The sequence below is a fragment of the Molossus molossus genome, unplaced genomic scaffold (assembly GCF_014108415.1).
Source record: "Molossus molossus isolate mMolMol1 unplaced genomic scaffold, mMolMol1.p scaffold_m16_p_20, whole genome shotgun sequence".
NCBI classification, from domain to species: domain Eukaryota; kingdom Metazoa; phylum Chordata; class Mammalia; order Chiroptera; family Molossidae; genus Molossus; species Molossus molossus.
In genome coordinates, this window is record NW_023425356.1 from 28,666,380 (window position 1) to 28,736,472 (window position 70,093).

Here is a 70,093-nt window from a genome sequence, read left to right on the forward strand (position 1 = left end):
GGAATAGTTTGTTCTGTATCAGCACAAGCATTTTGGATATATTACCTCATTTAGTCCTTAGACACAATTCTATGAGAATTATATTATCATCCCCATTTCAGTTAGAAAATTTATCTAGATAAAAGAATCTTGTCCAAAATCACACACTGGGATTTGAGCCTAAGCTATCTGAATCTGAGCTCGTACGGCCATGCTCTCAATTTCGTGAATGCGCACTGCAGGAGAAATGTAACAATGAGCACTTACCTTTTGGAAATTATGGCCACATTATTTCCATAAGTTGATTTACAAATAGTTGGGCTAACATGAGGGTCAGCAAATCAACTTCTTAGACCAGACTATGGAGGGAAAGGGCACTATGAAGTCAGCAGTAACAAAGAAATTATACAATTTGGTGAGGTTTGGATGTGGGAGGAAGTTATTAAAGAATCTGGAATTATTGAAAAGTTTAAGAATGACAGAAATTTTTGTACAACTGCAAGAGAGCTGCCCCTCAAGCAAATACCTAAAAGATTAGGAAGGACAAATTTATTAGAGTTAGTGTTGAATTCCATTTATTTTGCAGCAGTCTTCACCTGTTGGGTCTGGGCACTTTGGAAAAACCCAAAACATAATATAATGGAGAATACGACATTTAGTCAGGGAAAACTCACTTCTATTTCTAGCCCTGTGACTTACTAGTAAATCATTTAATCTTTGATCCTCTTTGTTCATCTATAAAATGGGGAGTGTGAATACCAACTCTAAGGTGTTGCTGTGAAAATTACAAGAAACAGCCCTGGCCAGTTTGGCTCAGCGATTAGAGTGTCGGCCTGCGGTCCGGAGAGACCCGGGTTCGGTTCCCGCTAAGGGCACGTACTTCGGTTGCAGTTTGTCCCCGGCCCTGGTTGGTCGTGCGGGTGGCAGCCACTCGATGTGTCCCTTCACGTCGATGTTTCTCTCTCTCTCTCTCTCCTTTCCTCTCTCTCCCTCCCACTCTATCTGTACAAAAATGGAAAAAATATCCTCGGGTGAGGATAAAAAAAAAAAAAAATTACAAGAAACAACATATGGCAGAATAGGTATCCCAAATCAGTTAATCATGAAAAGCCAACACACTCACCATCAAGGGTATGTGTGTGTGTGGGGGGGGGGGGGGGACAGGGTAGATACTAGGAGTCCAAAACATATCATCTTTTTTTTTTATCCTTACTGAGGATGTTTATTGATTTTAGAGAGGAAGGGAGAGAGAGAGAATCTGAGCAACCCAGCCAGGATAATTTCTTGGAATGATTACTACCCTGTTTTCTTAAGAGGGAGATAGAAAGACTTGTACAAAAGAATTACTTGTTCAACTTTGATGGAAAGTAAATCCCTTCCATTCTATTGTAAAGACCAGGGAAAGATCCAAGCTTCTTAGTTATGTATTACCCACCATGATTTCTCTTGGGAAATCTTTGAGGTCCAAGAATATCTGTTCTTTAAAATTAAACACAATTGAAGAAATTTGAAAATGGTTGCTAAATTGCATTAGATAAAAATATTATAGAGCCCTGGCTGGTTTGGCTCAGCGGTTAGAGCGTCAGCCTGGGGACCAATGAGTCCCAGTCCGATTCCAGTCAAGGGCACGTACCTCGGTTGCAATTCATCCCTAGCCCTGGTTGGGCAACCAGTCGATGTTTCTCTCTCACATCAATGTCTCTCTCTCTCCCTCCCACTCTATCTGATGATAAATATCCTCAGGTGAGAATAAAAAAAAATAGGAAAGATATGTAAGAAAATATTTCTAGATGAATGCTGAAATATTTAGTGGTGAAGTTCAATATTTGCTACTTCACATGGTTCAGGAAAAAAATTATATAAATACTATAAATACAGCAAATATGGCAAAATGTTAATTGTTGAAGTTAGATAATAGGTATATGAGTAATGTTTAAAATTGTTCATAATAAAGTATTAAGAGGGAAAAGTGGTTGCATTTAGGGACTGTCCCATGTGAAATGTTCCATCTTTTCCTTTTTTCACTCATCACAAAGATGGTGGAAGTGGGGTGGTAGTGCAAAAACAGCTAATGGGGAAATAACAATATATCCCATATTAAGCCAAAGTCAATTAACTAAAAGACAAGTCCCACAAACTTTTGAAATAATGTTATGCCATTTATAGAGCCATTCAACTAGATGGTGAGAAGTCAGTAACTAAAATCTATGATTTTAAGATTCCTTTGTGTGGGGACAGGAAACATATTAGCCTTTCCAATGAACCTAATCCAAGGAATGTATCTAGGTATATTTAGGGACCACATTTAGAAGACATTAAGGCAACCACAAAATAAGTTATGTAGTGCCCTCTGTTTAGAATATAGACTATCTTAACAACAAGTCCTCATATGCTAATAATTAATGTTTATCTGTAAATGGGTATATTGATCTTAAGGAGTGGTATAAAAACAAAAAGAATTATGCAAGAAAAAAGCCAAAGTGTTCTACAATGTTAAGGTGTGATTAAAGACCAATAAAAAAACACAACAAAAGTGCAAATAAAAAGAAGACAAAGATTTTAAAAAACTAGAAAAAAATAAATGAAAAAATATTTTAAACAAGGAACCAAATAAAGTAATTTCTTGAGTTAACTGACTACATTTTTTGCAGTATATAAGCTGCAGAATACTCTCCACCTTTAAGAAATGCCTGTAGTTCTTTGGTAGAGAATTTCTTGCAGGGCAGGATCTGGAATTGAAGTTCCCTCCAAATACCCCAATAGAACTCCACTGACTTCTAAGAATGTAAGGGAGTGATCTAAAACATCAAAAATGTTTAAAGTCTTATTTAGAATATTAAAAATGAAAAGCAATCTTAAAAGTCTAACAATAAAAGAATGATGCATTTACAAGGTTAACTTCCTTGTAATATCAATGTAGATATGAGGAATAAGCCACAATAAGAATGTTGAAGTAAAAAAAAAAAAAAATTAATAAGTAAATATACTGCTATTTTAAAAAATACTCAGGAATACCAAAAACACAATTAGAATTCTGTTACCCACCCCTTTCCCTGCCAGTTCTACAAAAAATTTTTTAATTATTACTATAAAAGAATTGGGGGGGGGGGTTAATGCCATGGCTGGAAGGCCACTACAGTCATATACCAAGAGCCCACAAGATAATATCTAATATGGGATTGAAGACCAGATATTATAAGAAAGGTCACTGTCTTCAGTTTTCTCTACTATTTTCACAAAAACAGCAACCCATACAAAGCCACACATTCTTCCCCTTTTTCTAATAGCAGGTCCCAAAAGAGATCCACCAAAATGCTGCCAACAGCCCTGGCCGGTTTGGCTCAGCAATTAAGAGCGTCAGCCCGCGGACCAGTCACAGGTTCAATTTTGGTTAAGGGCACGTACCTCACTTGTGGTTCAATCCCCGGCCCTGGTCCAGGTTGTGCAGGAGGTGTTTCCCTCTCTCTCTCTACCCCTCCCTCCCACTCTATCTGAAAATAAATAAAATTTGTCCTCAGGTGAGGATTAAAAAAAAAAAATGCTGCCAATAATTATGACCACCTATAGATATCTTGTTCTCAAAGGCTTTAAAATTTTTTTTTTCTTTATTGAGAGAGGTTTAGAGAGAGAGGAAGAGAGGGAGAGAGAGATGGAAACATAGATGAAAGAGAACATAAATTGGCCACCTCCTGCATGCCCCACACTGGGGATTTGGCCCACAACCTGGGCATGTGCCCTGACCCGGAACTGAACTGGCAACCTCTTTGGTGCATGGGTCAATGCTCAACCACTGAGCCACACCGGTCAGGTTCTCAAAGGCTTTTTAAGGCCTGGCCTGACATAAAATATACTACTACTCTGAAGGGTTTTGTTTGTTTGTTTTTCTCTGTAAAAAAAATCAATGTTGTTAAATTACTCATCTTTTAAAATCATAATCACAAAATCAAACTTATATATTACTACTGCATATTAGTGTTAGGGAATCCCCAAGCTAATGGGCTATGTAAAAAATAATTTTTTCTAAAGGATGCTTGGCTAAAACCCAGAAAGCATTTCCCCAGAAATATTATAATAATAGGGAAATAAATCTGCAAAGCCTCATTTCCACAATTTCTCCCTCAATTTCTTGGTCTAAAAGACTAATGGATACTTAAGATGCTTCTTATACTTTCCAGGAGCCTCTCATGTAGTCTCCATTTCTATCATGGAATTTTCATAAGTGAAATAGATACTTTTAAGCTGGGAAATGTCTTATTAACAATTTATCACCTAAAATCTACTGTGGGGTTAGGGGGTTGGAAGATGGACGTTTTGTAACCTTGTGTTAAGCACTCTCACCTGACCTGGGGTGGGGTTGGGGGGAACCTGGCCCACCCAGGTGTATTGGGTGCCTCATTTGCGTGTGAATAAGGGTTTGTTATCTTTTGGCTTCAAGGAAATAATTTTAACCTGGGGGTACCAATCTGCAAATAAAAGGGACTGCATCAAGAGATCTGGAGCATTTGCTCCCTTGCAAAGCTCCCCCTCATTCCAAGCAGCGTGTGCTTGTAGTTTCATTGCGTTGCACCAATCCTGGCAGGCCGAGAGACGGCAATCTACTAATATTCATTTTTACGAGATAACACTTTAACTTAAATTGTAGATGAAAAATACTTTTGAACAATCAGAAAATTACAAACAAAGGGGTACAAGAGAACACTGAAATGTCCTTATCTCCTAGTAGTTTGCAGACCTCAAACATCAAAAGCAAGGTGCTATTTTAAGATATGTAATAATTCAAGTTTAAACTGGATAAATTGAAATTTAATCCCTTTGGTATAAAACCAAATGGTACTCTAACACCACTGGGACTAAGTGCTGAAAAACTAAGTTACAAAACAAATACATGAAACAGGATTACAATTTAAATTTTTTGGATTCTTTATCTTCTACGCCTCCACTTTTAATACAGAATTAACTTTGCCAACCTGAACACAGTAGTATTATTTAACACTTCATATCTAAAAGCTGTACTTGAGGCACATTCTGTGAATTTTCACAACTATCAGGAAAGCTTTAGAAAGAAAAAGTGGGAGTTAAAAAATAAGACTGCTTCAGACAGTCTTATAACTGGAACAAATACTGTCTTAGACCTTACATCTCTGACCATATTCCTGTATTTTTCTACAAAAACCTTTTAACATCCAACAGTTTCATTAGCCCTTCGATTTTCAAACAGCCCTTCCATTTCCTAAAGGGTGGATCCCAATTACTGAGTCCCCTTTATGCATAAGGCAAACATTCATTTAAAGTTGATGGAACAAGGTGTTATGCTCCAAAACTGAACTTTCACTAGAGTGCTTAGGATGTTCAAAATTTTTCCAAAGCTCTCTTCTGGTCCATTCAGAACAATCAGAATGTAATAGAAGTGGCAGAAGAACTGGAGCATATACTAGTCATATTTGAGTCTCTCTGTCTGGGGTTCCTCCTTGTAATGGGAAATAATTTGAATTAGGATGGAACAGTTGATAAGAAGGAAGAACAAACCAGCTAACCAGATAAACAAAAAGGTGTTCTTTCCTTGAAATTCAAGAACATAGGCAGGTGCCAGCCATAAGGCCTGCCCTATAAACCACAGCATTAAGAGAACGGCGGCTCTTTTCCAAGGCATTCTCACTAGGGGCATCACGAGGGGCAGTAGGCAGAGGTACCACAGAAAATACTGGGAGGTGCAGACTTTGTTAAAAGTCACAAAAATGGCCGTATGAAGAAAACAACAAAAGGGAAGGTCCCTGTAGTAGGCGAGCGAGACTGCTGAAAGCAAGATGAGCTGTGGTAGGAACGCCGCGACCCCCAGGGAGGAGCTCCAGCTGCTCTCTGCGGTCAAATACAGCATGTAGAAGTAGGGCGAGAAGTTGTGGCGGATATCCCGCCGGGTCAGGTGGTACAGGTAGGTGTGCTCCAAAAACTCCCAGCCGTACTTATAGTAAAAACCGAGGCTCAGGGCCAAAAACGTGAGCCCAGCAACGGCGACAAAGAGCAGCACAGCCCGATGGCACAGCCGCTGCAGGAATTCGTAACAGCGAGCCCGGAGGGAACACCGGGGTGGGCAGAGGCCGCCGTCCTCGCCGCGTCCCGGCAGCAGGTGGAGGGCGATGGGGAGGACATAGGTCACCGGGTACATCTTCATATGCACCGCCAGCCCGTAGAACACAGCGCCGCACGCGACGCGTCTTTTCTCTATCAGGTACAGGGCCATGAGCACCAGCGAGGCGACGATCGAGTCCGCGTTGCCTCGGCTGGACACCGCCATGGGGAGGGGGTTGAGAAGCCAAAAGACACAGTAACCGCAAGCCTGGCGGCGACCCAGCCCCTTGAGCAGCAGCAGGCGGTAGGAGAGGAAAGCCGTGAGGAGGTCGCAGCTGATGAAGAGCAACTTGCCGAAGAGTTCACAGAGGTAGATGTTGGGCGTGAGGAGCCACCCCAGCAGGGGGGTGTAACGGTAGGTCGCCCTCAGATAAGGGGAGCGCCCCTCCGTGACGAAACGCGCGGCGTCCGTGAAGACTTGGTAGTCGATGTCTGTGTACCTCACGAGCAGGGTCCGGTCGTGGAAGACCCCGTAGAAAACCAGGGCGACTCGGGCAAGGAAGGCCACACCGAACACCCCGGCGGGGGATACCCGCGGGCTCAGGAACCATTCTGCCCAGCGCTGGCTCGGGGCCATGATCCTGACTGCCGCGGCGCCCCAGCGCCTAACTGCCTTCGGTTCGCTAACCTTCGACCCGACCCCTCGCCTCCCGGCGCCCGAGCATCTCCAACCAGCTAATCCGCCCCCCGAAACAACTGCAGGTGAGCACTTCCGGCATGAGGCCCGCCCCCGTGCTGCTTCCGCTCGCGAGCCCCCGGCCGGGTTCTCAGTCGCGCTAGCGTGAGAATTTCCTTCCTCTGGATTGGCTGTCTCGCTTCCGGTCCTCCTCCGGCGGGGCCGTAATTTCCGGTCCTTGGGGCGGAGACTTCCGCTTGCCGGGCTGTCGTTTTACCTAGTGGAGCTGAGGGTTGTTTGTGTGTGTGTGAACCCCTCTTTACCCCTCCCTAGCTTCGGTCGGCGTGGCCGGACCACCGAAATGGAGCGAGCTGCGCGCTGTGTTCCTCAGGCCTGGGCAGGAAACCGAAGCGTGGAAAATGGAGTGAGGGAAAATCAAGCCCGTGCTAGTTTCTCAGGCTTTACTCGGCCGGCTCGCGGGTTATCCCAGGGGGGTGGGGGCCCCAGGACGGGCTAGGGTGAGTTGAAGGGAGCCCGGAGCGTGTACCTCCCATGCCGTGTTTGGACATACTTATACGTAGTTTGAAATTATCAGTTATTTATCTAAATTTGGATTTAGGCAACCGTAGGTGGAGGGATGTGTAGGACGGGGAATCCTTGCCCCTAAATTCTGTCGGGCCCTTATCGGGCACTATATTTGCTATTCTTTCTGTCAAGATTGCCTTCCCCGCCCCAGTCACTGCTTAACCCTTTGGGCCTCGGCCCAAGTGTTAACTCCTAAATGCATACCCTGCCTCTCAGCTCATTTTTTCACCAGGCAATATAATTTGGATGCCAGTTCCCTCCACTAACAGGGGTAGATGGGCAAGGGCAGAGAGACTGTAAGCTCTAGAAAATCATTTACACAGAAGATCCTGCCCTACTCCATAAAGTCCTGCCCAGTGCCTGCTGTCACAGTGCTCCAGAACTCCCTTTTGGAATGTCCATCCTTTATTGTAGTCCATCCTTTATTGCTTTGTGATAACCGATTTATTTATTTATTTATTTATTTATTTATTTCTCTTTCCTAGTTTTCCATCAGGACACTTTTGAGTTCTTTTTTTTTCTTTATTGATGAGAGAGAGAGAGAGAGAGAGGAAGACAGAGGGAGAGAGAGATAGAAACATCGATGAGAGAAAATATCAGTTGGCCACCTCCTACATGCCCCCCAGTGGGGATTTGGCCCACAACCTGGGCATGTGCCTTGACTGGGAATTGAACTGGCGAACTCTTGGTGCATGGGCCCACGCTCAACCACTGAGCCGCACTGACCGGGCCCCTTTTGATTCTTTGAGAAGGGAAATTATTTTGTTCTTTTTTGTACCTCAGCATCTAACTCATTACCAAACCTTCAGTAACAGTTGGATTGATTTTAGATGTTCCTATTACTAAAATACCTCTAGAGTGATATCCTTGGAGTGTTCCCAACTCCCAGTCCTTTTCTCTTTCAAATATCCTTTACCTATCTCAAGTTCTACCTCCTTACACTTCAGCCCTACTTTCATGAATTTCTCACCAAGGACTTCAGTCCATTAGCTGTTTCCCTTCTCTGGGTACTTATTCCACTTATAGCCTGTATTGTAGAATTTCATAATTTACTTTAGATTGTATGCATAAAACCCTATGAGGTTAGAGATTATATTTTATCCTTAATTTTTTAAATTACTCATGTTTATTGTGGTCTTGGACACATGGCAAATGTTCAGTAAATAATGATTTACTTGATTTTACAGACTGGTTCTATTCCCTAGGGAAGTTTTCTAAACTAGAATAAGGAGAGTAGAAGATTCTGTCCACTCTGAGCATGCAGCCATCATATAGTTTATCCTTTGGAAGAACCATGTTACTCTTTTACATTCCATATTCATATTCTGATATCTCTGCCCTTTTATGTGCCTTGGTGTAATTATATGCCTTATATTGATAATTACTTCTAACAATTTTTGCATTATAGTAGCCATATATACAAGGACAGCACATCACCGTTTAAAAAATAATAATGCTGATGGTGATTTATTTATTTATTTATTTATTTATTTATCGTCGTCTGAAAATATTTTTCCATTGATTTTTAGATATAGTGGAAGGAAGGGAGAGAGAAGAAAAACATCAATGTGAGAGAGACACATCAATTGGTTGCCTCCCACATAACCCCCATCAGGGCTGGGGATCAAACCTGCAACCAAGGTACATGCCCTTGACCGGGAATCGAACCCTCAACTCTGGTCCACAGGCCGACACTCTAACCACTGAGCAAACCAGCTCAGACTGATGGTGATTTCTAATAGCCAGCTTTATGAGGAATTACTTGCAATATGCCAAGCATTGTGCTAAATACTTATCATGTATGGTAGATATTTTGACCTTTACAAATGTAGAATTCAAGGCTTATGGATACTAAGTAATGTTCCTAAGTCACATGGTGAACTAGTGACAGAGCTGGAACTCAAAAGCAGGTCTTTCTGACCCAGACTATTCTTAACCACTATGTATGTAGCTAAACTGCAAATAAAATGATGATGAATTCTGATTTTTCTTTTCTGCCTCCTCCCATTGATCTCTTATCTGAGTCTTTTTGATAGTCTTTCTGTGACTCTATCTTTGATTTATTTTTTTCCTCTGCCAAAAAAGTGAGACTTAGTCCCAGAAAGTAGACGTCTGAGGGTTAACTATGTAAGGGTTCCACTGGCTGGGTTGGTTTTGGTGAGGCCTCAGTCTTTTTCTATAGAACTGATTTAATAAAGAGTTGGGAGGCACCTAATTTGGGCAGATAAGGAAACAAGTAATCAAAAGAAACTAAGTTTGGATCACTGAACTCGAAGGTGTGAGTTGTAGATGTGGGAATGAAATAGAGACTGGAGTCCAGTATAATAAATTGGATAGGGCAATTTGATTTTCATCACTACTTCTAGGTGAGAGAAGTTCACAGAATCTAAGGACCCCATATTGAGCTTTTTGCATTGGACTTAGGGATTCTATTTTCTCACCTGTCTCTGAAAGAGCTACATTTTTTCATATGCTCAGCTGGTCATTACCTCTTCATACTTCCCCCTTTCACTGTCTGCCTCTAGGCTTCCATCCGTTTAGAGCCAATGGCTAGGGAAAGCACAGACATGCATAGCTCATCCCTAGCATCCTTAGCTAGGCCCTTGACCTTGATCACTGTGCTGTATATGCTCTCATTACCTTTACAGATCTACTCTCCATCTTTTTGTGGTCTGTGCTCTCCATGGTTAATCTCTATGGGCAGCATCACGTAGGCTCCCTTGCACTCTGGCTTCCCATTAGGACAGGTCAATGGGAAGCACTAACAGATCTTTGTTAGTGGCTGAGTTCCCCTACTTAAGGCCATGACTTCAGCTTAAGCTATAGCCCTCTCCCTTGGCTACAGCTCTCACCACCTTCCAATAACTGTCCCTTTAGGTTTAAAACTGATGAAGGCTTCCTACTGTTGCGAGTCCCTGGTCACACCTTTGTAAATAATCCCTTCATTAAACCATGTCCAGTTAGCCCTTTGAGTGTGCCATCTGTTTCCTGCTAGAACCTTGACTAATTTAATCACTTTCATTTTTGGCTAGATTTTGCTTATATTTCCTACTTTGTAATTTCTTTTTAATCTATTTCTGATTTTTATGCTCATCATCCTTAGTCCAGACCTTCCACAACTCAATTTAATATGATTAAATACTTGTACTATTCTAGGATCTGTGACAATTACCTTTTCACCAGTCTTTTGCAAGTCTCTTAACTGGTTTGGTGTCTCCTATCTCTAAATTCTACTGCCAGATTAATATTCATAATCAGTACTTTAATTAAATTCTATCCTTCTTGAAACATCTTCAGTATTTCCCCACTGCCTATTAAAAAAATAATAAGCTATTTAGCCTGACATTTAATCCCACCATTACCCTACCTTTTCAACTTATTCCCCTATAAAACTCTCAATTCTAGTTTTATTAACCATCCCTTAAATATGCCCTGTGCTTTCTTCCTATAATACCTTTGCTTATGCTGTGCCACCTGCAAGGAATTGTATTTCTCTTCACTTATTTAAATACTGTCTGTCCTTGCCTGGCTGGTGTGGCTCAGTGGATTGAGCGTCACTCCATGGACTGAGAGGTCCCAGTTGGATTCCCAGTCAGGGCACATGCCAGGTTTCGGGCTCAATCCCTGATGCAGGGGTCGGGGAGGCATGCAGGAGGCAGCCGATCAATGTTTCTCTCTCACATTGATGTTTCTATCTCTTTTTCCCTCTCTCTCCAAAATAAAAGAATCAATAAAAACATATTTAATAAATAAATAAAAATAAATACTATCTGTCCTTTAATACTGAGCTCCAACCTCAACTCCTCTGTAAACTCTTCCCAGACCTTAATGAGTGGAAATGATCTCCCTGCAAAATGGTGGTGTTTATTGTCTATTCTATTTTTTAATTGCTAATTATACCATGCCTTATGAAATAATCTTTTATGGTTATTAAATACACCAACTCTGTGGCATACTAGCTGTGTGAACTTGAAGCAAGTTCACATGGCACTTAATGTCTGAGCAAGGCAGATATTAGTCAGATAAACTTACAAGTACTATGAAATTGCAGCTGTGGTAAGAACTATGAAAGAGGAATATGGGGTGCAGTCATAACGTGTTTGGTCTAAGATGGGTATAGTAAGAGTTAACAAGGTTGGGGGTTGGCAAGCAGGTGCAGAGCCTAATATGACTGCACATCCCTTTATGGAGTGTATTGTGGCTTCTATTTCTTTATTACTTAAATGGTACCTTCCACCTAATAGGAACTCAGTATTTGCTGATTTTTCCTCGAATCTTAATGTCAAATGTGTTCTAACCAGAACTCTTAGATTGATACTGTCGCTAGTGCCTATCCCTGTGAAATGCTTCCACAGAGATCTCACTCTTTGGAACATGTTGTTAATGGTATATCTGGCCCTTAGGTTATGCTACTTGTTATTTTGGCTTGTTTCCCTCACAAGTGTGTAAGTTTCTTAAATTTTAGGGGACTATATTTCATATATCATATATCACATATGTCGTTTGACTCATCTCTAAACTTGTGTTTTCCAAATGTAGATAAGTATTTATTGATGATAAGAGTCCCAATTTTCTCCTCCCTCCTTCCTCAGTCCTTCCATTGCTGGGGAATAAGAGTCAGTGACTGGTATCTGTTGCATCTTGTCAGAAAGAATTTAGGGCTAGATACTGAACCAGGCCTTTTACAGGCTAGTGACAGATAAGAGTAGAAGGGAAATCCATTTCTTTGAGAGTTGGGGGAAGAAATGCCCAACAATTAGTTAAATATGCTTATAGAGCCTTGAAGATATATAAGGAATATCTACATGGTAACAGAAAGGAAATTGGTCATGTGATCACTGGCAAAGGGACAGTGCCCAGAATTCAAAGCAACTTGACTTTATTTGATTAAGTTGAGCCAATTTTCAGATTTTTAGGTCTTTAAAAACAAATCTTATTCTTTAAAACCTGAGTTTGAAAGGTATTTACTAAAGGATCTTAAAGTTAATGAGGGGAGGTATAGGAAAGGTGTAGAAGGAATGGATGACAGCAATGAGGGAAATGTGTGGCCACGTGATCAGAAGTTCTTCCAGCACAGCCAAATTCAACCTGCTTTCCAGGTAGGCCCGTAAAATCAGGCCTTAATAATAGGATTGGTTTGGATTTCTAAAAGAAGCTAGAGGGAAGAACAGAGATTCATCCATTTTATTTAGTAGCTTGTTCTGAACAGACAAAAATAAAATAAACCCAAAAATCTCACACATCTTTTTCTTAGATAAATTTGACCTATTTTAGTCTTGAATGCAATGGATGGGAAAACTATCCCTAGATACTTTTACTTCAATAGAGTTGGCCATTACTGAGCCTGGAGGCCCATGCAAACTTTATTGCAAACATAGTATGTTATTTTACAAATAAATTAGGTTAAATAGCAGAGGTAAAGGAACAGGGTAGCAGCCTTGGGGAGGGGACAGTGTCCCTGGCTTGTAGCAATAGTAAAACTGGCTTTGTTTCTCTGCTAAGGCCTTATAGGGAAATCCCTGGATGGTCTTATTAGCTGACGGAGGTTGAGGGGATAATTAGGTGAAGCACAGAGTAGGGCTCTTGGAAGCCTCTCGTGTAACTGTACAATCCTCTATGGCAGCTGGTAGCCCCACTCATTTTTATACAGAAGCATCAAAGCCAGAGCACTGTGCCCACATGCCCAAATGCCAGGACTGGGACTCAGGACGCCTCTGTCGTAGAGAGCATTCTCTTTGGGCTGCTTGCAGCCACATAGAGAACTGAGCCTCTGCCTTTGAAGTATCTTGGGCCCATCACCTTTTTCAACTTGGCCTTTAGATTCTAGGATCAAGGCTCCTCTTTAGTTCCTCCACACACCAAAGTGTTCAGCTTCTCAGTTGAATAGCCAAGTCCTCCAGGGATTGGAGCTGCATTTGCCCCACCCTTGTGGAAGAAGAGGAAATCCGGTATACTTCAAGAGGGGGAAATAGAAGGGTGCTTTTATTTAAAAAATTTTTTTAAAAGTGCTACAGTGACAGGACACTTCTCCTAGGTTTCTATAGATGGAGTGTCTCCCTTTTCCTTCTGTCTCCCTGGTCCTATCAGCAACACAAGCTTTATCAGAAGCCTCAATGGATGCCTCTTTTATTTCTGCAGAGAAGCTTGCTCCACTCTTTCCCATAATCACACACTGGAAAGCTTTTGTTGGGTATCTCACTTTCTTACTAACTAGGATCACTGGTTGTTAAGTTTGGAAATCTGGGGAACCCTACCCCAAAACCAGAGCAAGATATCTGCCCCCATGCTAAGATCTCTGAACACTTCCTTTCTGTACATTCAGTATATTTGGTCCTGTATACATCTGTTTCTCTATATAGAGATCTGTTTATATAAACCTCTCTTATATATCATATCTTAATTTCCCAAACTCCACCTACTTCTTGTTTGCTAGCTCACGTAAAACTCAAGGGTTTCATCAATTTCACTGAGTTCCTAATAGCACACTTTCTCATCTTTTGTTTTACCCTCACCAGTTGTTTTACCCTCACCAGTTGTTTTCCCATCCTCTGAAACCTCCCCCCTTAACATCTGTGCCTAGTGCTCTCCTGACATGCCAAGTCCATGGCTGGTGTGGTCAAGGGCCTCATTTCTCACCAGACATGGCTGCTTCTAAAGCCTGAAAGAGGATTGCAGCTCAGAGGAGATGGGGGCTATAGTCTAAGAGCCATCTAGTGTTGACGGTGGGGGTGTTTTTCTGGAGGGCAGAGGAGGGGGACTTATAGGAGAATAAACTAGGTTGTATTAAAGGGACAAGATGATTTAAAGTGCAATTTAGAGCAAAGTCTGGAATCATGGAGGAGAATCAAAAAATCAGAAAATGTTCTCATTTTGTTACCCAAGAATGTGAGGAGAATCTGGGAGCTTAGAATAGACATCAGGGGGTGGGAAGGGAGTAATTCCCTCAGAAGGAAAGCAGCTGTGTGTAGAAGAAATTAGATGGAGGATGACTTGCTAATGGATAAGACACACGTACACACACACTGCAGTACTTTTTGCCCTTACACATTGAAAGAAATCAGGTAAGTCTAATGTTGAATAATGTTGAGAGCCCAGAATCTGGCTCTTTGCCTTCTATTCTGTTTCAGATTTTCAGGTTTTTCTGGTTCTTGCTTTCTTAAGAGCATGGGAATAATGGTGGGGCTTACAGTAAATGGAGGACAGACAGTCTTCATTTTTAAGATATAATTAGAGTTCAAGGAGAGATCAATAATAGAGGATCTTGTGCAATTGTAGTAACTTGTGACCATGATTCCAGCCTCAAAATTTTGTGAATTTCTCTGCAAGGCTCTGCACACAGATGCATATACACATTCTATAGAAGTGTACAGCTTATAACAGTTGGCTGAGTCCACCTTAAATAAACTGCCACTGGATTAATACAGGGACTCTATACCAAATCACTCTGGGGTGGAGGTGTGGGAGGCGGTTTCCTCAGTACCTAAATGAGAGCAGGAAGCACTCATGGTATTTGGGGTATTAGAAAAAGTTCTAACTTTTCTGGTGCCCATATGCCCTTCCCAAGCCCCTGCCACAGTCCCCACCAGGGAACAAGGAATGGCCTGCGTCTGATCTCAAAGTATGCCTTTTAACTTGCTTGAAACTGGCCTCATGGCAAAAGAAAGTAAAATGAGATTGATATTCATTTATACCAAGTCAGGAATGGCTGAGGGAGACTGTGGTTATTTGATCAGGAGGTATAATTTCCTTCCCTCCCAGCATCGCCTAATGAAATAGTTGGCACTTTTCAGAAGGGAACTGGGAGGAGTAACAGGGAGAATAGTGTCTGCCAGTCACAAAGTTGTGCTTCTGCCCAAACCTTAACAAAACATCCCCAATTCCCAAAGGCTGTATACAACAGTCTGGAAATCTGAGAATTTACTCATCCCACTTGGTCTGGTTGGTTTAACTTTCCTGGGAACTCTGTGCTCTGTGAGTCTAGTTTTAGTGAAACATCAGTATTAAGAGAGGGAGGCCCTTGCATTTTCCCTCCCTTCCTCTGAAATGTTGGGGTTATGGGAAGAATGGGATGGTCAGGAAAGGAGACGCCATGGGCAGCGTAATCTGGAACACCATTTTCAGACCTCACCCTGGGGTCTAGGTGCTGGCCTGTTTACAGGGGAACATACTGGCGAGGGGCATCCCATTCATAGGACACAGGGAAACCAGTCCTCCCAGGGCAATGAAGGACAGGTTCAAGGATTTGGATAGTAACTCTGTAGTGGTCACTCCACATTGAAGAGTTCAGAATCCAGGATGGGTGCAAATGTGGTGGTTATGACTATAGGTTTTCTATTTCCTGTGTCAACCCAATTCCCTGGGAATAGAGACATCTATGAGAGAACTGGGTATCCTCATGGTCTATTTTAGAAACTAGAAAGAGCAAAATAGTGGTGACCAAGGTCCTAGGTTAAGTCTAAAGCTGCCAACAGAAAATCACCATAAAAAAAAACATGGCTTCTTTCAATGGGTTGGTAGAGACCCCAATATAAAATGATTCCTGTTTCCTGTATGTCTGAGGACACAGACCCTAAGGGGACCATCTGAGAGTATTGCCTTAGGGAACTTGTTAGGTAGAAAGTTAGAAAAGGAAGGGTCTCCAGCCTCAAATCACCAACCTTTCTGGTGGGGGTAGGAGGTTGTGGGGAGTCTATCCATCCAACTTCATGATCCTTCTACTGTGAGTCTCTAAGCACAGCTGAGACCTCTAAGCCTTTCAGCCTAATCTTCCCTCCCTTCTCCCATCCTGGCTTAAGGGGTGTGTATATAATGCTGTGGAAATGGGATGAGGTGAAAGGGGAGAATGGGAGGAAAACTTGGACTCCAGTTGGCCTAGACTACCCACAGGCCACTGGGTTAAAGGAGAGAGCATAAGGAATGGGTGCATCTGGAACTCTCCAGTAAGCCTGGGTAATGTGCTCACCCAGAGTGCCAAAGAAAAAAGAAGCAAGACTAAAGGGATAGGGAGGTGGGAAACCAAGCTATCAGACGTTGCTGATGCGCACACTAAGGGCACTGCCCTCCTTCTCAGCTTGTTCCCTGAATGACTCCTCCAGCTTGAGCTTTTCGGGGTCTCCATAGCATACAGTGCTGTCACGTAGGCCACTAGGAGGGGCCACTTTCACAACTTGGTCAAAAAGGCTGAAGTCAGCTATGTATTTGCCACTGGCTGACAGTGAGATGGCAGGTGTGAACTCATAGCCCCAAAGAATCTCCTCTGGCAGGTAGGAAGTACGCACTTGGCAGGTGGCACTAGTGGATTCCACTGTCCCACTTAGAATCAGCACCAGCTCAAAGTCACCCTCACCACTGCGAAGGGGGAGGTCTTTTAAGGGACTGGTCTCATCTACCACATGGTAGAAGGTAAGGGGTAGAATGAGGAAGGGGCTGTCAGAAGCCGTGTCTACTTGAAAAGTCACGTTGACCTGGTTCAGCCGGATATTCTCACCCTCCTTGGTCTGGTGGGTCTGAAGCAGTTTGCCAGTCACCTGGCAGCCAATGAGAAGGCTCTTACGCATGTTGGCAACTCGAATCATAAGGCAAGGCTTCCCATTGTGGGCAGCTACAACCGCATGCTGGCTGAAACGGATGGTTTCAGCCCGCTTCTTGGGCCGAGCAATCTTCGCCAGGAAGGTACCTGTGATGAAGATTTCCAGGATGGTGGTGAGCACCAGCTGAGCAATCAGAAGTACGATGGCCAGTGGGCACTCCTCACTGATGTAGCGGAAACCATAGCCAATGGTGGTCTGGGATTCAAGGGAGAAGAGGAAGGCCCCAGTGAGTGTGTGCACCTGTACCACACAGGGGGTATGGTTAGCTGGGGGGCCCAGCTCCAGCAGGTCCCCATGGGCTACAGCTACCAGATACCACACAACGCCAAAGAGGAACCAGGTGCCCGCAAAAGTCGCAGAGAAGAGCAGAAGCTTGTAACGCCACTGCATGTCGATGAAGGTTGTCCACAGGTCCTTGAGGTAGAGGAAGCGCTTGTCAGCAATGTGCTCCATTCTCACATTGCTGCGACCATCTTTTGTCAGAACTCTCCGCCGTCGTATCCCTGGGCCCATTAAGGGCCGGCTTTCTGTCTGAGTGGTCTGACTGTAATATACCTTGGCAACTGATGTCATCTGGAGGGAGCAAGACAGTATAATGGAGGTTATTGCAGAAATCCAGCCAACTCCTAGCCACCACCCCATGGGAAGGAAGAAGTAACATTCATTTTGATACCACTGATTTGTTATTTTATTAGTAAATATTTATTGAGCACTTCCTATATGCCAGGCACAGTGCAAGATGCCGTTAAGTCAAAGATGAAAATGACATCATCCTTGTTCTCCAAGAACTCACAGCCTAGTGAGAAACACATGTGTTCAGTAAACAAATAATTACAATACAATCTAATATTTGTAATTCTTAGGAGAGGCAGAGGGGAAAGAGTAATATGTTCACAGTTCCTTGAAGGTGGGGCCAGAGTAAAGAGGGGCTCTACTGGTCTCCATTTACCACAAAACCAATTCTTTGAAGCTCCCTAATTCTGAATCCTTCCCCACCCTCATGAATGACATGAGCAAGAATGACTACCCTGTTGAGATTCTTGCAGGCCAATCCCCCTTAACACTCACATACCCTTAATTTCTCCATTCTTTCCCCGAGCCCCAAGTCAATACTCAATACTAAGATATTCATCTGACTCAGAAAACAGCAGAAACTGCCCATTCTTCCACCCTTCAAGATGTTCTCTAAGCACCCAGCCCATTTCAGTAGGTATTAGTATTAGTATTAGTATTAGTATTAGTATTAGTATTAGTATTAGTATTAGTATCATCATCATCATCATCATCATCTATTTGCATCATCTGGGCAACTCTGGCCTGGGTTAGGATCTGGAGTAGTATTAAGAAGAGCACAGACAGGACAAAAAGAGCAAGAAAAAATAAGCAATGGTGGAGGAGAAGCAACAATCCATTTTCCCAAGGACTGGGAGAAATGCCCAATTGGAGGCGGCAAAATTGTCTTAACTGAGTGAAGTGGGAAGATTAAGAGTGTATGTTAGTGGCTATGTCTGCACAAGCTTACATCCTGATAGTAGAAAGTGGGACAGGCTCTGAAATAGGAGACAGCTCACTTAATTTAAGGCATCTGGCATCCCTGCCCAAAGAGTAACTTGTACTTTTCCAGCAGAGAAAGAATTTAAATCACTTGAGCTCTTTGACTCTGGAGCTGATGGCCAGATCTTCCAGGAGGAAGAGGGTAATCTCTGCAGAGTTTGGTCCTTCTTGGAGAACAGAGAGGCTCACACATTCTCCTGTCTGAGAAGTCTGAGCCACTGTGTTTTATCATTCTTCTTCACACTGACCCCTACTCTATCTTCTCTATGGCCTTATGCCTTGAGAACTCTAAATTATTTGGGCCCATTCATATACCCACCCAAGTAGTCGCTAGATTGGAGACCACCAATGGATGAGAATCCCAGAATGTTCAGAGGCAACAGGAGCCCATTTTACCACCACCCATTTGGGACATTTGCCCAAGAGAGACTACTCAGTCAGATCTGAATGTCATCACTTCCCAATATCTTTAGCTACTTTGGAGCAAAAGCAAAGCTCTATAGTTCTGAAGTTTGAATAATTATTTTTTTATAACATTTTTATTGATTTTTAGAGAGGAAGGGAGAGAAACATCGATGTGAGAGCAAAACATTGATCAGCTGCTTCCTGCAGGTTCTCTACAGGGGATCGAGCCTGCAACCCGGGCATGTACCCTGACTGGGAATCGCACTGGCAACCTTTTGGTGCATGGGATGATGCCCAACCAACTGAGCCACACCAGCCAGGTTGAAGAATTCTTATTTAGATCCCTAGTAAAGCCCCATTCAGTACTCAGTAGTAGTAGAAATATTAAGAAACAGCCACCAGCCCTGGCCGGCTTGGCTCAGCGGTTAGAGCGTCCTCCTGCGGTCCGGAGAGACCCAGGTTCGGTTCCCGCTAAGGGCACGTACTTTGGTTGCAGTTTGTCCTCGGCCCTGGTTGGTCGTGCGGGTGGCGGGCACTCGATGTGTCCCTTCACGTCGATGTTTCTCTCTCTCCCTTCCTCTCTCTCCCTCCCACTCTATAAAAAAAAAAAAAAAAAAGAAAGAAACAGCCACCACAATGCCTGCATCTATATACTATGTTAGTTTACATATTAGTATGCCCTCTCATTTGATCCTCAAACTCTTGAAAAGATATAAAAACTCTCTAAGAGATCTAAGAGATTTTGAGGAACTCTTAGAGAACAGAGGAAGTGCTGGAAAGCTCTGGATGAGTGAACATAATTTTAAATTTCAATAAGAAAAATGAGGTACATTTCACAAACTACAAACAGGTGAGATATTGATCCTAGACAAGATTCTAGAATGGAACATTAAGATTGTGAGTACTTGGGTAGAGTGGAGGAAAAGCAGTTATCAGTAGGACCTACCTAGGATTACTAAGAACAAGTCATATCAAACTAACCTAATTTCCTACTATAACAAGGTTAACAAATTGGCAAATCCGAGAAATGCAATAGATAAAACACATCTAAGCAAAATATTTGACAAGATCTCTCATTATGTCCTTCGGGATACAACAGAGAAAAATGAACAGAATGCTACTATAACTACGTAAGTTAAAAATAAAAATAAAAATCGGTGGTACTGGTGAGTGGATCATGATAGCCTGGAATCAGTTTTATAGTGATATACCAGAAAGCCTTATCTGTGGGCTTGCCCTTTTACATGTGGCCATCAATTATGTGGATGACACAAAGCTTGGACAGATCTCAAACGAAAAACTGGGAGCAGAATTTGGATCCAAAAGGAGATAGAGGAATGGGCCAAATCTAACAAAAATGATAAATGTTGGATTACATATTTGTGTCCAAAAATTACCTGAGCAAGGTCTGAATTGGAAAGCAGAACCATGACAATAGATTTTGGCAGAAAATAATCATGTATGAATTAACTATGTGTATTGGTCACCAAAATAGCAATGCAATTTTAGGCTACTTTAGTTGAATTGAAGTATCTATAATAAGGAAGTAGATGATTCTGTTCTGCTCTGTTTCACCCACACCTGCAATATGGAGTATCAAGAACAATCAGCTTATGAGAAGATTCAGAACCAGAACATAGAAGAAATGGTTGAAGGAAATCAAAGTTTAATCAGGAAAAAAATTATCTGAAGGATATGATGGCTGTGTGCAAATATTTTGTTTGAAGGGTTTGGACTTTTCTTTGAGCTTCAAGAGGAACAACAGGACCAGTGAGTTCAAACCACAGGGGGTAAGATCTAGATTGACATGACAAAGAACACTGTAACAATGAGGACATCCAAATGTGGAAAGAGCTTCTCAAAAGGTAGTGACTTCTTGTTCCTGGAGGTGTTCAAGGATAGGTTAGATGAGTATTTTTCAGAGATTCTTTAGAGGAGATTAAAGCTTTGGTTGGGAGATTGAAAGACTGTCTTTAAGCTTCCACTCACAGATATAAAAATGCCTGCCTCCTCCTCCCCATCTCTACCCTGGCACTTCCTATGGTGACCTTCAGGGATTCTTCATCGAAGTCCAGCTTTGTTTGTGCTGAGCAGAGATTCTGCATGTCGGGGGCGGGGGGGGGGGGGGGGAATGGAAGCTCCTGGGACACGAGGAAAGCCTTGCTTATCATTCCCAAAACAATAGTCTCTGATTACAGATCACTTTACTATCTATAAATATGTAAGTTGACCCTGCACCATGAGGTCAATAGAAAAGGCACCATTAGAAACTAAGGCTCAGAGAGATTTGCCCCAAGTTGATTAATGGTAGAGTCTGGCTCCTGGTCCAGAACTTTGTAAGTGTAGCAACTATTTCTGAGTTACCCAGGTTCATTCTCATGGGTCTTGTGTTTTCAGGAGGTGCCTCTGTGGTACCCTGTATGGAGGATCACAGCTGAGACAGAGAAGACAGAGCCTGGAGCTTCTAGAGCCCAGTGTTGAGGCTACAGACTTGTGGGCACTGGAGATTTGAGCTACTGGCTAAAACTCTGTTGTGATTGCTGCCTCCAGCTGTGTGCCTGCTGTTGTTAACCTTTAGATCTGCCTCCTGCAGCTGTTATCTGCAGCTCCCAGCTGTTGTGCCACCACCCACGGCCAAGCAGCTTGTACTCAGCGGTGAAAAGAGTCAGAAGCAGATAAACAAAATCAGCTACACTCTACTACCAGCTGGCCAGGCCCCTGGGAAAGGAGCAAGCCAAAGTTCTGGAAATGGTTACTGTCCCACCTGAAACACTTGTACTCTTTCCTCTAGAGGGTGCTGTTTCCCCAAACCAGTCCCTGTCATGCCAGGGACAGGATCTGAAGAATTCTGAAGACAAGAGCAGCCTCTGGGTGGTGAAAAGAGACAGAAACAGAGATGTTAGTTCTTTGTCCTCTAAAAATTGAACTAATGATTCTTCCCCTGAAACAAAGGTCAGGCATACCTACAGTGATATCCTGCATGTTCCCTCACCAAATACCATTCACACCTCTTGCTTCATGCCTGTAGATCAACCCAGAGCTTGCTTTCTTTACCTGAGAGCTCATGGGTCATTAATTCTCCAGAATGAATAGATGTATCAGAGACTGGAGTACAGGACTGCCCTGGAGTAAGAACACTGCTCTGGTGCCTTGTAATGAAACGTGATCCATGGCTCTCCACTGCTGTTGGATAAGCTGCAAGCCTCTTGATTTGGTCTCTACTTACAGGCTTTTGTTTTACCACTTTCTACATGGACCCTGGACTCCAGCCCTGTAAAGAGCATCACTTTCATCCTTTCTGCTTTTGGACCTGCTTTCACATTGACCCGCTTCATGCCTATCTGAAGACAGCCTACATGTCTTTTATAACTCAAGTGTTAGTTGCCCCTTTGAAGTTTACCTTCACCATCAAAAGGATAGTTTGTCTTCTCTGTCTCCTCACCTCCACCTCAGCATGGGTTTACTGAGCAGGGTCTTGCACACTTTCCTATTTTAAAACATCATAATTGGATCCAGCAATTCCACTTCTGGGAATATATCCAAAGAAACCCAAAACACAAATATGAAAGAATATATGCACCTCTATGTTAATTGCAGTGTTACTTACAATAGCATCCCAAATGCCCATTCGTGGATGAGGGGATTACAAAAGCTGTGGTACATTTACACAATGGAATACTACTCAGCTGTAAAAAAAAAAAAGAAGGAAATCTTACCCTTTGCAACAGCATGGATGAACCTAGAAGCATTGTGCTAAGTGAAATGAGATAGTCAGAGAAAGACAAGTATCATATGATCTCACTTATATGTGGAATCTAATGAACAAAATAAACTAACAAAGTAGAAACAGACTCAGAGAACAGACTGACAGCTGTCAGAGGAGAGGAGTGTTAAGGTGAAAAAAGGTGAAGAGATTAAGCGAAAACAACAAAACCCTCATACACACAGACACAAGTATGGTGATTTCCAGAGGGAAAAGGGTGGGAGGAGGTAGAAGAGGGTAAAGGGGGGATAAATGGTGATGGAAGGAGATTTGAACACAATACAATATATAGATGATGTGTTAGAGAATTGTATACCTGAAACCTATATGACTTTACTAATCAATGTCACCCCAATAAATTCAATAATAAATAAATAAATAAATAAATAAATAAATAAATAAATAAATAAATAAAATCATAGTGCTTTGCAATGTTGTTACCAACATTTGTCTTCTGTAAGTTCTTAATTTAAGGCCACAGGCCATTTCCCCAGTACCGAGTGCAGTTGGTTAAGAAAAATGGAGTAAATGAATGGCTAAATGCCTGATCTGGACAGAGGCCCAAGTGAGGGCAGCCTTGGTCTACCTCACAGGAGGTGCTTTGAGTTTATGGAAACCTTCAGGCACTCCACAGCAGAGTGGGAGGGACCCATGTTTACACAGGCTCCACTAATGCTGCAGATGTTTACAAATCCTTTTTTCAAAAACTAGGAGAAAGCAAGCCCCAAGGCATCAGGCCCAGCTCTCCTCCGGGTCAGCTGTTCCCTTTGCCTGCAGTTGGAGAGGGAGAATGAGCCTTGTAAATAGCTGTGGGCATTAGAGTGGACTGTGTCAAATTAAGTGACTAGAAAGGAAGCTTCAACCCCCTCCCATGGGCAGTGGTGGAGTGGGCAGTGGTGGAGGGGGCAGGGGAGAGTTGTACACTTTCTGAAACCCAACATGTTGGAGGGGCAGCGACATACCCCTGAGCAAAGAACTTTGTGTTTTCTCTGTGGCAAGAGCAACTTGACTAAAAGTACCTTTGGGTACTAGTACTAAATGCATTGATTTCCAAATGTGAACAGATTCTCTTCTTCTACCTGCTGCCCCATTTTGGTTTTGTAAATAGCTTATGGTGCCATCATCCTCTGAGTTACCAGAATGAAAACCCTCGGAGCATCTCTAACTCTCCTTCCACATCCCAGCAGTCATCGGTAGTCACGTGCTGTGTTATTGTGCCTCTTCAGTTCACTGTCTTAATGTCGTTTGGCTAAATCTCTGCATTGGCTCCTACTCCTCTCCTGTCTCCACTCCTTCTCTCCTCAGATTCACCCTACTCTTCTACTGGATTACTCTTCCTCAATTAGATCTCTAATCGCAAATCCATGAGCATGTATCCAGTGCTTTACAAAGAACTTTCACATTTCATTCTCATGGCATTCCTATAAAGTACTATGATTATAATCCTTATTTTATGATTGAGAAAACTGAAGCTCAGAGAGATGATGAGACTCAGTAAATTGTGGAACTGGACTCATGCTCACGTCCTCTGTCTCCCAAATCCATTCACTTTTCATCACACTATAAATGTCTCAGTTCTTTCCCCAACTCAAAAGATTTCAATTTCTCTGTTTCATCTACCAAAGAGAGGTCAGACTCAGTCTGGATATATGGCCTTCCTTGATCTGCTTCTAAACCTCCTTTCCAGTCTTACTTCCTATCTCTTCTTTCCTGTGGTAAGCTTCAGGCAAACGAACTGTCCCCTGCTTCCTGTTGTATATACCCATGTTCTTCTCTCTTCCTGGCCTCCCCTTTCTCCTTATTTCTACATTTCCAAGATCACGTTCAGAGCCCAGTTCAAATGGTCCCATTGCCATAAAGCCTTCTCTTATCTCCATGATCTTAATACCTTCCTTTTCTGACTATGCATCTATATATACATATACATACAGTTAACCCTTGAACAACATAGTGATTAGGGGTGCTGACCACTTACAGTCAAAAAAGTCAGTCTTCCACATACACGATTCCCAACTGTGGATCAGAAATACAGTTGAGCCCTGGCTGGGTGACTCATTTGGTTAGAGCATTGTCCCATAAACCAAAAAGGCTGCAGGTTTGATTCCTGGTCAGGGCACATACCTAGGTTGTGGTCAGGGTGCACACGGGAGGCAACCAATCATTGTTTCTCTTTCACATGGATGTTTCTCTCTCTCTCTCTCTCTCTCTCTCTCTCTCTCTCTCTCTCTATCTCTATCTCTATCTCTATCTCTCTCCCCCCCCCCATTCCTCTTTCTCTAAAAGTCAATAAAAAACATATCCTCAGGTAAAGCTTTAAAAAAAACAAAACAAAAAAAAAAAAACAGAAAAGAAATACAGTTGACCCTTGAACAAAGAGTTGAATTGTGTGGGTCCACTAATATGCAATTTTTTTCATCAAATACTGTAAATGTATTTTCTCTTATAATTTATTAAATAACATTTTCTTTTCTCTAGCTTACTTTATTGTAAGAATACAGTATATTATACATACAACATACAAAATATGTGTTAATCATCTGTTTCTGTTGTCAGCAAGGCTTCCAGTCAACAGCCGGCTGTTAGCAGTTACGTTTTTAGGGAATCAAAAGTTACACGTGGATTCTAAGCTGCCCCCAACTCCTGCATGTTTCCTACCACACGGGAAGACCCATGCAGTTTCAGCTGCGTTTTTGTGCATTCATAAACTTTTGTTTTTCTTTTTGTGTTTTAGCATCTACTAGGTGCCAGATTCAAAACAAGACACTGGAATATGGAGATGAATTAGATGTAGATTCTGACCTTGAGGACCTTATAATCTAATAAGGGAGGCAACCATAAACGAGGTATGAAGTGCTGAGGCCATAGAAGGGGTATCCATGAAGTGCTAGGGGAGTTTGCAAAGGGGATGGTGACATTAGCCTAAAGGAGCAGGGCTGGGAAGGAAGTTAACATGCATTCATTGGGCACCTATTACATGCTAGGCACTGGGCAAGGTCATTGGTGATTTTTTTATGCTAACTCATAATATTCCTGAACCAGCCATTTATCCTAGAAAACATAATAACTAAGTAACAACCAGGAGTTGGATTTTTCCTGCAGATCTGACTGTCTCACTCAGGGAAGACTTTATAGAGAAATGTGGCAATGGGACTGGACCTGAAGGATAAGCAAGATTTGGACCCTTGGAGATTGGGGCTTGGGGGTCAAAGAGAAGGCCCTTCTAGGGAAGGGGGAGCAGTATGAGCAAAAGGTATTAACTGAGGAAACCCAGGGCCAGCCAGGGGGCAAGAGCCATTTGTTTTGGTTGAAGTTCTTGGAGCACATGAGAGATTTTACAGTACAAATTAGAGAAACTATGATGTACTCTGATCTGTAACACCCTCCTGTTTTATGTGTTTGAAGGTCAGGTCGCTAGAATGAGGGACAACCGCCCCAGTGGAGTGGAGCCCTGTGGCCTCTTCCCCTGGTGCTCTGGCCTGTTGGATGTCCTTTCCCAAAGCCACCAGGTGATCTCTCTTTCCTTCCTGTGGAATCCTTCCTCTTTCTAACATTCAGTTCAAGGAAATAGAATGAGAGAGAAGGAGGGAACTATCATTTACCGAAATGCCTGCTTTAGACCAGCAAGTCACATTTTCTGCAACGACTCTGTAAAAGAGTTTTCCTCCTCATGATGGCTGATGAAACAGGTTCCGAGAGCCCAGGTGACAACTTACAAGTAGCTGGGCTGAGATTAGAACCTCAGCTGTGTTCCAAAGTCCCTTACACGATGCCTTCAAGGGAATCCTATCATGAATTTGCCTTCACTGAGCACGTCCAACACTCAGCAACCAGAGTTGACACCTGGAGCACACTAGGAGGTAAGCAGGGGCCAGCCTGGTACGAAAACTCACTGGCAGTGATGCCCAGGAGTGCATGATGGTTGGTGGTGAGGTTCTTATTTTTGCATTATCCCGAGTTCCTTCTCCTGGGCTTGCATGGCATGTCTTTATTCTCCCCATTTCCTTCCCTTGGGCTCTGCTCCCAGCTCTCTCCCCATGTCTTCTATCATCTGCTCTGCCCCACTTGCCGCCTCTAATATTTCATGCTCTTACTAAAGTGTTTCCTCCTTTGTCCTCCTTTGCACCTTCCTCTTTGTCTTTTCATTCCCTACACATCTGTCTGGACTGTCCCTTCTTCTCATGGTTTCTTCCGCCTCCTGTGTTGTATCCTGGAGAGCTGATTTTTGAAGATGGTAAGATGGAGAAATAGTATGCTACCCATCTAATCACAGCTCTGACCTTCACATTCTGTACCAAGCTGTATCTCCATCAACAGGTCCACATCAGCAGAGACATTCTAAGCCGTGCAGCCTCCGAGTCTCCCTAATTCTTACCTCTAGAAAACAGCTTCTCGATTTAGGAATTTGGAAATAGGGTCAGATAGAAAGTTTTCACTATAACTATTAACTAATCCAACTATTCTAGGTTTGAAAGTATTCCTGAACCACTCACTGGGGGTATAGATAAATGGGCAGGTAGATAGAAATAGGGAGTGGTGGTACCAGCTCACCCCATCCCAGTATCTGCCCAACACACCCAAGTGCTCTGTGTTGGGGGAGCCCTGTATACAAACAGACACATCTGAAGCACTATGAGCCTCAGAAGCTGAGGCTAGGCTGGTCTCCGAATCCACACTCGTCTCAGACAGCTGAGCAGGGTGCGTGCCCCACATAACATTCTGCGGTGGAGTGCGAGAATCAGACACGCCAGGAACGAAGAGGCAGCATTGCCTGGCGGAAAGTGAGTGGACCGGGAAGCAAGAGACATAGGAGCCAGTCTCAGCTCTGCCAGTGACTAGCAGTGACCTTGGGCAAGTCTCTAAACATCACAGCCTTTATGTCCTCGCTGGTGGAGTAGGGGCATTGTATTAGTCTCACTTGTCTCAGGCCAGTGTGCCAGGAGGTACTCCAAGCCACGGGATTACATTTCATGTATTTTCCTGAAATATCCATTTTACTCAAAGATTTTAAAGTAAAATCTTATTGTAATATTAAATGACCTATTATAGAGTAGAATTTAAAAATTTGCATAATTTTAAAAAATGAATTTCAGAGATATCCAATGTGTGGCTCACGCTTGTATACTTGGGGTATAATTCTCTCTCCTCTGCCTTTCAGAATGAGTTGGGTCAGTTTGGGAGACACTGTGTTCAAGGATGATCAAGGTCACTTCCTGCTTTAAAACTCTAGTCCAGCCTGAGTCCTTTCCACTGCAGTTCCGTCCCATCCTTCCCACTGGCCTCAGTGGAGAGGAAACAGCTACTCAGCCTCCTCTCACCAACCATGTGTCTCTTTTTTTGGACATGGAGCCTTGTATAGCAACCTCGGAAGCCTCCAGAAGAGGAGACCAGTTTGCACTGGGGAACAAAAGGAGACATTTCTGGGTTTTAAGTGTTCTCAATGTCTCAATGGCCTGGGGTGGGGGGGAGGGGGTAATAAATAAATAAATAACAGGAAGGCCAGTAAGAAAAGCACTATAGGATTATGTAAGCCCTCAAGGTTGGAAGAAGAATAGAGTTGGGTTTGGGGTTCTTTCCAAACTTGATGTCTCTATTCATGAATCTCCCTCCTGTCCTGCCCCAAAGAGAAATAAATAAAAGTAAAGCGGATGCACACAAATCTTGAGGTGGGGAGAAAGAGGGCAGTGTGTGCCCAGGGCCTGCCCAGCCCGCTGAGTCACCCTTGCCTCTGCCCCCACCCTCAGGTCTCCGTCCCCTTCCCTCCCATCCTCTAGCCTCGGCCTGACACCAAGGCCCTGGCCCAGGGAAGAATAGGCTTTTCTTCCCTTGTGTCAACGTTTGGAAAGTTCTCATAGTCTGATCAAAGGAAAGGATAAAAGCTTTCAGAGCATTTCCTGGGAGCCTGTGACCTCTGTCTGGCCCTTCTGACCCCCCTGTGTAGTTCCAGTCAAGTGAGGGAGGGACAGAGATGGGGCCATGTCAGATGTTCTTCTCTGTCCAGAAACTGCGCCCGCCTATCAATGTGGGCTGATCAGGACCACTGCCCCTTCCTCTGCCCCAGTGTCAGGCAGTACTTTCTGTCCCTCGCAGGAAGGGAACAGCTCCTGCCAAGAATTGTCCAGAGAGGGTATCTCAGGGACCCACTCTGTCCTCAGCTGGAGAGGGAAGATGACTTGCTGGCACATGCAGCAAATGAGTACTGCCTCTTTAATGCCCCTGCCCACCCCCTCCAGTCCACTGGCAGCAAACCCCACCCCAAGTCACCACTGGGCCACAGTGTCTGCTCCTACCCACCATGTGGGGCAGCAGGCTGCACATCCTGGTCCTGCATGAGGAGCTTGGCACTGAGCAGAGTTCAGCTCAGGACAAAGGATGTACCACTGCCTCCCTAGCCCCAGCTCCAGCGATTCCAAGAGCCTTTTGGCCTGGCCCCATCTGGGTCCTCACCTCAGATGTTAACCCATCCCTCGTCACCTCCACTAAAGAGCCAGAAAAATCAGTATCAGTGCTAAGATAGAGCTGGAAGCAATGGCATTAATAGTAATAACTTCAATTGTCGTTGTTATTCTGCTGTTATCAGTAAGACATGAGACACTGAAGAGGTTCCCACGGACACTGGGGGAGACCTCAGAGGGTCTGGGCTGAGTTAGGTGGAAACAAGCGATGACCAAGATGTCAATTCAGAATCTCTTGTTCATGTGCCAGCCTGCCCTTGCTCTCTGACCAATCACTCATCATCTGGCCTCGGCTCCTGAAGACACTGGTCGAGGAGTTCACACCCGTTTAAAGATAAGAAGTATTTTCCTGGACAAAAGGACAGGGTCTCCTTGGAAGAATTTACCCCCACCCAGTTGCACTTCCAGCAGAGGAGGCTGATATCACTACAGATGGGGGTATGGGGGGCAGGAGATGAGGGGGAACTCCTGCAAACTTGAAACTTCACCAGGTATCTGCCCCTCTCTGCCCAGGACGAAACATTACTTCCCTACCACCAGGGGGCAGGGCTCCCCAGCCCCACAGGATGGCCCTTGACTCTAGAGCTTGCTGGTCTCTCATAGACTGCCCCCACACCAGCCCACTCCTTTTACTATTAGGTTGAACCTTTTGAAATTGCCAATGTGAAAAATTGGGTCCCATGTCATTAATATCAAATGTTTCAATCTACTAATATTCAATAACAATAAAAATAAGAGTATCAGCCACCTATAGACCATGAGGCTCTGCAGTCTACAAAACACATTAGAAACAATTCCTCTTGACGCACACAGCCAGGTTGGGTGGCAGCTGAGCAGCACAGAGCTCTCTCCAAGGTCACAGCTGACCTTCCAATCATCACATCCATGGGTGTTTCCTCAGTCCTTGACCCCAGCAGTCTCCCTATGGCATTTGAAACTGATGACCAATCTGTCTGTTCTGGACACTTTTTCACTGGGCTCTTCCTGTGATGGGGGAATTCACTGGTTTTGTAGAGCTTGAATAGACCTTAAGTGGCCACTTCTAGGCTTCATGACTGGGGGCAAATCACAGTTTCCATTTCCTTTATCTGCAAAAAGGACCTAATAATACCTTCCTCACCATGGTATTGGGAGAATGTGTTGAGAGCGTATATACAAGAGCATTGTGAAGCAATAAATATGAGGAGAGCCTCACTGTTACTCTCTGACATTGTCTCCAGGTTCCCTCTCTATCACTTTTTAAAAAAAATTTTCAATATATTTTTATTGACTTTTTAGAGAGAGATAGAGACAGAGAGAAACACCAATGTTTCTAGATCTCCCACATGCACCCTGACCGGGGATCAAGCCTGCAACCTGGGCATGTGCTCTGACCTGGAGTAGAACCGGTGACTTTTGGTGTCCAGGATGACACACCAGCTGAGCCACACCGGCCGGAGCCCCGCTCCATTACTTTTGATCCCTCTCTTGCGCTGTGATCTCTCCTTTGCCCTCATCTGTTGGCATTTCTCAGGGATCCACCCCGCTCTCAGCTCTAACCATCCACTCTCCTTTCCTCAGCTGTTTCCTCCCCTCCCTTGGATTCCACCTCCCTCTGCCTGTCTGTCCAAGTACGGACTGGCTCCCTCCACGTGAAGCGGTCCAGTTTCCATGTGCGCAGACTCCCGTCCTCTCTCCGCAAAGGGGAATCTCTTTTGTTTCCCTTCTTGATCACAGCGTTACTATCCATTCGGTACCCGAGGCTGGGGTTTCTCTCTTGTCCCTCATCTGGTTGGCCACTGGGTCTTATCAGTTCTGCCTCTGTGGGCTCCCCTCCATCTCCTTGGAGGCTTCCCTGGTTCCGGTCCATATTCTCTTTTGCCTGAAATATGGCGATGATCCTGCTCTCCCTGCCCCAGCCTCGCCTTCCTCGTCTCCCCCCACCTCTGCTGCCGCAGGGCCTTTCCCGTTGCTCCTGCTTCAAGTCCTCTCATGAGCCCCACCGCTCTTGTCGTGAAACCCAAACTCCTCACCCCCATTCAGAACCCTTCACCACCTGATTCCACCCTGCTTTTCACAGCCTCTCCTCCGATACTTGCATTCGCTCTGCAGGCATGCCCACGCCTGTGCTTTCGCGGTGCCTTCTGCCCAGAATGCCCTCCGCCGGGACGTGCTCTTCCTCCGTGTTGCTAGGACCCTTCGCCACACCATCAATACTGCACATCTCTGTCCTTCTGGAAAGATTGTGAGCTCTTTGAAGGCAGAGACTCTATCTTAGTTTTCTTTTTAAGCTGGTACTTTGTCATTTAACTTAATTGGTTACTATAGAAAAAGAACTTGAACCTGAAATTCCTGCTCTGATTCTGGGCTCGGAGTGTCAACACACAGCAAGTGGGCCATCACTAACCCTGTCCCTCGCCCTTGACAGATACCACCTTCATCCCAGTACTTTATTTCTCACTGAGCCTCAGAACCTTCCTCAACATGGCGATACAGAGAGCCATTCTCAATCAAATGGAGTTGGCCTAACAAATGAAACCTATTTGTTATCCTGGCATGTCTGGGTCACAGCCAAAGGTCCCGATCTATTCTTCTTTCCCACTGTTTGTCATCCCGGTCTGTGTCATTTGCTAGCTTTGGGAACTTCAGTCAATCTCTTAATCTCTCCAGGGCTCAGTTTCCTCACCTAAGGAGGCAATAAAACCTTCCATTGTGTGGTGAGGATTACATGACATAAAGTATGTGAAATCTGTAAGGCCCTTAGACACATATAAGATATTATTATTATTACCCTACTTTGTAGATGAAGGAAAGTATCTACTAAATTAGAGAAACAAGGGCTCAGACAGGTCAAGTAACCTGCTGACGGTTATTCATCTGCTGAGCCAGAACCTCTGTCTTCAGTCCTATGGTCTTTGTCACGCTGCTCCTCCGCATGCCAGTGGGATTGATGATGCTCAAGGTTAACCCTTGCTTGACTTCTCCTTTCTCTAGGGAAACAGTGACTGTGGGGGTAGGATTCACCTAGTCCCAGAATCGGAGAAAGCTTCCAACCCGCTCTGCTTCATTCCACCTCCCTGTAATGCCCAAGAGCAGGCTCCCTCCGAAACTCTCCCCCCTGCTGAGAGGTTGGAGGGTATACATGAAGAATGCTGCATGACGCCAACTTCCTCAGCTACTGCCCTCCGTCCCCTTGCCCTCCTGCTTGTCCCCAGCCTTGGTGGCTCCAGGCAGCTGGCAGGCTTCTCAAAGCCCAGTATGGCCAGGCCTCAGGAGATAAGGTGTTTGGGGTGGAGGCCAGTGAGCTAGTGAGCTGTCACCAGATATGCTCCCAGAGTCTGAGAAACCAGAGAGGGGCCACGCTGATGGGGCCTGGTCCTTAGGGTCCCAGGACTAGTAAGGTTCCTCACCTGCGAGAACAGACAGGCTCACTAGACCCCACATGAAGGCCTTTTTCTATACACTTTCTTCTCTGTGATCTTACAGGTTGTACTGGCTAGTGATGAGGGAGGGCTTGGGCCTCGTTGGTGGGGTCCAAAAGGCAATGTAGGGGAGGAGGAGAGTCACTCCTCAGTATAGAAGCACCCTCAGGAGCAGCTCCCATAGGAGGAATGTCACCTTCCCATGGTCCAGGAAGGACCATGCCCGTCTTCCCAAACAGACCTTTTTGGCCCTGGCCGGTTTGGCTCAGCGGTTAGAGCGTCAGCCCACCATCCAGAGAGACCCGGGTTCGGTTGCCGCTAAGGGCACATATCTCGGTTGCAGTGGGTCCTGGTTGGGCTGTGCAAGAGGCACCCACTCGATGTGTCCCTTTCACATCGATGTTTCTCTCTCTCTCTCTCCCTCTCTCTCCCTCCCACTCTATCTGAACAAAAAAATGGAACAATGACCTCGGGTGAGGATAAAAAAATTTTTTTTTTAAATAGATCTTTTTGGAATTGATTCTTAACCTATGTTTTGCTCATATTTTTGTCCTCCTTCGTGTCTAATACAGAGCTTTGGCTAACTCTTTCTTGGCTTAAAGGAGCCTGTAGGATTGGGCTTCTACATTTCTTTTTCCTCCCTCAGGCCCCTTTTTGGTGTGTAACATGCTTCCTCCTTGGGAAATTTTCCTTCCCAGCTTCCTACTGAAGTTTCAACCCCCCAACAGTCGGGGGCACTGATCTGGTCTCCCCATCTGCCTTTACCCCACCTTTTCTCTGGTTTCCCCAAGTCCTAACTCCACACTATCCTCTCCCTACTGTCTGCAGTGGAGGGCCAGATGGGGAAACCAAGGCGAAAGGGGGTGTGCAAAATACTTAACAGTAGGGCTCGAGGCCAGAAATTCAGAATCTTCTGTTGGAGCTAAATTCCTCTTTCACAGTGGCAGAGAGGCAGAAAACTCCTGACATGGGCCAAAACTTCCAGAGTAGGACAACTTTGGACTTGAGCTTCTCCCTGGACTGACAAGGTCCTACTGAGGAGCTCGGTGGTTTTTGGTGCCCAGCGACCAAGGACAGTGGGACTGAGACTTGGGAAAAAAGGAGAGAGTAGGAAATGGAAGATGGAGGGGAAGCAGAGGGTCACCAGCTCTTACGCCCCTGGAATTATAGGTGGGACAGAGGCCATAATAACTTGACCCCTGCTGCCCCCTCCAGTGCCGATGTTCTCTGTACTCTGTCCACTCCCTCACAAACACACTGTCCTCCAGCCACACTAAGCTCCTCTCAGCTCTTGACGAGGCTCTGCTTTCTCTTACCAACAAAAATCCTTGGCAAATAACAGGGCCTCTTCCATGGCGCTCTCCCACTTTGCTTAGTTAATTTCTATACCCACGTCAGGCCACAGCTTAGATGCCCCTTCCTCTGGGAAGCCCTTTGGATGCCCACGCCCCCAGGAGGATTGGTGGCCCCTCCTCCACGCTCCCACAGTGCCATGGACTTCCCCACCTCAGCCCCCACGACGAGCCAGGCTTGTGCTGGGAATGTGTGCACCACATCCTTCTGTCCTCCTTGGAGGCGGTAGTGCCATTCCCCTCATGTGGGGGGTGTGGAAACCAGATTCAGAAACAGCAGCTGACTTGCCCAGGGGACCACTGGAAGTGAACCCAAGTCTGCTTAAACAGAAGCCCGTGCTTTTCACCTGCCACCGTCCTGTCAGGACATCCACGCTGGAGGTGCTCGTGGTCACCCGTTCAACCCCATTTCACTGGACAAGCAGCCCAGGTCCAGAAAAGCTGAGTAACTTTCCGATGACCACACAGCTAGCTAGTAGCACATGTGATTTTAATCAGAATCAGAGTAATAACCCTGGCCTTCTTCCTCATCCCAGCCTCCCTCTTCCTACAAGACTCTGTCTTGACCCTGGGGTTCTGAAGGGCTAGGTGGTGGAGAGCCAACCTTGGAACATTATCCATTGAGCTCTTCCCCTGTCCAGCCACAGCCACGGCCAAGGAGGTGTCCAATGTGCCCTACCCATTAGCAGGTATCAGGAATCCGCCTCACCCCTGCAGTAGCTGGCCCAGATACATGTCATCAAGATCATGAAAAAACAGCAAACAGCTGGCCATTGGTAGGGGGCAGATTCAGTGATGTTCTCTACTGGGGGTGTGAAAATGGACAAGAGACTTCTTTGAGACAGCTGGAAATCCCATGGCCCCAGGGGCTCTGGACAACCTTGGAACTCTCTCCCCTCCCTAGCACCAGCCTTTGTTCAATAGACCTCTCTTTCTCATCAGGGGGTGTGAGTTCTCTACCTCTTTCCATCCTTCCCCTGTAGTAATACTTGATACCCAAGACATGCTTCCTGTTATGTCAAAATGTTCCTTCTGCTGCTAAGCAGTTTAGTCCTGTTTTTACCCTTGGTGGAGATAGAGACCCATAGGCACCCTACACTCAGGAGGAATATCAAGGAAACGGAGCCACCTTCCCTGATAGGGGTTCTCTCAACCTCTTCTCCCTCTCGGGGCTCCCGGTTCATGTACAGAGAACAACCTCTGACCCTCACACAGAGAATTCTAAGGGGGTCACCCTGGGAGGGATCTCTCTACACCCTCCCCAACTTTCTACTTGTAGCTTATCTAGTTTCCTTGTTTTAAGAGAAGGATAGGATAGGGGTGGCATGAAGACTGACGAGATGCAGAACTAGAGTCAGAGGTGACGATATCCCCGTCCTCCCTCTTTCAGCAGCTAACGGCCTGCGTGCAGCTGGAAGGGTCGGAGTTATATGTGAGGCAGGCATTCTCCACCAGGGGACACTGGCAAGGTGCGTTTGGAGGCAGAAGAACCACACCAGCATATAAGGGTGGGGGACGTGTGTTCTGGATGAGGTGGCTTAAGCCAAGTCCTGTAGCCACAGAGGGAGCGTTCTAGGTGAGCAGTAGGGTTAAGGATAGAAAGGTCCTGTAAGGGTGTGTGTCATTCTGATGTAAGGGAAACATCGTGGAGATAAGTGTTCGGTAATATTAGCAGATAAGCAAACCAAGATCAGCTTAGCTCTCCATCTGATGGAGTTTCTGCAGCTGTGACCCCATCCACCACCTCGAGTCCCAGCACAGCACTGTGCAGGCAGCCCTCAGATCCTTGGGGCCCTGGTGGCCCCTCCATCTAACTCCCTTTTTAGGGCACCTGCTCCAGGCTTTCATAAGATTCCCCAGACCAGAATAGTAGGAGAGGCATAGACGCCCCTACAGATCCGTGCACAGATGTAGAATAGTAGCAGGGGGTCAAAACCAAGCATCACGAAGGACTCGTGATCCACAGAGATCTGACTCTTAAACCCAGGCAAGAAGGCAGGGGGGCTTCTCTCCAGCCACCCGGAGTCAGGAGAGGAGTGGAGCTAGGGGGAGGGGAGGGAATGAAAGGTTTAGGCTCACTCTGCCTAGAGGCAGTGGAAGGGTCAAGGTGACCTTTTGAGGTTCTTTCTAGACCCAGAATCCTAGTTCGCTTCCTATCCCTGTCGTTCACCCTGCTCACCCCCACCCTGCCCCCACTCCTTCTCAGGGAAGGTGGGTAAAAGCTCTGTGAAAATTCCACATGGGGTCATCCAAGTAAAGCCAAGAAGCAGATAATGACCCTCAAAAATCACCAAAAAAACAAAACCCCCAAAACACCTAGAGGCAAGAAACTTCCATTCTCATCCCAGCCTTGCTACCTGGACACATCACGTCACCTCTCCCAGGGACAATGGTAACTGCCCCATCCACCTCACAGGGCCATGAGGGGCTGTGACACATCCAGATGCACTGGGCAAATGCAAGAACGGTCCCTCTGGGCCTGTGCTGCAACAGGCCGGGGTTCAGTCATCCCTGCAGAGCTCCCCAGCGCGCTTGGTCCGCTGGGGAAGGGACGGGAGCCCTGGCTCACCAACTTCTCCATGGTCAGATGGGGGGCACTGTGCTCAGAGTTCAGCAGAGGCCATGTCTGTGGTTAACGTATAAGCAAGTAGGTTTGGGCAGCCGGACATTCCCCGCCCCAGGGCCACATTCTTGAGGTCACAACAAGTGCAAACTTGTTATAACCTGTGTTGGAGCAGCAGGGGGCAGCGAGGGCATGGGGGGAGGATGGGTGCTGGGCCGCCTGAGGCTGGTGGGGGGAGTACTAGGAGCGGTGGGTGGAGGGTGAGTGGGCAGGGGCATCTGCGAGTGGATGGTGGCAGGCGTGCGGGTCTGTGGGCCTGGGCCAGCTATGGGTCTGGGCACATCCGCTCCCATGCCATGTGTGGGGCTGCATAGATGAGTGTGTGCCTGTGTGCCTCTGCATATATGAGTCCTGTGGTTGGTGGAGGAGGGGTGGCAGCCAGGCCCAGCTGGGCAAGTGGAACAGAGGAGTGGGCAGGCTGTGTCCCCGCTCCTCTCCGCCGTCGCTCAGAACCTGCATTCCAGCTTCGTCCACTAGTTGACCTTGCCCTGCCAGCTGGGGCCTCTCCCCTCCAAGTGCCCATTTCCCCAGCCTGTGGCCAGGGAGGGGGGCATACTTCCTGCCCCCCCAGCCCTGGGCCCACTCCCCTAGGCTCTCTGGGCCCTCTGGACACTGGGGCGGGATGTGGGGGTGTGGGGGGAGGCTCTGAAAGCAGGTGACTGTTCGGGGGAACTTGGGGACAGAGCCCCCATTGTGCCCGCCCCTGAGCCGCCTCAATGGAGCTCTCTGGCACAAAGGGGCTTTGACAATGGGCAGGACATTAGTATGCAGGGCCAGCCCCTCAGCCCTCTCCCTGTCCCACAGCCGGGGCGGGAGGTAGGGGCTGCTGGCCTGGTTAGTGGAGGCAGGGGTGGGGCAGGGCTGAGACTGAGCTGGTCTTAGCCCACAGGGGCTGGGGGTGGGGGGCACTACCCAGGAGACAGGGCAGGGAGATTGAACTAGAGTCCCCACACCTGCCACTCGCCAGAAAGGATTTTCCAAGTGGAAAAAGCTACAGGCACTGGTAGGGATGGGGGAGGAGGGGCTGTGGGAGGCCAGGCCCCTTGGTTCCAGGCAGGCTCTAGAAAGACGAGGTGGGCAGTCTGAGGCCACCCACTTTTTGCCTCAGTTTTACCCTTTATTCAAGGGAATTGTGTGGGCAGGAGAAGGAAAACGGAGCCACAGAGAGCAAGATGTTAAACCTAAGACTTGTCAGGCTTGGGGGCTTCTGGTGGGAGCTGAGCCTCCACAATGCAGAAAGTGTGAGCTCTCGGGGACAAGCTGGGCTTCTAACACAGGTGGTGCTGCAGCCCAGCTCAGGGGCACCTGGCTGCGGGGCCCAAGAGCCAGCACTAGCTCTTCCTCCGTGTCTGTCTGTCTGTCTCCTCATCTGCCTCAACCCCTTCCCCATGCTGGGGGGAGAGGCTTCTCTCCTCCTGCCAGGGGACCCCCAGCCCCTCCCCAACTGCACCATCACCCTCAGCACCACTGCGGCCTTTCCCAAGGTGCCCTGCCCTGTGGCCCCTCAGCACAGAGGGCAGGGTCAGGAGAGCCTGGGGAAGGCAGAGGGGCCTGGGGTGCTGGGCCACTGAGAGCAGACAGTGCTCTGGGAAGGGGCTGCAGACACCACAGGGGAGGTAGAGCTGCCCAGTCACAGACTCCCTCTGCCCTTGGGGCCAGTAACCCCAGGAGAGAGGGCTGGGCCGCTTTACAGAATTGTCCCCCACAAAGCAAGATCTTTGTGGAAAGATCTTCTGCACTTAAGCATGTCTTCTGGTTTTCTCCTCTTTTCAGTTGCTGTGACATCAGGAAGTCCTCCCTGCTGTCTGCCCTCAAGGCTTCCTGACTTACTCTCATGGGCCCCGACTGGCTCACCTGAATTGCTGAGGGAAAGGTAAGGTCTGCCTCCTTCCCCCTCTCAGGACCTTGGATTGCCCCCTCCACTGGAGAAGTCTGGTGGAGAGCATAGGGCTAGGAGTTAGAACTCCTGGGTCCAGGGCCCAACAACCCTGTTAACTCCCTGGGACCTGGCACAAGTACTTTCCCTCTCTGGGCCGAGAAGCCTCTTCTACAATGTAGAAAGAATCACCTCTGTAGCTCCCTGCTTTCTGGGCAGATGGGCAGTGAACTTGTAGGGTAAGGATCTGGAGTTTAACAAGAGCTCGCGTGCGTGGCCGGTGTGGCTCAGCGGTTCAAGCGTCGGCCCACGCACTGATGGGTCTCAGGTCTGACTCTCAGTCAAGGGCACGTACCTGGGTTGCAGGTTCGATCCCAACCCCCTCGGTGCTTGTGCCAGGAGGCAGCTAATCAGTGTGTCTCCCTCACACTCTCACATTGATGTTTCTCTCTTCTCTCTCCTCGCCCCCCTTCCACTCTCTCTAAAAAGCAATGGAAAAATATCCTCAGGTGAGGATTAACAAGATAAATAAATAAGCAAATAAATAAGAGCTTGCATTATTCACCACTATACTAAGCCCTTTTCTCAGCAACTCTAAAACATGGACACTTTTTTAAAGCCCTATTTTATAGATGAGGAAACTGAGACACAGAGATGTTAACGATTTGCCCAAGGTCACACAGCTAGTGAGTAGTGCAATTGAGATTCAAGCTCAGGTAGGTAGTCTGTCTCTGGGAACCCCCATGACTAACCATGGCCCCATCATTGCGTCCCTAGTGAAAACATCCAAAAGGCCATGGGCAGCTGGGGGAGATCCCCAGGACATCCAGAATGGCCGAGGGTTTTTTGAAAATGTTTCCTGAGTAAAGTTTCCTGAGACTAGTAATTCTCCAAGTGTGGCCCAGAGCCCCTGGAGGTTCCTACAGCCCTTTCAGAGGCTCTCTGAGGTCAAACCTGTCTGCATAATAATATTAACATGTTGTTTGCTTTTTGCACTTATTCTCTCATGCATGTTCAGAGTTTTCCAGAAGCTACGTGACATGTAGTATCCCAACATGTTTCTTGAAAATGCAGATGTGAGAAACCAACAGTCTTCTATTGAGCCAGACATTAAAGAGTTGTGAAAATGTGAGACAGTACCACTCTTCTTACTAAACTTTTTCAATATAGCTATTTTTCATTTAAAAAATGTCATTTGTGCTGACATGCAATGGTTTTGTTGTTGTTATATTTAAATGAATTAATAACTATTTAAGTCTTCCCAGTTCTTATTTCTTACATATCGATAGCTAAAATCCACAGAAGCTAAAGCTCTTGGGTATCTTCAATAATTTTTAAGAGTGTAAAGGGGTCCTGAGATCAAAAAGTTTGAGAACCACTAGCCTAGGCTCAGACGTACCCTCTCTTCTTGCCAGTTGCTCATGTCTTTTTTTTTTTTTTATCAGAGGGTCAAACAGGGAGGTTTAGATGTGGGGAGGAGGTGTGTGCTGGGGTTTCATAGTTGGGACTAGCGTCAGGGGCAGAGATGAGGGGACAGTCCCAGGGGTAATGTAAAACTAAGGTATCAGGCCTCGATCCCCCTTCCCCACTGTCTCCCAGCGTGCAAGGCCCTGCTCAGAGGTATGCCTGAGACAATGGGGCTGTCCAGACTGGACTCTGACCTTTGCCCTTGTTCTACTTTGCAGGCCTGCCGACAAGCCCAGCATCAGGCAGAGCAGACCTCCCTGGTGAGGAGAGAAAGGCTCTGTCGGGCCTGAATACCCACATAGATTTTTGTGTTTGGGTCAACACTGCTTAAATTAGGAATCCTAGGGTCTGCTGCTTATAATCTCCAGCGGATGCCGTCTCCACAGGATAGGGCGGTTGGTAAGAGAGGGATTTCTCTTGAGGTTACCTTGAGAGTTGGATAATAGGGTGTTACACACACCCTACTCCAGAACACTCATAGCCAGGGTCCTCCCCCAGAATCAGCCATCAGAAAGGTTTCCTACTTAGAGCCAAGCTGGTCACAGGCACTCTGGGGCTGAGGGGCTAAGACAGAAAGGGGTGCCTTCATTCCAGGGAGTCCTCCATCTGACACAGGCAGTGGCCTAGCCCTAGAGGAGCCCCTGTGTGGTGAGGGAGACAGGATGTCCCCTCCAACATTGTCACTGCCTTGGGCATCCCGGACAAAGTTATGGACACAAGGGACAAAGGACAAGCAAGGTGCCAAGGAGAAGGCAGTGCAAGACGGGGGCACATAGGGAAACAGAGAAGTACAGAGTGGCAGGAGGGGTCGGCTCAGAACGGCCTGTGTGAAGGCCTGGACGGGGAGACAGCGTGTGGCTCAGAACTGCCATTGAATATATCCCCCTGAAACAAGGTCTGAATGGAGCAGTCCCAAAACATGGGGGTCCGGGAAGGAACTGGGAGAAAAGGCCTACTGAAGTTATCTTGAAGACTGTGATTGGGATATCTACATCGGACAGGAGCAAGAGAAAACTATTGCCTCCTGGTAACGATTTTCGTGACAATTCTGTGGTAGAGGGATTCAAGGAGAGAGACAGGCTGCAGTTAGGGAGGTCACTGTGTGGGCGTCCAGGCTGCTGAGATGGAAGGCTGGCAGACGAAGAGGAGGGCACGTGCACCTGAGGGAAGGTGCAGGGGAACCCAGGCAGGGGGAAGAGCAAGCATGGTCTTCAGGGGACAGGGGTGAGAGGTGGGATAGAGAGAGGCTGAAAGGGAAGTTGCTCAGAATGGGGAAAGAGACTGTCTGGGGAAAGACCTCAGCGGCTCAGTTATCAAATCTGAGTTAAGATAGTCTATCTGCTTGGTGAAAACTTTGGGAGGAAGGGGCTAGGGATGTCGGGACCCGGCCTCGGACCGGTCAGCCCGTTGGAATAAAGACCGGAACCTCATCTTATACAACATGGTAATTCTCCCACCTTCCCAAACTCTAGAAGGGCGGAGGGATGGAGACCTAGAACCTCAGGAAAACCACTGTGAAGGGCTGGGGCAAGGCCCAGGAGCCAGGAAAAATGACAGTAGAGAGTCAGAACACTTTCTCCAGGCTAAGCACAATTCCAAGCCCTTCACAAATATTGACTCTTTCAATCCACGACTAGTATTAGCCCCACTGTAAGGATGAGGAGACTTGTGTAGCTAAGTGATGAAACCAGGATTTAATCCCAGGAAGTCTGACTCCAAGGCTGTGCTCTTACCCACAATGCCTACTGCCTCCCAGTCAAAGCCAGAACAGGAAGGAGTCAGGGAACAGCACTGTGGCATGGGGCGGCCATCCAGCAAAGGCCTCTGGACAAACGCTACAATAAATCCCTGTGCTCACTGGGCTTCACAGCTCCCCTCAGAAGTCTTCACGACGGGCTTTTGTGTTTTGGGATTAGTTTTGGTTTTGGTCCAGAAAATAGTCCCTCTTTCTTTTCTAATCTTTATTTTAGATTTCTTTCCTTTTATGAGATGTGCTTCCTGAACTCTGACCCAAGTCCTTGCAGCTGTGCCTCGCTCCCTTCCCAGGTCTTCTGCCTTTATACACCATTTTTAGAGGCCTGCAGTGTTCATTCCGGTCTCTCGGGGTCCTGCTTCTCCAGCCTCTTTCTGCAAGCCACACAGTTCAGTTTTTACTCCTCTCCCACATTCCAGAGTGCCCCCCCCTCAAATCCAGCTCCGAGCTAGCAGACACCCACGGGAGAGTTTTTCCCACAATCCCTTTCTCTTTGCCCTTTCAAGATTCTGATGGGGGAGGGGATGAAGAGGGGCCACCTAGATGCACTGTCTCCATGAAGAACAGTGGCAACATGTACATTGAACTCGGATGAAGGAAGATTAGCACTGAACGTAGCCTATGGTAGAGTGGGGTGATGTGGTAAACCAAACAGCTTTGATTCCCGGGAGCTACCCCGGCCAACCACCCTTTGTTGGGTGCTAAAACACTTGGATTCCAATCTTCCCCTTCTTTCCAATCTTTCTGCTGTTTCATCTCAACGGTGTGCCTTGTATGATTTCTTCTCTCTTCCCCCTTCCCAGGCCTCACCACTGTCCTGGACAGCTTGGCCTCAAACTGGACAGTAACACTGACCAGTCAGGCAAGAGAAGAATCTAGGCCAGGGAGGGGAGGGAGAGTGGAGGTTTTTTCTTCCGTCCTAAATAACTCTTGGCAGGAAAGTTGAGGTGCTCCATTGCCCCATGTCTCTTTTCCTTCCTACCAATGCCAGGGGGCTCAGTCTATCTTCCATCTTGTGCACATTTCCCCAGGAGACCCGGAAGGCCATTTTTCCTGAGGAAGTGGGTATTCCTGCATGACTCACCCCTCAGAGCCCTCAACTCCTTATCCCACCACCCGCAGGATGACCCCAGAGACCATCTGAGCCCACTCAGATCCTACTGTCCCGGACTCTCTGGTCCCTAGGGATGGCAAGGGAAGGAGGCCTCTGGGTCTTCTGCCAGGCTCTTCCCTTACAGCCCAATCCAACCAAGCTAGAGCTATAAATGAGCTCGTGCACAGAGGGGCACGGTTGCCATTCAGTGGGGCACAGGGAGAAGATGGGGAATGCCAGAGAGCAGACAACAAATCCTTCCACACAAACATATGTGTCAATACACTGGATGTGGGGGCGATGTTGGAGAGACAGAGTTTTTCCTCCGGGTAGGGGGCAGCAGTGAGATTCTGCGTTAGAACCACAGAAGAAATGGAACCATAACCCTGCCTCCCCCCTCCACTCAGTAGAGTCATTGCCATTTGATATCCACTGAGACAAGTTGGCTGCTGGGGCTCCGGGTGGGGGCTGGGGGATGGCTCAGAAAACAGCAGCTCCTTTCAGGACCCAGGTTGGCAAGGGCTTTGGGAGGCTGGACTGGCCCAGATCACCCCCCAACACCCCCTCTCTCCCTCCCTCGCCACCACCACCAAAGGACTGGGAGGCGGGGGTGGGGGGGAGTTGGCACTGCCTAGGCCATGCCTATTGCCTCCAAAGACCAGTCCTGGCCCTTCTCCCTGGGGTGGCGCCTTCCCTCCCTCTCCTTCCTCATTTCCTCCTCTATGAAAAACCAGCTATGAGCCAGAACACCTGCTTCCTTCTACATTTGGCCCCCATACCCAGCCTATACCCATAGGAATTAAAAAGCCCTAGCCCTCAGCACAGGATGGTGCCCTCCATCATGCCAGGAACATGTTCAGAAATCCTTCGATATTAGAGAAAGGTTTGGGGGATGAAACTAAATGTGACCCAGTGGTACCAGGCTGCTGGCTCCTCCTCAGGCTGGTCTAGACACCCACTCCAGGCACTCCTCAGCACCCCTAAGCAAGCGGCACTCCTGACAGAAGGGCACGAAATCCCCCATCATTATCTCCCTCCCATCCAGAACTGCCTAAAAGCAGTCCGGGGGTGGGGGGGGGGACCTCAACTACAGCAGACCAGCCAAAAATCTTTGGCCACCATTTGAATTGATGAGCAACATAATCCGGCTTTCAGCCTTGGCCTTCGTTGGGTCCAAATCTGCACTGGCTTCTTCAGCAGTCCCCGTTCCCCATCTTCCTCACTCTGCCCTGGGTGCTCCATTAACAAGAATGAAACCTCAGTAAAAGGAACCCTACTTCCACTCTTGCCCAGTTTTGTACTTCTGGCCAGGGTGTATGTAGCTCTCCTCCCCCAAATCAGGAAGTTCCCGCATTTCTTTCCTGACACAGGTGCCCTTGGTATGTTCCTGACAGGGACAAGGGAATGGATGGGAAGTGCATCTCCGCCTGAAGGTGAATGTTAGAGCCCAGTCTGCCCGTGTTCCTCCAGCCCGAGTGGCCTTGCTGTTTTCCTCCTGGGGAGCTCAGTGTGAAACAGCTGCAGGGGGGAGTTCTAATGAGGAGGTTGTGTCTAGAAGTGGATGCCAAGTCAGAATGGAGGGAAGAGGCCGAGTGGGCAGGGGTCCCAGGCACACCAGGTTACTGAGGATCCCTTATCTAAGCCGTATGTGTTTTTCCTTCCATGTGTGAACTAGTGATAAGGGGTGTCACTATGTGAGTGTCACTGTTTGAGGAGGGGGCAGGGGCTAGGAGTAACCTGATGATCCTGGGAAGAGGGGGCGCTGTCTGGAGTGCCCGTGTGGGGGTGCGTGGTTATAGGTGGCGGTCACTGTATCTGTTGCAGGAGCTGTGATGTAACTGCAGGTCTGCCTAATGGGAATGGGGCATCAGGAAAGCCCCTTCCTTAGCCTAAAGGGCTAAGGTGACCAACTTGGCTTACTTTCTGGGAGCCCTTCCCAGGAGAGCCCTCGTGGGGCCGCCTAAGCCGGGAGGCTGAGGAACAGGGCTATACCGATGAGCCGAGCCAGGGTAGGGACCGCGGGGCCTTCCCCCCTCCCCAACATCTATGGAGAGTGAGGTGACAGGATCCGGGCCGGGGCAGTAGCACTCCCTCATCAGGGCCAGGGGCTTACCTTGGGTCCGTGTGGAGTGGCCCTTCGAATGGGCAGCAGGACTGACTGACGGGGCGGGCAGGAGTGAGAACGGAGCTGTGGGACGGGCAGAGCCGGGACTCTTAAACCGGAGCTGGGATCAGATAAGGGCTGGTCCGGGAGCCGGGGCCGGGGTCGGGCCGGCTGTGGGCAGAGCTGGGCCGGGCCGGGCCGCCCCCTCCCTCTGCAGCTCCGGAGCCAAACTTTGTGTGAATGGAGGGCCCCGAGTGGGACCGGGTTGGCAGGGCGGGGGCGGGGGGGTGTCCGGACTGGCCAATGAGAGCGTGGAGCGCCAGGTCCGCGCTGCCTGGATTGGCGGAGCCAGGGCAGAGGGCGGGGCGAAGGAGCGAGGGAGCGGAGCCCAGACCCAGGGAGACGCAGGGCAGAGCGCAACACCCAAAGACAGAGAACCAGACAGGCTCCGGGAACGAGAGACGAAGAGACGATCCGCGAAGTGATAGAAGCGGCGCTGGCAAGATGACAGGGAAGGAGGAGGTCACATCAGAGTGGGGAACAGAGCGGTAGCCGGCAGGGGCGGTCCTGGGCTGAGTTATTGAGGTGGAAATGAATTCAAGGGCGGACAGGGGCTGCGCGACGGGGACTCCAGATCTTTCAGCACAATTTCCTTGATCGCTGTTCCCTAAGTACTGGGTGAGGTCCTGGATGCGAGATACGCAAAACACCATCCCCACCTGCAGCAGCTGGGTCTGAAAGGAGAGAGGGGGCGCTGGGGGCGGCAGAGAGGGGAAGATCACACTACTTAGGGGGTCCTCGCAGATGAGGGAGGACCCAAGTGACATTTAAAGAATGTGGAAGACTCAGGTACTGGGAGACGATGGGGAGGTCAGTTGAGGCAGATGGAGCTGCATTCACAAAATCCATGAAAATACAAGTCTGATTGGATAATGCAGCAACTGGTGCATTGGACCAGAGAGGACAGTGGTGGTTTTCAATCTTTTCATCACCAAGGACTTCTTTCATCATCAGAATTCATGGGGGTTTTTCTTCTGTTTGTTTGGGGGGTTTTGTATTGAATTTATTGGTGTGACATTGGTTAATAAAATTATCTAGGTTTCAAGTGTACAACTCTATAATTCATCATCTGTATATATTATATTGTGTGTTCACCACCCAAAGTCAAGTCTCCTCCATCACCATTTATCTATCCCCCCTTTACCCTCTTATACCTGCCCCCACACCCTTTCCCTCTGGTAATCACCATACTGTTGTCTGTGTCTATTTATTTTGTTATTTTTTTCACCCAGCCCCCTGAGTATTGAGAGGTTTTTATGCACAGACCCTCACCCTTGGTGTATATTGAGGAAGTAAATAATTATTTCCCCATTTTCATTCATCATATATATTTAACTAGCAACCAGTATTACCATATTGAATTGATACACATCTTTTTTTTTATTTTTATCCTCACCCGAGGACATTTTTTCTATTTTTTGTACAGATAGAGTGTGGGAGGGAGAGAGAGAAAACATCGACGTGAAAGGGACACGTCGAGTGGTTGCCACCCACACGACCCAACCAGGGCCGGGGACAAACTGCAACCGAGGTATGTGCCTTTAGGGGGAACCGAACCCGCGTTTCTCAGGACCGCAGGCCGACGCTCTAACCGCTGAGCCAAACGGGCCAGGGCGATACACATCTTGAAAAAAAAACAAAACTTCAAACATTAGCTTAGTTCAGTCTCTAAATGCCATACGATGGATAAATGTACATTTCAAATAGCACCTAAATTGGGGAATGGGAGTACTGGGCTACAGGTCAGGTACCACAGGCAGAATGTGTTGGGGGAAGACCTGGCGTAAATATAGAACAGTGCTAGTTAGTGGTCAGCTCTGAGCTTCTGAAGGCGATGGAGAGTGATGGCAAGTTCTTGGAGGGTGGGGCAGGAGGCAAAGCCATGGCAGATTGAAAAGATCAGTCAGGAGGTGAGCAAGGTGGAACATGGCAGCAGTCCTAGATTCTTCATTCTTCCTCACCTCATCTTCCTTATCTAATCAATGCATCTACTTTCTAAATCACCTAAATCCTTCTCTCTATCTCATCATTATGTCTTGTGGTCCAGGACGCCATCACCTCTCACCAAGATTACTGCCAGGACCTGGAAGATCACTAGCAGCCCAGGACCCTGACCCATGCTTCACCCTTCTTTCCAGTCTCAAAGGAAGAGGCAACTTATTCATCCTGTCAGTCCCTGTGCCTTTGTATCAAAACCCCAAATGCCTCCTTGCTTACTGGTCACAGTCCAAACTCCTTAGCTCAACACTTAGGGCACTCCTCTGAGAGGGGAGGGGAGAAAGAACCAAAGGGCAGGAGCAAAAAGACATAGCTTGTGGTGAAGGAGAATTCTCAGAAGTTCATTTCAAATGGTCTTTACTTTTACTGTAGAGCAGAAATGTGATTTACTAAAACTCAGGGTGGGGAACGCCCTTCCAGTATGGCTCAGTGGTTGAGCGTCAACCCATGCACCAAGAGGTCACCAGTTCAATTTTTGGTCAGGGCACATGCCCAGGTTGTGGACCAAATTCCCAGTGGGGGGCATGCATAAGGTGGCTAATCAATGTTCTCTCTCACTGATGTTTCTATCTCTCTCTCCTTCTCCCTTCCTCTCTCTCTAAAAAATCAATAAAGAAAAAAAATTTTAAAAAAACTCAGGGTGGGGATGGGACTGAGCAATAAGAAAGAGATGAGATGTTCTAGAACAGCAGAAGAGCAAGACTGAAAAGTATACAGATAGCTTGAATGGTGCTGTCATTTTCTAATTCAAAGAGTGACCTAATTTGAGTTTGTTTTTAAATTATGTTTTATAACATATATATGTACATCTATCATGTGTATTCCTTTCTACGTATCAAATATCAGTTCTTAATGTTTGGGTCTTTCTACAAGGAGAAGTCCTAGAATAGTCACCAGGATCCCAACAGAGGATCAATGAAAAAAGGGTTTAGGAAAATAGTATTTGTGAGTGTTTACTATGAAAGATAGATATAATACTTGAGATGGGAAAACTGAAGTTCAGAGAAGGTAAGTAGCTTGTCTATAGTAACAGCTAAAGTGTTTGATTTGGAACTTGACTTCATGTGTGCTTGTCTCGGTAATACTAGAGTGAATCTGCATGGTTTAAACATAATCTTCATTGTAAACATGAGCACATGTTGGCATGAGAATGTTGCCAGGGTGTGATGTCCAGTGTCCACCACACAAAACGTCAGTTAGGGGAACCATTTACCTTGAGAACCTCCCGTCTCTTCTCTCAGTTTAGCAAGTTGTGACTTTCTTATTCTTGATAGCTCCTGTCAGACTCACCCCTTCCAGTTTTAGCCTCATCTCTTCTTTCACCTTGTTTGACGTGGGGCAGGGTTCCCTCGGATCACAGGGGTAAGTGATCTGTTCTGGAAGAAGAGTCCACAAGTGGGCAGCAGTATAAGGGGCCTCTGCTGGGAAAAGCAGGTGTGGACAGACGCTTTGGGTCAGGAGGTATGATGAGGCTCAGACAGGCAATACTTCACAGTCAAGGAGTTGGCTAGAAAGCGTGGAAGCACTACAATGCTCACTACAGAATTCCACGCCACATTTTAGTGTTCGGGCCCCACAAGGTTGCATTTCACATGGGGCACCTCATAGCTGGATGATTCAGACCACAGGGGAGAAATCCAAGAGGGGCTGAGCTACAGCCCCACAGTCACTAAAGATTATTATTTCGGTATATACAATCTAGACAAAGTCACATTTATAATATATAAATTAGGGCATACTTAACCACATTACTAAAGGATTCTTTTCAGAATTTCTTCAACTAGGTGGTTCCTCTAGTACCTTTTCAATTGAGTCCAATTGATAAAATTTCATTAATATCCCATGCACCAAGGTAGGAGGAAGGCAGCAGGAAATTAAAAAATTAAGTACTAGAACCTGGGAGGCCCGAGTCTGAGTCCTGTCTGTTCTCTAGAACCCATGCCTTACCTGGATCCATACCTTACCTGCAAAGTGAGGACTAATTCTGGACCACTTCTAATGCCATGATTTTTTTTAAAAAAATCCTCACCCGAGGACATGCTTAGGGGTGGGGGAGAGGGAAACATTGATCTTACCTGCCCTGACCAGGGATCAAACCTGCAACAACCCAGGTATGTGCCCTGACCGGGAATCGAACTGGCAACCTCTCGGTGCATAGGACAATGCTCAACCAACTGAGCCACTCCGGCCTGGCGCCAATGCCATGACTTTTACATTTTGATCTACCTCTGCCTAATCCTATAAAGCAAGATAGACCTGTGTTTGAGAAGTCTTCTCATCCTCAGGCTCTGCTGAAAACAAAAGGCCAGCAAGCTCCTCAGCCTCAGCAGGGCTCCATCTCCTGGAGTTGTCCTGTGCTTCTTACATTTCACTCTAATCCCAGCCACGTTCAGTGCTCCAGCCATATCCTCCTCCTGCTCAGAATTTGTTTTCTAGGGTCCCATCCCCTTTGAATGTATAGAAATTGTTATCATCTACCATATCAGCCTCCCTGCTACATTATACTCACATCTTCAACCACCCCGTTTTCCCCATCATGCTTCCTCCCCCACCTCCGAGCTTTTACCCAAGAAGGCTCATGATCTTCCTCAAGGAAATCTCCCCAAATCGGGTGATCCTGGCGCAACCACACACAGCACACAAGCACCCGCCCAGGAGGCAAGCTGAGAGCTGAACTGCATTTTGCTTGTCGATTCGTATACCAGGACTCAGAGTTGTGTCTACTGGAGGGGTCCCCCTTATTATTACCCAGAAGTACCACCTGCTCCCAAGCTACATGGCATACCTAAGGAACACATCTGCTGAGAGGTTTGTACCAAGGCTCTTCAGAGACCAGCAATGTGGCCCAGCTGTGCCCTTCCTGTCCTCAGTGTTCTCCATTTCCAAGGCCAATCCCCCCTCATCACAACTGTACTGACATATTTTATTGATTCCTTGTAAAGTTGCTCACTTTATCTCATAATGTCTGAAAGCTGAGATCTTGCCCATTTTTCTGTATCCTGCTACCTAAGAAAACTTTGTTTCCTCTCACTCTGTTCAAGCTCAACGATAAACAGGAATTGAGGTTAGATATCAGGTAAAGTCCAGGACCTACAGGATTAGTAAATCAGGGGAGGGGGTCGTACCCTCCTTCCTAGCCAGCAAGGCTAGACTCAGGGCAGCCCGGACTGAGGCAGGGGGCTGACTGATCCTCCTCTTTGAAGGCCCGGCCAGCCCTGTGATGTCCCCCTCCTGGAAATGGGGCCAGTTCTATGCAAATGCGTTCTTGCCCAGGAGTTTGGTTTCTTTTCTCCAAGCTCCTGGCACAGTGGAACCAACATGAGCGGCCACTTGGCAGGACAGAGAGAAGCAGGCTAGCAGTCCCCAGGCTCAGGTGACAGAGCCAGGCCCAGGAGACGGGATGTTGACTGGGGCTTTAACAGCCCTCCTGATGCCAATCTCGGCTCAAAACTCGATATTTCCACTTGGAACAAGAAACACCAGCAGAGAGCTGGGGAGAGGAGGGTCATGTACCAGGAGTGCCCCCTGCAGGTCTCACTGGATGGCACTAGAACAGAGGAAGGCAGATCTCAGGAGATGCCTGAGATGGTGAGGGTCATGACCAGGAGGAGGAGAAAGATGCAGTGAGTGTTTGCTGAGTATCTACAATATGCCAGGCATCACCTCACGTAATCCTCATGACAACCCCAAAAGATGGATAACATGGTTATTTTCATCTTCTAGGTGAAGAAATTGTTTAGAGAGGTTAAGTGACTTGCTCAAAGTCACCCAGCTGGTAGTGGACAGACTTGGGATCTGAACTCAGGTCACTGCCTCCAGAGATTATATTATTTAGTACCTTGCCAGTTCACTCCAGGAACTTTTAACCTTCTGGTGTCCATTTCTATCTCTTCCTGCTTTTCTAGATCATATCTTCTTGTTCCAACTTTAAGGAATCTGGAGAACAGATCAATAATAATACTGACAATAACAACACCTGGTGTTTGTATACCACTCTCTGCTTTCAATTCTTTTCCTGAAAAAAATGAACATTGAACTATTTACACTTTTCCAAATTTAAGGGAAAAAAAAGTCTTTATTGATTTTAGAGAGAAAGGAAGGGAGAGGGAGAGAGAGATAGAAACATTGATGAGAGAGAACATTGATTGGCCGCCTCCTGCATGTCCCCCACTGAGGATTTGGCCCACAAGCTGGGCATGTGCCACTGACTTCTTGGTGCGTGGGTCAACACTCAACCACTGAGCCACATCTGCCAGGCTTCATTTCTCCAAATTTATTTTCCTTACCATTATCAGTGTTCCTACAGCTATTTTTATACAGTTATGATCAATTTATAAGAATATTTTAATGCTTTTTTATGTAACAGTGTGCCTACATGCACATTTACATATATAAACATAGCAACCAATTATATTGATATGCCACAGACATTACATTACTGAGGCAGAGTAACTTTGTGAAAAGAGCATGGGGGTGGGTGACACAGATGTGTGAGTTTGACTACTATTTCTGCCATGATCCAAACTTTGCGACATTTGGTAAATCATTCAGCCCTTCTCAGTTTTAGTTTTCTCATCCATAAATGAAGAAAATAATACCTATCCCATTGAGTATCTCACAGGGTTTTTAAATGAGGTATCTACTCCATAGCTGATGCTCAACAAATAATTAGCAGTAGTGTTAGTATTATGTGCTTAGGGGTCTATCTCCCCCTTGGACCATGAGCTGTTCTGGGCAGAGACATATTCATTTCTGTAACCACCCCCACCTAGCACATTGCTTGGCATTTGGACTCCACTAACATTTGTTGAATGAATAGTAAGCTTTAACCTAGTCTTTTCTCTCTGTTGGACATTTAAATGGTTTCTAGACTTTTCACTATTAGCAAAATTAACTTCAAAGACCTATTTATAAATTGCCTCATCTGATCTGCACACCTGTGAAGTAGGTGGGAAGGAGCTGTTTGCACATGTCCACACCCTGTGATAGATGGAACCACTGTGGCTAAGGGAAGTGAAGCGACTCCTGTGGGTCACATCACAAATTCGTGATCAACTAAGGATGAGGAACTAAGGATGAGGCACTAAGGATCAACTAAGGATTAGGAACCCTTTCCCCGCTTCCCTTCCTCGGGTGGATCCTTTTTCCCTCTAGCTGGCTCTTTCTGGATCCGGGTAGCCTCTGTGTGCTGGGCCTGACCTGAGAGCAGCACCTGTACCCACAGGCACCTCTTGGAAGTGATAAGCTGCCAGCTCCCACATGCCCTTTGAATTCCCAGGAAACCAAACACCTCATTCCCAAACATGTCAGGGCACGTATTTTCCCAGAGCAAGCATGCTAGCTTTTTTCTTTCTTCCTTTCTTTCTTCCATTCTTTCCTGAGGGGGTGAGAACGCAAGCTCTGAGTTGTCCAAGAGGAGGGACTTTGGCTAAAAATAACGATTGCGTGTGGATCAGCCTCTAGTGGTACCCAGGACTGGAGAGGGGAGGGGGATGCTCCAGAGCTATCGCCAGACTGGTTGCTGTGGAAACAGGAGAGGAGCAGGGGAGCCTGGGAAGTGGGGATGACACAGATAGCAAGTCCTAGTCAGAGCTGCTGCTACATTTAGGAGAAACAGCGGTGTCTTCGGCTCTCACCCTGCAAGGGGACTGGGGTGTGAGAGCGGTGTCAGGGGCATGGACGCCTCCCCCCAGGGGTCTTTGCTGCCGGCTGCTCTCTTCTCCACACGCTGTGAGTTGAGTCGGGGGGGAGTGGGTTTGGGCACCTACTTCCAGGGCAAGTGGGGGTTTGGGAAGAGCTGATTCCTGAGGGAGTTTTCACCAGATCTCCTTCCAAAAATTAAGCCTCCTTGCTGGCAAACACTTCTTAGGGAGAGAAAGGGAGATCCAGGAAAACGTGGCACTGGAGTCTTCGGGAAAGGGGTCACAGTATGAGCAAAAAATAAAAAGGAGTAGGCTGGAGGAACAAGACTCTCTGGAGGGAAGGTGCAGAAATCAATTCTTTGATGTTGGAATAGAGATAATAATTTCACACCTTTCCCTCCCAACTAAGAAGAATGCCACCCCACACACACACACACACACACATGCGCGCACACACACACACACACACTCAGGAAGACAGGGGAAAAAAGGAGACACGATCAAAGTAAGGCTCACCTAGGTCCCTGGGGCAATAAAGAGCAAGAGAGTTCTGGAGGTGATCAGACTCTGAGGTTCCTTCCCCACTCCTGAGCAGAGAGGTCTGTCTCAGCAGGCCAATTAGGGGTTGGATTACCTAATATTTGAGAGAACATCTGGAAGTCCACCTAAAGCTGGGATAAGTGGGACTCAGGTACTTTGCATGACCTGTGGTGTGTGAGCTGTTCAGGGCTTAGAGCTCACTTCTTGAGGACATCCTGGGCTGCAGAGATGGACAGGGAAGTCCACTGCTGGGGGAAGGGAAGACCCTAATCTGCCATTGCATTGTGGCTCCTAGACCCCGTGTCCCCTGACTCCTCATGGAAAATAAATGTGGGGGTGCCCTAAGCTCTAAGATATCTTGTGTTGGTTTCTCCTTCTGTCCCAATACACACATACACATGCACACGCACACACACATGCACGTGCGCGCACACAACCTCCAAAGGTCTAACTGCAAGTACCTCACCCAAGAACAAATTCTGGAGTGCCGGGTTTGGGATTACATGTCCAGGTTGTTTCTCCTCAGGACCTGGTCAAACATCCAAGCCATCTGTGCTCCTCCTGTCACACTCCTCCCTTCCAAACCCCACCCCAGACAGCGCAGGGTTCCTTGAAGTGGGGGAAAGGATGATTCCCAGGAAGAAGGATAGGTTGAAAAGTCTCAAATCCTTATGCTAAACCTTTCCTTGTTTAGAATATGTATGGTCCACGTCTCCTCGGGGCCCCTGGGTGCCTGGGGGAGGGTCCTGGATCTCTCTCTCAGAGCAGACTGCAGCTCAGAGAGCTCTTTCCAGAGCAAGCATTTAAGGCAAAATCAGGTGGGCTTCTCTTGGAATGTGGTGCGTGGGGGCAGGCAGAGCGGTTGTTAGGATAGGCAGTAGGATGCTGTGGGGAAAGAACCGGAGGGAAGGGGGAGGTAAATGTGGGTGCTTAGTGCTTCACTGGACCTGATCTATTACATCTCATGAAGAACCAGAGAGCAGAAGGCTACAAGCCTAACTCCTAATGAACTCTGTGCTTCCTTTACCCCGGGCATCTGTGTTGATGGCATATCCTCCAGTCCTCTGGCCCATTTCCAGGCTGTCTCCACCGTGAAAAGAACCCAAGGAAAATGTGATTCTACAGTAGCTATGCGCATGGATAGTGCTCAGGGAGGGTTTCCAGTGGGAATTTCCTAGTGAGGATTTTCAACTCTTGCCCACTGGAGATGTTTCGCCTACTCTCCGCCACTTCCATCTCTCCTTTGCAAGCTTATTGAGAGGAGGAAGATGTGGGTGGAGATAGAGTAAGTGAAGTCCCAAGAGGAAGGAACTGGGAAAGACTTTCTGTGTGTCTGTCAGTCTTGAGGTGAACTCCAGAAGAGCTTGGTTAGACCGTCAGATTGAATTGTGGAGAACGTTGATTAGGGGACTGACCTGACAAAGGTGGGGGAAGGGGGTGCAGCAGAGCAGCAATTTTTAACCAATATGCCACTGCATACTGGTGTGACACAGTTTTTTAAAACCTGCGATATATGACTAGTCAGGAGCACTGACCTCTTGTCCCTTACACTGTCAAATTAAAAAGTGACAACAGCCAACACAATAGCTATCTGGTGTGAATGAATCAAACGTATACCTATTTTTTTGTTTTTGTCACATCAGCATAAAATGTGTTTTGGTGTGCAACGGAATTTTAGTAATCAGTTTACGTGTGCCATGAGATGACAAGGTTGAAAGCACTGCAGCAGAGAAAGCTAGCTGCCAGGAGCCCACCGTCCAGTGATCTCCGAAGCTGCCCCCCGCCTGGGCCTTTCCCCTGGAATGCCGGTGGGGTGCTGCACACCCTAGTCGGAGGTGGCAGGGCCAAGGTCTCTGGTGCCTCCTTCCCCTGAAAACAATAGTCAAACTTGGAGAGTGCTGTCCCACTTAATCCTCGCGATTCTGTGAGCTGGGGCGGGTGGGGCGGGCAGCAGGGTGGTACGCACCGTTCCCATTCTACTGACGTGGAGACTGAGGCCAGAGGCACGCAGAGCGTCGCTCAAGCCCCTCGCCCCCCGCGCCCGCCGGGTGTCCGCCTCTCCCGCGGGTCGTTAATTAGGTCCATCTCTCAGTCCCTGCAGGAGCCGGGCCGCGGCCGAGCGGCGGCGGACCGCGGCGGAGCGGACCCCGACCCCGCCGGTGACCCCGCCCGCCGCCGCCATGGCGAAGGACAACGCCGCCTCCCCGGCCGGCCAGGAGGTCAGGCCGCGCCGCCGCGGCCGCCAGCGCTACGTGGAGAAGGACGGCCGGTGCAACGTGCAGCAGGGCAACATGCGCGAGCGGTACCGCTACCTGACCGACCTGTTCACCACGCTGGTGGACCTGCACTGGCGCCTCAGCCTGCTCTTCTTCGTGCTCGCCTACGCGCTCACCTGGCTCTTCTTCGGCGCCATCTGGTGGCTCATCGCCTACGGCCGCGGCGACCTGGAGCACCTGGAGGACACGGCCTGGACGCCCTGCGTCAACAACCTCAACGGCTTCGTGGCCGCCTTCCTCTTCTCCATCGAGACGGAGACCACCATCGGCTACGGCCACCGCGTCATCACCGACCAGTGCCCCGAGGGCATCGTGCTGCTGCTGCTGCAAGCCATCCTGGGCTCCATGGTGAACGCCTTCATGGTGGGCTGCATGTTCGTCAAGATCTCGCAGCCCAACAAGCGCGCCGCCACGCTCGTCTTCTCCTCGCACGCCGTGGTGTCGCTGCGCGACGGCCGCCTCTGCCTCATGTTCCGCGTGGGCGACCTGCGCTCCTCGCACATCGTGGAGGCCTCCATCCGCGCCAAGCTCATCCGCTCGCGCCAGACCATGGAGGGCGAGTTCATCCCGCTGCACCAGACCGACCTCAGCGTGGGCTTCGACACCGGCGATGACCGCCTCTTCCTCGTCTCGCCGCTGGTCATCAGCCACGAGATCGACGCCGCCAGCCCCTTCTGGGAGGCATCGCGCCGCGCCCTCGAGAGAGACGACTTCGAGATCGTGGTCATCCTCGAGGGCATGGTGGAAGCCACGGGTGCGACGGCAGGAGCCGGGGAGCCGGGCGGGGCAGCGGGCGGGGGGCGGGGGCAGGCGGGGCCCGGGCGGGCGGGGCGAGAGGAGGGGCCATGGGCCATGGGCCAGGTTAGACCGAGAAGCTGGCGGAGGGTGAGAGAATGAGGTGAGATGGGGGCTTCGGTTGGGGGGCATGTGAGCAGAGTGACCCTGCAGAGAGGCCAGAGAAAGCTGGGAGAGGTTCCCCAAAGTGGGCCTGGCCGAGGGCCCTGGGCTGAGAAGTCTGTGTTGTTGGGAATAGGGCAGAGGCCTAACGACAGCCACCACTCACCCGGCGCTTCACTGCCCGGCACGGCTCCAAAGCACCTGACACCCTTGAGTTCATTTCATCCTAACGAGAACCCCTCGAGGGGAACCTCTTGATATTGGGCTTATTTTTTCAGAGAAGAGATTGTCCCAACCAAAGGTTAAATAGGTTGTCCACAGCCACAAGCTATTAAGTGGCTGCACCTGGAGAGGACACACTCAGCCTGGCTTCAGTGTTTAGTGGTATAGATTGGAAGGGGGGCTGGGTTCCCAGTTTTTGCCATTCTGAGAGGTCCAGACCCCTGGGATTTGGTGGTGAGGGGTTTTCCATGTCCCGTGTTATTCCTAGGCTGGACTTTAATGAGAGGTTGATACTTGGTCTCTCTTCTGCCTCCGTTTCCTCGTCCATCAAAATATTTTCAGCTCCCACTGACAAAGGAAATAGATGCTCTTAGCATCTCTAGCAGTTTCCCAGGAGAAGCTAGCAATGCACCTGTGATGTCAGTGCCTCCAATTCAGGCCTACAGTGAAGGGCTTGGAAGCAGGGCAGTTGGGGGCAGCCAATGAGGTCCTTTGGGACTGGAGATCTAGGAGTGGGAGGACGACTAGAAAACTGCAGGTGGATAACAAAGGCCCACAGAGTCCCTGACACTGTTGTCAGAGGGTTTGCACCGTGCTGGCTTCTCCCGCAAGCCTCTCCCTCACGCCCCTTCCTGGCCCCTTCCTGGCCTCTACACACCATCCTCTGCCTCAGCGTCCCCCTTTCCTTCGTCACCACCCCCAGATTTCCCCTAGTTCTTTCCCTCCTCCATTCACCCCAGCCCTTCTTCCCTCTATTCCTCCAGTTCAGTTTTGCCAGTTCTTGAGGCAACCCCTTACAAAGATGGCCCTGCCCAGCTCTCTTCTCCCTTTGTATCCAAACACTCCCTCCCTCTCTTCATCTTAGTCCCTCTCTCCCTTTGGCCTCTTCTCCTCCCCCACTGGATTCTTCCTATTCCAGCCTTCATCAAAGGAAGGAAGGATACCAGTGACCCTAAAATGTCTCATTGTGGGGCTTGCCATGGTGAGAGCCAGTCTCTGGTTAGCTGATGTTCGCTCTTCTGTTCCCCCTTGTTCTGAGGTAAGCATGGGCTGAGGTGAATAGGAGAGACCCTGGGGTAGGAGGAGAACCACTTGCCCTGGGGGTGTGCCCACCCAACAGGGAGGACAGGACACAGGCTCAGGGCAAGGAGAGTGGCGTGGAGAAGATGAGGCTGGGAGCTTGTCTGACTTCTCTAGTGACAGAGCTGGAAAAGATGGTATTATTTTGGGTGTGAGAGTCAGGACCCAAATGCTTTTGAAAAGCAACTATAATGAGCCAAAATGCAACAAGATGACATTTAAAAGGAGTAAATATAAAAGTCTACATTTAGGCTTTAAAAAAAAATCAGTTATGTAAGCACAGCATGGGAGAGCTCTGGTGAAAAAGAACTAAGGGTTTCGTTGGCCACAGGCTTAATGTCATAGCAATGTGATACAGCTTCCAAAACGTTTATGTAATGTCGTCTTGGGCCCTATTCGCTAAAGCATCATGGCCAAAAGAGAGGTGGTAAGCCCTCATGCAAGGATCAGGCCTTGATTGGAGTACTTATCACAAACTGCTTAAAGGATCCTCCTTGGCCATTCTGGTTTACAGCCAAGAAAGTAAAATTTTGGGAAGCCAGGTGACATGAGGAATGGTGGAGGGTGACAGGGATGTTCAGGCTGAAGAAGAGAAGCCATGATGGAACCTGAGACTCCTCTTTTCAGATACCTGAAGGGGTATCATATGGCAGAGGAGTAAAACCAAAGGGTGAAAATCCTGGGAGGCAGATTTTAGCTCTGTATAAAGAACAACTCAACTATTAGAGCCATCATGCAAAGGAGTAGGCACCTTGTAAGGTGGTAAGCTCTCCATTCTGGGAAGTAATCAAATGTAAGCCAGATGCCCACAACTGGTAATGCTCCAGTGGGGAGCCCTGAAAAAAGAGGGAAGTTGGACTAGATGGTCCCCAAGGTCAATTTTAAGGTTAAGCTTCTCTGATGGCATCTCCAGCAGAGAGGCAGGGAGAGAGTGGGGTGAAGATGAAGAGGAGTTAGACAAATGGGAAAGGGATGAGTGAGCTGGGCAAGTACAGAAGTTGAGAAGGGGAAGAAAGTGGGCTGGACCAAAAAGGAGGAAGCCCTTGGGGAGGGATATGAGGAAAGGTGCTGGGAATAGGGCTGTGGAGTGAGAGGAAGGAGAGGGAAGCCTGAGGCTGGGATCCCCCTGACCCATGCCCCTCCCCCCAGGAATGACATGTCAAGCTCGGAGCTCCTACCTGGTGGATGAGGTGTTGTGGGGCCACCGCTTCACATCAGTGCTGACCCTGGAGGATGGCTTCTACGAGGTGGACTATGCCAGCTTCCACCAGACTTTTGAGGTGCCCACACCCTCGTGCAGTGCCCGGGAGCTGGCTGAGGCAGCAGCCCGCCTTGACGCCCATCTCTACTGGTCTATCCCCAGCAGACTGGATGAGAAAGTGGAGGAGGAGAGGGCAAAGGAAGGGGCAGGGGAGGGGGCAGTGGGAGAGGCTGGGGCTGACAAGGAACAGAATGGCTGCCTGCCACCCCCAGAGAGTGAGTCCAAGGTGTGATCAGTTTCTTCCGGATCTCTGTGGCAGGACCAGACACAGGTACCTAGGGAGCTGGATATTGAAGGTGGAAAAGAGTCCTTAGGAATGTGCTAAGGCTAGAGAGGCCCCTCAGAATCTCAAGTCCAGGATCCAATGTGGAAGGAAGGGATTCTGATTTCAGGAGAATGGAGATGAGTGAACTTGCCGGCCTGTCTGGGTTTGACCTTCACATCTGTCCATGAGTGGATGGATGGACAGAAGGATGGACTTATGTAGACTAGATGGGAAGATGAAAGCAGATAGAGAGACAGCTGGTGGGTAGGTAAATGGACTGACAGACAAATGGTGCAGTCAGGGCTGCTGCTAACCCATAGAGCGTCTTTGTACAAATTCTAAAAATACACCCTTTTCCTCCAGACTGACACCACCCCAACCCAGGATGAATGGCTTGGGGCACAGAGTGTGGCCGGATTTTAATCCCCACTCACCTCTTGGGCCAGCTTCCCTAGGTTTGGCACACCGGTCTCACTGGTTACAGTAGCCCCAGCTGACCCAGAGGAGAGAAAGCTGGATGGAGGTGGGTAGAGATGAGGAGGGTGTCCTCCCAGCACCACCCCTACCCCTGTGACTGGCTGAATGGGAGGATGAAAGGCTGTAGGGGTGGCTCAGCAGGGTGTGAATGACCTTGTGCAGGGAAACAGGAAGTGGGGAGCTGCTCGGGCTGGGGCCCTGGGGAAGGAGAGCTGTTTTCTGACAGTGGAGTGAGATTTCATAGGTACCTCTGCAGATGTAGGAGGGAAGAGAGAGGTTCTGAGGGGAAAGGGAGCCCGGGAGAGATTGAGAGATGAGTTCATTAGAGTTGGGACGCAAGGGCCCTTGGGAAATCAGAATTAGTCTTGGGGCACAGTGAAGAGGGAGTCATTCATATCATTCCCTGGGTGTCCACTGGGTATAGAACATTGAACGGGGCACATGGGGATGGACAGTCAGAAGCCCATTTCCTATCTCAGAATATAGTGCACATGGGAAAAACAGAGAAATATGCCCACGGCGGGTGTTTCCCACTGAGAACCTGAGCAGTCTCTGAGCAGGGGTAGAAGGGTTTGGTAATCAGATAGCTAGGTATTGAGCAAGGCACAGAGAATGAGCTAAGCCATCAGCTATAACACTTGAGAGTCACCTGGAGGGCTTGTGGGAACAGACAATGGGCTAACTCCCAGAGCTTCTGACTCAATAGATCTGAGGTGGAGACCAAACACTTCTAACAAGTTCCCAGGTCATGCTGACACTGCTGGAATGGGGACGATAGCTGGAGAACCACTGCTCTAAGCAAAGACTGGATGGAGGTGGGGCATGCACGCGGTGGAGACCGGAAATATAAAGGTGGGGTCCTGTGGGGGGGGGAAGGGGACCCTGAAATCCAGGCAGATGATTTTAAGCCTAGGCCCAGGAACTCACCCGTACGTGGAAACAGGGCAGTGACAACTGGAGACAGTGTTTGGGAAAGAGAAGTAGGCAAGTCAGATGGGAGGAGACAGTCGGGAGGCCTTGAAGGGCTTCTGGGGAGGTGGTGGGCAGCTGCAGCAGGAAGGAAAGGAGGGAATCCCCTGTAGACTCTTACTTTCACAGTAGCATCTTTGCCCCAAACATTTCGCCACATAACTGATTGGCTATAAGGCAATTTTTCCATTAAAAAGGACATTAACGGGCATAGAGGGGATAAGTGGTAATGGAAAAAAAATAAAAGAGCTAATTGCAAAATACAAGGCATTCAAATATATTTTAAAAGGGTGCAGGCTCATGGCAGTACTGTGCAAATCACTGATTTTATGTTGTGGTTGTACCAAACTCCTTGTCTTAGTTCTGTGGGCAATGTGTGTTCAACTCTGTGCCTTCAAAGAGGGACCTCAGCCTCTTCTTTCTCCCCCCAATGTTGTGTCTTTCAAAATAACAAACCAGCTCTTGGGGCAGATCATCGTCATCTGAAAGAAATGCTAACAGTTTTAAGAGCAGCGCCGCGCACATATAAACCATTATGGACACTAGCTAAGATTTACATGTAATGTAACAATGGGAGCACTTTGAGAACTTCATGAATGGAGAAATGAAACCAAACAAACAACATCTCCCCTCCCCCCAAAAACTCCCAGAGTTATTTTTATCCCTCTCACAACAAAATTGCTTTGGGGCCAGTTAGTTACCCATTGAAAATGTTTCAGGCAGAAATGCTTCCAGCAAAGATGTCTGCAGTAAAGATGCTACAATGAACATGCCAGATACACCCTTGTAGGACTTCAGAGGCAAGAGTACATGTGGGAGGTGAGGCATCCAACATCTGGCTGAGTCTGTGGCCTGCAGTCTGCCCAGCTGGGACAGGAGCCCCTGCAGATGCTATTCCCATTCCATGTCCACCCCTTCCTGTGTCATCCCAGTCACCAAGGGCCGCCGCCCAGGATGCTGAGGGGAGAGCAATGGCAAGTTGAGAAGTAGAATTACAGGGGAACTGAGGCTGGCCTGAGAGAAGTGTGCCCAAGCAGGCATGCTGACACCGGCTACACCCCACTCCTGTCCTTTATTAAAGTCTGCAAGACCTCAGCTTCCCAGCCTGAAGTGAGCACACAGGGCTGTTTTTCCCCAGACTCAGGGCCACCTGAGTCACCATCTATCCAAGATGAGATCCTGGAACCCTAGCGTCACCTGAAGAACAAATGTTGGGATGCAGGGTGGGGAGTCACTTTGGTTTAATTCAGTGAAAGGCTGGAGTCTGGACAGCAGGGAGTGGGTTATCTGCATCCACACCACACTCACACAGTAGTTAATCCACTGCAATTGATGGGAGTCACCGACACTCCACCATACCTTTCCTCGCCACTCAGGTCACCCCTGGGTACCATGTAAAGAGCCAGGAGACCTGGGTTCTAGTCCTGACACTGTCACCAATTAGTCTATAACTCTGGATAAGTCACACCACTTCACTGGGCCTGTTTCCCCATCTGTAAAAATACTTAGCAAACTAGTAATGCTCAATAAATGTTTAAATAACCGAATTGAATGAGGTACACTGAAAAAAATTATATACATATATAATGATTAGAAAAAAAGAAAGGTAGAACTGGGTGCCTCCTAAGGTGCAGTAAGAATTCTAAGATTAAAAAACCCTCAGGCGGAGGGGTGAGGCAAGGCAGGGGGTGCTGCAGGCTATGGGGGCAGGTGTCCATAGGGACTCTAGACACACAGGCCTCTCCTGACTGGTGTACCCACCACCCACGTAGGGCTGTGTTCTGGGGCTTCAGCAGCTGTCAAACAATGATGAAGATCAAGAGGAAAAAGGCTGAGGCCCCAGGGCCAGTGGGAGGAGTTAGGTCCGAGGCCAGCTGGACCAGCAGAATGAGAGTGCAGAGTAGTGTCGGGAACTCAGAAGGGGCACTGGCCCCAAGAAGTCTGTGCCCTGCAACCTAGGAGAAGCTAGGAGAGGGGACCCTCCCCTTTCTGTACTCCCCCCATGCATCCTGAAAAGGAGTCTCAGTAGGAGTTGGCTCAGCACTGACAGGTAAGGCAGCAGACGGGACCCAGGTGTCCCTTCCTGGGGTGGCGGCACAGCCCACATAGGCCAGATGGTGTTTGTGGTGGGGAGAGAGGCCTGGGCCATCCAGAATAGGTTAGCAACCCCCAACAAACCTCCCTGCCACACACCCCAAACCTCTTATAGCCTGATGGCAGGAAAGACACAGCCAGTCCTGGATTTTATAAAACATGTTTATTCACATTTTAGAAAAACAAATTATAGGACAGGGAAGGCCTCCCTACCGGCTGGGTATGAGATCAAGACAGAAAGCCAGAGGGAGGAATCAGGAAGGAAGGAGTCGGGAATGGACGCCATGCCCCCCACTCTGAGAGCAGGTAGGTCAAATAAATTAAAGAAAGTGTGGACAGATGGAGGGGGGATCCAGACATCCAGAGGTGGGCTTGGAGCTGGGCCAGAAGACAGCAAACACCTGTGAGAACTAGAAAGTGTGGAGTGGGCTACAGAGAGCCCTGACTGGGGCTCCCTCCCAGCCCTCCCCCTGAACAGGGTCCTGCAGAGAACTGTGAGCTGGCTCCCCCTCCAGACGGGCTAAGCAGCAAGCAGCTCACCCAGGGCTGGAGAAGGCAAGGCTGGGGGTTCTTTTCCCTCACCTGGGCCAGGGGCAACGGATCATCGTTTTCGCAGTCTCTTCATGAAGCAGCAGGTGATGGTGCTAAGGATGGCGGCGCCGGTGACTAGGGCAACCCCTGCACCCACCAGCAGGGGCATGAACAGGGTATCCAGAGCTGGGTGAGAGAATAGCTGTGTTCAGTCTGGGGTGCCAGTACCCTCCACGCACTGTCTCGCTGAAGTCTCAGCACCTTCTCCATCAAGCTGTCTGCACCCACCTCCTCCCCAGTCACAGACAGCCCTCCCAGCCCATGCCCTGCCCCTCCTGCACTCAAGCCAACCTCCACCACCAAGGACCCTGGGGCAGATGGGCACTGGGGGACTGAGAGCTGGGTTTTCAAGACTTGGTGCGAAGTGATGTGGAGAGAAAGGGGACAGTAGCAGGAGGATCCGATGGAAAGGGAGGAGTAAGAGCATGGGGTTGGAGGAAGGTGGTAAGTGAGGAGGGGAGGGCGGGAGTCACTCACCATGCATGTAGGGGTAGACTGTGACAGGCCCTGAGCGGGCACTGCCCACCTGGTACCAGCTGTCATCGGCGTGCTGCACCCAGGCGCTCGGGGCACAGTGGTACATGCCTTCATCCTTGGGCCCCAAGCTATGTAGTCTCAGCTGATGGCTTCGGGGCCCCACAAACTCCACGCTGACGGGGCCTCCTCCAGGCCTGACCCCCAGCTCTGCCACACCATCCTGACTCACACTGCCCACCAGCTGGGCAGGGGCCGAGCTCAGCTCCCCAGCCTCAGGTCGCTCCACCCACCAGCTGGTGGCCAGCCGCAGCCCAGGGGGGCCACCCCGTACAGAGATGTTGCAGAGCAGGGAGGCGGTCTCCCCACGGTACACTGCTCCTCCTGCCAGCCACGCCGCAGCCTCCAGCACCATGCCTGCACAACAAAGACCACGAAATCAGAGGGTCAGGACTGCTGTCCAAGCAACACCCCAGGAAATTCAACGTGTCCGCAGTCTTAAGAGTATGAGGCTAAGGCACGGAGGCAGCTGATGGAGAGGGAGAGAGGCAAAGTAACGAAAGGAAAGGGGTTCTACAAGCCCAACCCGCCCCTCTCACCTTCCTCTCGCACGTGCACAGGGAGGGGCCGGGAGCGGGCACTGGCTGCTTCACGAAGCCGGGCCCCAGACCCTCGGACATAGGCCTTGGCAAGGCAGCGGTAGGTGCCCGCATCGCCAGGCTGAGCAGCCTGTAACCGTAGCCGGTAGGTTCTGGACGTCACCTTCTCCATGGCAATGTGCCGGCCCTCGTAGCCAGGGCCCAGGCTGCCCACACCCTCTGTGTCCAACTGGGCTACCAGGCGGCCAGGCCCAGGTGCCCCTGCGGGTGCCATCTCCCAGCCCACAGAGTACGCAGCATGATGGCCTGATGGGGGCAGTGCCCCCGACACATTGCACAGCAGTTCCAAGGGCTCCCCTGGGCCGATCCGCCGTTCACCAGGCGCCACTGCCACTGCCAGCTGGCTGGCTGAAACAGGAGGGGGAGAGGCGTCACAGAGGCGGAGGGGGCACAGAGCACCTGACTCCCCAACTATAGTTCCCCTGAGGCCACCCATCTGACCCTCACGGAGTACGACCGTCTCCCCCACCCTGGGGCCTGACTCACCCCTCAGCCATGGCCCTCCTATCTCCACTCCAACTCTAAGGAGAGAAAACCTGTCATGGGTGCAGAGGGAAGTGATGCTCACGGGACTGTTCACTCTAGGAAAGGTGGGCTCGCTGGCCAGAGAATGACAATCCAGTGTCCCCGATGTCCACGGTGCCTATACTATGGCTCCCAGCCCCTTCACTCACACAGCGTCTGCACGTCCACGTGGGCCAGGACAGCCCTCTTCTCCGCGATCTGGGCCCAGCTGCCGTCAGGATCCTGAATCCACTCAGCAGCAGTGCAGTGGTAGGTGCCAGCATCCTCTGCCTGGGCACCCCCTACCACCATGTGGTATCGATCAGCCCCCTCCTTGCCCAGCCGCAGCTCCCCTGCAGCTAGCCGCTCAGCATAGGGAGCACCTGCCTCCACGGCCAGGTCAGGCCGGAGTCCCACCACTTCCTGCAGAGTCGCTCGCCCCACAGGTGCCTTAGGCACAGCTCGTCCAAAGGACACCGCCAGGTGTGTGTGCTTCTGAGTGCTTGTGCGTGCCAGACAGCTCAGTGCCAGTTCCTGCCCCTCGTGCACTGTCAGGCGAGGGGGAGAAGTGTGAGGCTGGCGACCTCGGGTCGCTGGGGAGGTAGCAGACACCTGCAGCACATCTGGAAGAACTGGAGAGAACAGCTGGAATGAAGGAGGGCTGGGAGCTGGCAGCCCTCATTGCTGTTTCCTACATGCAACCTATTTAGACTGTACTCCTGGAGGGTGAAGATTTCATGGTGTATTATTTCTTCTGCAACCCAATGGTGCCAGGCACAGTGCTGGGCACACAGTAAGCACTCAATCACTCAAAAAATACTTGAATATCACAGAACCAGCCCACTGCCTGCTCACCCTTACATTTGGGACTGACTCCTGTTTGAAATTCTCAGATAATTGGCTCTGTCTTCTTTCTCAGAAGACAAAGAAAATTAAGAGAGCAAGAATGTCACATGGTCTCACTCCTCCTAGCCCACCTCTGCCTTCTCCCTTCTCCTCCAGATGTGGATCCTAGAATCTCCAGGAACGGAGTTGGTTCACCGTCAGGGAATGGAGGAGCCAGGCAGTTTGGGGATGCTTCCCCTCTCCCAGGGGGTAGCTCAGTGGAGTAAGAGCAGTGGACTGGAGGGCTTAGAGTCCTAGGCCAGCCACTAACTTGTTGGGTAATTGTATGCAAGTCATTTAATCTCTTTGGGCCTCAGTTTCCTCAGCCGCAAAACCTAAGGAGTGATTAGATAGGTCCCTCCTGGTGCTGAGTTTCTGCCCTTCTTGGGGGGGCACCCCTTCCCAGGGCCCCGTACCTCTCAGTTCCACCTTGCCGCTGTAGCTGCCCAGGTAGTGGGCGTCCGTGGAGGGTGTGTAGCACTCATAAACACCAGCGTCCTGTGCCTGCAGGCGGGCAATGCTGAGCACCACGGCATCGCCCCGCAGACGCTGCACCTGCACCTCACCAGCTGCCACACGGGGCCCAAAGACAGCATAGGGGAACCGGGGATCCCTGGTACTGACAATGCCCAGTGAAGCCTCTGGGACCTCAGGCCTGTAGAGGAACCACTCAAAGTCCTGCTGGGCAGGCCCTTCATAGCCAGTGACATTGCAGGGGATAGTGATGGATGTGCCAGCCACTCGGTACAGCGGCCCCTCAGGGACCAGCACCTCCCGGGCACAGCATCCGACTCCTGTAGGGAAGAGGACGAGAAGTTGGAAACACCTGGATCCCCACTGTACCCCACCACCAGCACCAGCACCATCCTTGGCCCCTGCCCCTCAAAGGAAAGGAAACCTGGGGAAAGTTGGCAAGCCGCAGGGTCCGTGTTCTGAGAACAGGGAAAGACACCTGGGTCTCCAGCAACCCATATGTAGCCAGGTTCGGCTCAGAACCCAGAAGTATCCCATTTCTGGCAGACCAGAAGCAGAGTGAAGGTGGCAGAATGGAGAACATCTGCTCCCTGTTTTAACCATTTCCTGATTCCAGCTATACCTTGATTCCCTCCCCCAACCCCTCACTCTCACATCTGTGGTTTCTGCTCGGGCCTGGTCAGCAGAGCCTTCTAGTTAAGGGATTCTGAGACCACCCACCTGTCTCTCTCCTTTGTTTGAGAGGAGCTGGCAAATTCTTGCTCAAAAGGCCTAGTTGGTTCAGCTATGTCACCTGGGCCAGGGGACTCCAGACAATGGAACCAGTGGCCCAAGCTGGACAGGGCACAGACCCAGTCATTTCTCACCACACAATGCCCCCCCACACCCCAGCTGTGTCATGAGCTCACTGCTTCTCTCACCCCACAGGGCTGCAGAGGCAGCTGAGGCTTATGGGGCAAGAGCCAGCTTCTGCCCTGGCCTCTGGGGACAGAAGATCCCCCCCCCCCCCCAGTGCCTGCCAATCTTCCAGGCTGGCCCAGCTGATGCACAATATCCCCCTCCCCTCCAACTCCCAAACAAAAGCCTTCATTTGCATATGACATGCATTCTTTTATATGGCTTTCTTATGTGGCTCCCTTTCCATAGGAAGACAGGAAATCTCCAGCTGCCCCTTCCCACTTTTCTCTCCTACGAGAGGCCATAACTCTCTCTCCTTTTTAAAAAAATTTTTATTCATTGACTTTAGAGAGAGAGAAAGGGAGAGAGAGAGAAATGTGTTGTTCCACCTATTTATGCATTGATTGGTTAATTCTTGTATGTGCCCTGACCAGGGATGGAACCCACAACCTTGGCAGAGTGGGACCACACTCTAACCAACTGAGCTACCCAACGCCCACCCCCAGGCCCCACACAGCCCCAGTGGATACTCCTGGGGACTTGGAGGGCTCAGCTTCCCCCTTCTTTCTTTCTATCCTAGCCCCACTAGATAAGCTCTCAGACCCTTGTCTCCATTTTACACCTGAGAAAAGTAAGGCAGAAGTACACTATCTTGGCCAAGATCCCACTGTCCTTGGATGGCTTCCACAAGTCCCTGCAGAGAAACAAAGCCAGGGAGGAAGACGGGGAGCTCCAAGGCAAGCAAGGCCTAAAGGGACAACCTCACCAACCGGACTGTCACTTCCTCCGAAAAGTACTCCCCTTGACCCTCCCACCCAAGAAGGCCCCCTGTCCTTCTTCCTGTGGCTGTGTCACCAGGAGAACTTTTGGTGGCTTGGTTAGGGAGCAGGCTGAGAGCCAACCCCATCACTGTCCCCAGATATATGGCCTGGACTTGTCCCTTCATCTCCCAGCCTCAGTTTCCACACAGAGGAGGGCTAACAGCTTCCATTCTGACAGTGTGACTCTGGAGGGCCCTGCTGGAGGGCACTTTATAATCAGGGTACTGGCAAAGATAGATGAGCTGACACACTCCCTGGTCTCCACCTGCCCTGGACTCCATCTTTCCTAGCCCCACCTCCCATGGCCTCCAGGCAGACTCTGCTCAGAAAGGCCCCCTCCCACCTTCCTGGCTCCACAGCTGCTAATGCTTGGAGATCCCCATGGGAAAGTCAGACCCCACTGCCTTAGGAAACCAGCTGCCAGGCAGCTCTCTCCCCAGCCAGGTCCCCTCCTCTGTGTTAGCAGAGAGAGAAGAGAGAGCAAGGAGACTTGCTTTGCAGTCAGGCAGATCTGGCTTCAAGTCCTAGACCCAACACTGACTAGACGTGTTCTCTGGGCAAGTTACCCCATTTTCCTCATCTCTGAAATGACTGTAAGTGCCCAGCAGGCTCTTTCATCTCTGTGCATCTCGCTTCCCAACCTCCCTTGGGCTCTTCTCTGCTCCACACTGCCCCCTGGGGAAAATGGGCCAAGTGCTAGGCAACAGGGCGCTCTGACATCCTCCTGCACCCGGGACCCAATGAGAGGACTCATTCTATTCCCACAGGGCCCAGGAACTGTGCAGGAGAGGGAGACTCTGATTGGTGCCACTGTGGAGCTCTGGTCCAGAAAAGGCAGCCAGGGCGAAGTCAGCCTGCACCTGGACTACGCAGCTCCAAATTCTGGCAGCAAGACCACCCCACCCTCCCCCTCACCCCCCCCCACACCGTGCTCTTATTTCAAGGGCTGCAGTCTCCTGAACATCTCTGCACAGGCAGTCTCGCTGTCTTGATGCCATACTCCTCCACAGAGCATCTACAGGGAGCCCTTCGGTTCATGCCAAAAACAATCCTAACGTCACCGCCCGTGTGCAGCCATGCAGCGGTGGTCCAGGACACCCACCACGACCACCACCAGGACAGAAGCAGGTGCTTGGAGATCGCAGCAGCAGTCTCCACGGAGCCTGGTTCTCCTGGGGCAGGAGAGCTGGGACTAGTAGGGTGTGACTACCAGTGGGAGGCTACAGAGCCAAGTACCACCTGAGAGTGGGGAAGTGGGGCAAAGAACCCCGAATAGGTCGGAGATGCGGGTGAGAGAGAACTACGCTCAGCCTCAGACGATGAAGTGTGTGTGTAGGGGAGGGCAATTAGGGGAGACTTACTTCAAAGATCATGGGTAGAACCGGCCCCTGGGCCTCCAGCCAACTAGGGGCAATTACGAAGATAGGCAGGCACTGCCCACGCAGAGCGGGCACCCCAGGCTGGGCCTGAAGCAGAATGTGAGGCAGAGAGGAGACACAGCTGACTGGGGCGCAGCAACCCCAGGATTTGAGTATGCCAGGCGGCCTGGGGGCGCCCCTGACGAAGAAGTGGGGTGCAAGGGGCTCCGCAATGTTGGGAGGGCTGGCCGGGCTGGGCGGCAGATGGCAGGGCTGGGGTTAAGGCAGGGACCCGGCTTACCCAGCATTAGCAGCAGCAGCGGCGGCGACGGCGGCAGGGAACCAGCAGCACCCATCGTGCGCGGTGGCTCCTGGAAGGCTCCGGGGGGCGGCGCGAGCTCTGGATGGCCAGGGGCGCGGGGGGCGCATGCCCGGGTTGGGGCCGCACAGCGGAGCCGCGGAGCGTGGGTGCTCCGAGCGGAGCTGCGAGGAGAAGGAGCTGCCAAGTCCCCTCCTCCCTCCCTTCTTCCTGCTCCCTCCTCGGAGACTCGGGAATCGTTCCCGCCCTGCCCCGCCCGGGCTCCGCCCCCGTCCCGGCCCGCGGCTGCCGCCCCGCCGGTGTCTGACCTGGGTCAGGCCGGGCCCCCAACCCCGCGTCGACCCCTCCAGACCCTGGCTCCGCCCGTATCCCCGATCTCAGCCCTCGGCCCTCTTTCCCGCTCCGCGCCCACTTTGGTACCAGCCCCGACCCCGCCACTGTACGGGGGCTCGGCGGGGCCCTGGGCCCTGACCCTCCGCCCCCCCTCGGCCCCGCTCCAGGCTCTGGCCCCGCCCCCTCCTGGCCTGACCCCGGCCCGGGCCCGCCCACCTCGGCTATGGCTCCGCCCCCCCAGCCCCGCCGCGGTCTGGG

The 70,093-nt window shown here is 49.1% G+C and overlaps 4 protein-coding genes across 5 annotated transcripts; 1 reads left to right on the forward strand and 3 right to left on the reverse strand.

The window, feature by feature from the left end:
• Window positions 1-4,499: 4,499 nt before the first annotated feature.
• PIGM (phosphatidylinositol glycan anchor biosynthesis class M) lies at window positions 4,500-6,807 on the reverse strand. The gene has a single exon (XM_036272890.1). It carries the CDS (start codon window positions 6,680-6,682, stop codon window positions 5,411-5,413), a length of 1,272 nt encoding a protein of 423 aa, XP_036128783.1. The 5' UTR covers window positions 6,683-6,807; the 3' UTR covers window positions 4,500-5,410.
• Window positions 6,808-14,817: 8,010 nt separating this feature from the next.
• On the reverse strand, window positions 14,818-44,916 carry KCNJ10 (potassium inwardly rectifying channel subfamily J member 10). 2 transcript variants are annotated; one of them, XM_036272891.1, is made up of 2 exons: window positions 44,749-44,916; window positions 14,818-17,469 (listed from the first exon to the last, which is right to left on the reverse strand). In XM_036272891.1, exon 2 carries the CDS (start codon window positions 17,467-17,469, stop codon window positions 16,330-16,332), a length of 1,140 nt encoding a protein of 379 aa, XP_036128784.1. In that variant the 5' UTR covers window positions 44,749-44,916; the 3' UTR covers window positions 14,818-16,329. The 2 variants fall into 2 exon arrangements, with proteins under 2 accessions (XP_036128784.1, XP_036128785.1); XM_036272892.1 differs by lacking the exon at window positions 44,749-44,916 and adding an exon at window positions 21,620-21,666.
• A 10,243-nt stretch (window positions 44,917-55,159) lies between these two features.
• On the forward strand, window positions 55,160-59,318 carry KCNJ9 (potassium inwardly rectifying channel subfamily J member 9). The gene is made up of 2 exons (XM_036272985.1): window positions 55,160-56,009; window positions 58,604-59,318. The coding sequence occupies exons 1-2, from the start codon at window positions 55,160-55,162 to the stop codon at window positions 58,945-58,947; spliced, it is 1,194 nt and encodes a 397-aa protein (XP_036128878.1). The 3' UTR covers window positions 58,948-59,318.
• Window positions 59,319-62,713: 3,395 nt separating this feature from the next.
• IGSF8 (immunoglobulin superfamily member 8) lies at window positions 62,714-69,689 on the reverse strand. Its single transcript, XM_036272889.1, has 7 exons — window positions 69,485-69,689; window positions 66,050-66,427; window positions 64,919-65,380; window positions 64,185-64,592; window positions 63,589-64,002; window positions 63,103-63,237; window positions 62,714-62,930 (listed from the first exon to the last, which is right to left on the reverse strand). The coding sequence occupies exons 1-6, from the start codon at window positions 69,537-69,539 to the stop codon at window positions 63,122-63,124; spliced, it is 1,833 nt and encodes a 610-aa protein (XP_036128782.1). The 5' UTR covers window positions 69,540-69,689; the 3' UTR covers window positions 62,714-62,930; window positions 63,103-63,121.
• Window positions 69,690-70,093: the final 404 nt, after the last annotated feature.

Bases quoted from the DNA above. Each gene is read 5' to 3' on its own strand.
- PIGM (XM_036272890.1), bottom strand. From the start codon at position 6,682: ATGGCCCCGAGCCAGCGCTGGGCAGAATGGTTCCTGAGCCCGCGGGTA.
- KCNJ10 (XM_036272891.1), bottom strand. From the start codon at position 17,469: ATGACATCAGTTGCCAAGGTATATTACAGTCAGACCACTCAGACAGAA.
- KCNJ9 (XM_036272985.1), top strand. From the start codon at position 55,160: ATGGCGAAGGACAACGCCGCCTCCCCGGCCGGCCAGGAGGTCAGGCCG. The intron at 56,010-58,603 runs GTGCGACGGCAG...CCCTCCCCCCAG, and splicing joins GGGCATGGTGGAAGCCACGG to GAATGACATGTCAAGCTCGG.
- IGSF8 (XM_036272889.1), bottom strand. From the start codon at position 69,539: ATGGGTGCTGCTGGTTCCCTGCCGCCGTCGCCGCCGCTGCTGCTGCTA. The intron at 64,593-64,918 runs GTGAGTGAAGGG...CTCCTGTTTCAG, and splicing joins CGTGGACGTGCAGACGCTGT to CCAGCCAGCTGGCAGTGGCA. The intron at 63,238-63,588 runs GTGAGTGACTCC...TCTCTCACCCAG, and splicing joins AGTCTACCCCTACATGCATG to CTCTGGATACCCTGTTCATG.